The sequence below is a fragment of the Balaenoptera physalus genome, assembly GCF_965194825.1.
Source record: "Balaenoptera physalus genome assembly, chromosome: 17".
Taxonomy (NCBI): domain Eukaryota; kingdom Metazoa; phylum Chordata; class Mammalia; order Artiodactyla; family Balaenopteridae; genus Balaenoptera; species Balaenoptera physalus.
The window spans coordinates 25,098,186-25,170,274 of NC_138895.1; the positions used below are offsets into that span (position 1 = coordinate 25,098,186).

Here is a 72,089-nt window from a genome sequence, read left to right on the forward strand (position 1 = left end):
CCATGTACAACCTAAATCTTTGGTCTATAGTTACTATTTTATGATTCACCCAGCCTCTTGTATGCTATAGATTGCTCTGCGCAACTGGAAATCTGGCTTCTTCTCAAATAATAAATGATATTGAAATTTCTGATAAATGAGGGCTCATAAAGATCTATCACAATGGCTCTTCTGACCACTACTTTGGTTGAGCTTTGGTGTGAATACCACAAATACTTTGCTTGCTTTTGGCAAAATGGCTCTAGAAATTCAATAACCATAATAGGTCATTAGTTTTATTTTGATAAATAATATTTTGGCTTGGATGAGACAAAAAAAAAAAAGAAAATTCTCCTACCTTCATTTTTTTTTTTTTAACATCTTTATTGGAGTATAATTGCTTTACAATGGTGTGTCAGTTTCTGCTTTATAACAAAGTGAATCAGTTATACATATACATATGTCCCCATATCTCTTCCCTCTTGCATCTCCCTCCCTCCCACCCTCCTTATCCCACCCCTCTAGGTGGTCACAAAGAACCGAGCTGATCTCCCTGTGCTATGCCGCTGCTTAATGGACTTACGTTGAAGTAGAAGGCATCTATAATTCCTGCAAACTTGAAGATTTTAAGATTTTCCTTTAGTTCTGAATTCAAGTCACACATCCCTATTCAGAAGTGAAACTATATAACTTTAAAGGATTTACTTATAATACGTCTGCTCGACTAATAACCGCTAATTGGGCAGAGATCAGGTCCAACCAGAAATTACTGCCAAAATATGCAAATAAAAATTCTGTGACTTGGGTGTGGGCACCAGAGATCAAGTTTTACTTCTCAATATGCATAACTGACTTGAACTAGTTCGATTCTCTCAGAGCACCCAGGCCTTAAGGCTTGGGGTTGTGAAAGTCAGTGTGCGAAAGAACTGGAGCCTTGCTCTATGAAATGTGGAGCTGCTGCCACTTGCTCAGGAAAGATGAAAACAAAAGGAAACTTGTTACATTCTTCACAAGATTCATGTCTACTGGAAAGTGATTAATAAAAGGTTTGTTGAATTCTGAAGTGATTTTTATCTTGTTTCCAATTCTGACTTACATCCCCACTTGCTTTCAAACGAGATATTAGGCAGTTATGATGTTTTGTTCTGTAATGGAGCCCAACTTCTGTTTCTATAAATATATCTCAGCAATGATCATGTCAACCAAAATGCAAAAATACAATACAATGGAGAGATATTCAATTTGAAAAAAACCTTTTTTTTTTTGTATAGTAAGTGGCATAAGGTGACTTTCATATAGTAAGTAATGTTCAAAGAGACACTGGTAAGTGACATTCTTTCCTGTTTCCAGAAACTGGCCCTATTCTAGAATAGTAGATGAGAAGGGAGTTCCAGGATCTATTTCAGTTTAAGGTTGCAAGACAAGTTTAAGGCTTCAGTTTCAAGACTGGTTTGGGTCTGTGGCTTCTCAGAGGATTTGTTATGGTACCTTTATCTGTCTTTCTTGACTGACTAGAGTTTTTATTACTTTGTATGATGTGCTGCTAATATAGCTGCAGAAGTGATACTATTTTATATTGTGCGATAAATGCAATAAAACTTGTCATAACAGAGCCATATTCTCTCCCTAGGATCCACCTATAATTTCTATGGAAAGACAGAGGTATCAGAGGATGTGTGGGAAAATCATTAAGCTTTGCTTCTGAGTCTCTTCTCGCAAAAGAGGATGTCGATGACACGAGAAAGGGAACACAGCAGGATTTTCTGATCCTTACCCAGCGTGGCCGGGGTGGTGGAGAATCCCTGTTGTGAGTCGTACACTGGCAGATTTTACCGTGCAGGTTGTGTATCTCACCACATGCGACAACCTTAGGGACAGCCAAGTGTCTGTTTATGGTTCACTTGGTGATGCACTAACTCTAAAACAAAGGAAGAGCTGGGTACTGATGTGGGTTGCTTCACAATCTCTAACCCAGTATTCCTTAGACAAGGTCTTTCTAATCTGAGCACAGGTTACCTCAGGTGGCTTTGTGGCATTTGGCACATTAGTTTTAAACAGGACGGATCATTAGTACACCCACTTTGTTCCTGCCAAAGAGATGACCTGTTCAAACTAGCACACCAACAAACAAACCATCAAAAATCTAGAGTTTCCAGATACAATTGAAAGCAATTAGGACGGATGATATACGCAGCTCACCCCCCGCAAAAGACTCTGTGGTAACTTCTTGGAAAATTCACCTCATGTTATCAGATGAATTTATCTGATATTTTCAAAGACATTTAATACTTGAGAATTTTCAGAATGTGTTGAACAATTTTACTAAATGTTGATTAAATTTAAAAAAATATATGAATGCAGTTCCTTAACTGGTGCAAGCTTAGGTGACAAACTCCTTGAAGACAAGGACTACCTCCTATTCCACATAATTGTTAGGTGGTCTAAAAATGCAGGCTGACTTGAATCAAAGGAGTCTGTCGTGTGCTTGCCTTTTGCGGGTAAGCGGAGCAGTGCGCACATGACATATTTGTGTAAGGTCAGGTGAATAGAGAAGGACTGGTTATGCCTCACAGCCTTTCTTCCCTCCTGTAAGGCAACCTTCAGGTTTTACATTAGATGATACTAGAGTCCCATGATAATGTCATACTTGAAATTTAGGCTTTGGAACTGCCTGATAGGTGAGAATTAACATTTCACAACTCTTCACCCAACATCATTCAATTTGAGATACTTGGAGTGAAAGAGAGTACTGTTTATAATTACAACAGGAGAACAAGCATCAGTCAGACCTGTCCCAAGGCTAACTGGGACCCATAAGCACCATATCTTGCACTGTGCCACAAACACTGTGTTCAGTTCTGCTAATCTATCAGGGCAGAAAGGCCATTAGGAACCTCAGCTTTGTCCTGAAGGATTAACTATTATTTTGAAGCTACAAGATAGATGACAAGACATGAGATTTGTGACACAAATATTCTTTATCCACCTTCTAAAATAGAGCCAAACCAAGATCATGGTTGTCCTCAATGATAACACCCACTCAGCCCCCAGTTCCTGTAGGAAATCATGGCGTTTAGCCAACCTAGAGAACAGAATGTGGTTTATTGGAAACTCAGATTGGTTTCTCATTATTAACAGTGAGTCATTCAACTGAGAAACTATTGCTGTAAAGCAGGAATTCAGGAACACAAGAGACAAGACAACATGGGGAAAACGTATGGGAGAATAAAGCCAACATTTCACTACATGCTGTTCAATTTATACCTTTAAGTTTGATATAACTTAAGGGTATAAATTGAAGTGGGCAGGCGAACAGACCCAAGAACTGGCATCACCTGGGAGTTCATTAGAAATGCACGATCTTATGCCCAGAGACCTACTAAGTCAGATTCTGTATTTTTAACAAGATCCCCTGGTGATTTGCATACTAAAATTTGAGAAGTAATGCCTTATAGTGATCACTTTGCTTTTCCTCCTCCTTCTTGGATTCATCTGGGCATGTACTTAGACAAGACTCAATGGTTTGAACACGGATTGCTTTGTGTAATCTCTGCAATGATTCATTTAATGTGATGCTCTCTCTTTTTCTACCAGCTATGTGCTTCTAGGCCACCAATGCTTGCTGTCCTAGGAAACGATTATACATTATAACTAACTTTGTGGAATGTACATTCATCTATACAAACTGCAGCTGGGAACTTGTCTTAAGCAAAATTACACGACATACACCAACAGTATGTGTGCGATTTGTGGAAGCTACTGACACTTATCAAAGAAAACCTGCGAGAAATACTCCATTTTACCACTAGGTGGAAATAGAGTAATTTTGAGTGTATTTTTCAGGGCTATCAACTACTGCAGGAGTACTTCATAAACTGAAAGGATTCTAAGAAATTAATTAGTCTAATCCTTACCTCCTTAATTCCATAGATGAGAAAACTGGGGTTTAGAGATATTAAAGAAAATTGCATCTGTCTTATAACTAGTAGTCTACCAGAGCCACTGGGGGAAGAGTCGCTAGTAATTCAGGATTCTTCAACCATTTTCATCTACAAGAATAATGTGTGATTATCCTCCAGCATGAAGGAACACATGATGTGACACCTATACTGTCTCTGTGCTGCCACTAAAACTAATGACCAGCACAGTTCCTTCTGTTTGTAAGGATAGGCTAGGATAAAACTGTTGTCCCTTGTTCCTTGTACTGTAATGTAATTAATCTCAATCAAGTGGTAATTCTCCTCCCTTTTTCCAATGAAGAGATACTCAACCATCCCGTCGACTGAAAAAAATGCACAACCTAAAAGTTGAGAATTATGTTTTATTCAGAGGACTTTCTGAGGACTTAAGCCTGGGATACAGCCTCTCAGATAGCTCTGAGGGACCGCTCCAAAGAGGTAAGGGAGGAACCAGGATATAGAGGAGTTTGTGCCGGTAAAAAAACAAACAAACAAACAAAACCATGTAGTTGAATATCAAAAGATTACTGCTAAACACAAAAAAAACAGACATCTCGAGTTAATGATTTTAGTGCTTTTCTCTGTATGGGAAGATGCAAGAGTCTGGGCTCATTGAAATTATTCTTTTGCTATGCACCTAAACTACTTAGGGCCAAGATGCTGTTTTCCCTCCATCCTGAATCCCTTCAGAGCACACATCGGGGGCGGCTTTATGGCCACAGCAACATCCTCTGTTTACTGAAATAGCAGGCGATATTCTTTTTTTTTTCTTATTATTAATTAATTAATTTATTTTTTATATTCATTTTTGGCTGTGTTGGGTCTTCGTTTCTGGGCTTTCTCTAGTTGCGGCGAGCGGGGGCCACTCTTCATCGCGGTGCACGGGCCTCTCACTATCGTGGCCTCTCTTGCTGCGGAGCACAGGCTCCAGATGCGCAGGCTCAGTAGTTGTGGCTCACAGGCCTAGTTGCTCCGCGGCATGTGGGTTCTTCCCAGACCAGGGCTCGAACCCGTGTCCCAGCAGGCGATATTCTTTGTCCACAGTCCCGTAAAGTCATACAAGACTTTAATCAGATTTGTTTTCACAACAGTTTTGGTTTTTACACTTATACTGGGTTCAAGTTAAGTAGTCTAGAACAGGACTTTAATTAGCAGGTTAAGAAAGTACTCTGTTTTTCAGAGCTTGTAATCCATTACTAGTATTCTTAAGAAAGGAAGGGAATCTGAATTTTGAGCTTGAGGTCCCTTAGAAATAATTGACTTCAATATCTCTCTGTATTTGTAATAGGGATGAGAGGCATCAGAGAACAAGGGATTAAGTGTGTTGCCCACAGTAGCAGAGCAATCACAGTGCCCTTCCTATTTGTTCCATGAGAGACAGTAACAGGCATTTTGGCCTATATCTCTTATGTTTGTTGACGCGTTTTAACCACGAAAGGATTGTTTCCACTTGTCAACTGAAAAAAATGCACGACCTAAAAGTTGAGAATTACATTTTATTTGGTGGAGTTTCTGAGGACTTAAGCCTGGAAGACAGGCTCTCCAATAGCTCTGAGGGACTGCTCCAAAGAGGGAAGGGAGGAGCCAAGATATAGAGGAATTTTTGCAACAAAAACCAGATAGAGCACCAGAAGACTACTGTTAATTAAAGAAAACCAGACATCTCAAGTTAACAAATGTAACGCTTTTCTATATATGGGAAGATGCAAGAGTCTGGGCTATTAAAATCACACCTTTGACAAGTGCCTTAACTATCTAGGGCCATTGTTTTTCTTTTTTCCACCCTGAATCCCCTCAGGGCGCACAGTCTGGGCGCTGCTGTGGCTGAGGGCTTGATGGTTGCAACATCCTTTGTTTACTGATACGGCAGGGACATTTTTCATTCAAACACTCATCACATCAAAGAGTGTGCTTAAAAGTTAAGTTTTGGGTAATGCCTCTGGTATAAAAACAATTTAAGTACCTGAGTATTTAGTACTATAGTGCCAATTTCCTTCTGATAGTTCTATAGCATGGTTGACTATGATAATCTAAAAATTAGTATTCCGGTACTGAGTCCTGGCTATTATTACCATATTCTATACAAAAATGGACAAAACATTCTGAATTAGCACATTAAGAAAGCAAGTCCAAACATGTAGGAACTGCTTCTCCAGGAGGAGGGGCAGCGGGCCGTGCTAAGTGTCTGGAAGCCAGCACTTGCTTTGCTGAGCAAATGACGCGCTCAGCTGCCCTCAGAATGTGAATGTTTGCTGAGCAGTAGAGCCTCAGGTGTGCAACGTACCGGCCCTTAGTGGCACAACTGCATGGCCTGAGTCAGTCAGTACTAAAATGGTACCACAAGGAAAACTGAGATGACCCTAAATTAGGGCAGGAACTTGAAAGGGCTACAGTGGGGAGTGGGGAGTAAATGTCCTGAGGCACGCGGGGAGATAAGAAACCAAGCTCAGATTTCAGTTTGTTAAGGAAGGTACAAGAGCTAGTGTCTTGGAATAGTGCAGGGGACTGTAGCCTCTACTCTTTTTTATTTTTTTAATTAATTAATTAATTAACTTATGGCTGTGTTGGGTCTTCGTTTCTGTGCGAGGGCTTTCTCTAATTGCGGCGAGTGGGGGCCACTCTTCATCGCGGTGCGCGGGCCCCCCACTATCTGGGCCTCTCCTGTTGCGGAGCACAGGCTCCAGACGCGCAGCCTCAGTAATTGTGGCTCACGGGCCCAGCTGCTCCGCGGCACGTGGGATCTTCCCAGACCAGGGCTCGAACCCATGTCCCCTGCACTGGCAGGCAGATTCTCAACCACTGTGCCACCAGGGAAGGGCAGCCCCTGTAGCCTCTACTCTTAATCCCTTGAGGAGGAGAGTGAGCCAGAGGCAGCCAGGTGTGGACCTATTTCACAAGGTCTAGAGTGAGAAGGATCTGAACAGGCATTCTGGTTCCGCCACTCTGCAAACTTTCCCTGCCTTATTTCTCTTTCAGAAAATTGGGATAATATTCTTCAGCAGAAATCTAGTAGAGATCAGTTAATGGATATAAAGGAGCCAGGAAGTACAGCATCCAGCAAGGAGGCACTCAGTAAACGGACCTTATCCTCATCAAGTTGGCTACCCTCTCTGTGTGGCAATTTCCTCACCTCATCCCAACTCGCTCCCACAGAAACCCAAGAGCACAAAGTAAGATACTGCGACAAGCACACTTTGAAAAGTATAACGTTCTACGTACAAACACAGGGTATTATTATGATTAAAGGTGAAGAGGAAAAGCGCTGGAATCTAAAGACTTGGGAGCCTGAGGGGAAACTGAAAATATAAATAATAAAACATACTCGAATGAGAACATTTAATAGCAGTGGCAGTCACTTAAGCTGATACCTGCTACAGAGTCTGAGTTTGGAAAACCAACTTCCTGGGACATCTCCATCCACCCAGCACTTTCTGATAAAATGGTCTAACTCAATTCAGGTATACACCCATCCTGAGGCCCCATTTGGTCCGGGAGTGGCCTGAGGGTGGGGAGAACGGGTTGTCTCAGGAGGGTGTGGGATGCGGGTTTGCCCCCTGTCTGCGAGCAGTGACTAGTGAGGCAAAGAAGTTTATCAATCGATCAATCAAACTACCGATCAATCAATTCCTGCCATTAGAGCGGAGCGAAGGCTAATCGATTCTTTGGGGGTGTTTTGAACGGAAGAAGGGCGGCAGCTTGACGTGGGATCAGTGGGCCCGGGAGAGGCGGGCCGGGTCCGCCGGTAGCCCCGCTGGCTTCCTGGGCGTAAGGAGGCGCGGGAAAGTGCAGGGGCTGGCGTCCGGGGTGGCGTGGGGCGCGCCGGGCGAGTCCCTGCTTGCAGGAGGCGCCGGAGGAGTCCTCGCGGCCGGGACAGGTGGAGCGGGTTTGCACGCCTGGACCCCGGGAGCGAGGCCCGGAGGCGGGGGGGCGGGCGGGAGAGGCGCTCCTCTCATTGGCCGCCGGGCACCGCCCCGCGCGCGCTCCGCCTTTATAAAGCAGCCGCGGTGGGTTGGCGTCCGCACGCCAGGTTCCCGGCGTCCGACCCTCCTTCGCTTACTCTGCCCGCTCGCCCGCCCGCGCCCACCATGGCCACCATTCAGCAGCTGGTAGGAAGATGGTGCTTAGTAGAGAGCAAAGGCTTTGACGAATACATGAAGGAAGTAGGTGAGTTTCCCTACCATGCGGCGCTGCAACGTGGCACGTGCGTGTCTGTCTGTCCCTAGGTCCCCTTCGGTGTGCTGGGCTCAGAGGCTGGGCATGCTTGGCTGCCTATCCCCGACCCCGTTATCCTCTTCCACCTCCATCACGGGCGAGGGGTGGGGAGAGCGTGGGCCTCTCGGTCTGCCCCGCTCTCTGCTGCTTTCCCCTGGGCACCACCGCACTTGCTCCCTGCCTTTGGCGCGCTCACCCCCCTCCCACCCCAAACTTCACTTCTTTCGACCCCTTCAGGCAGCCCTCTTAACTTTCCCTATTTTTCTTCCTCCACGACTCGTCCTCCCTAATCCTGCCCCCGTCCTCCCACTCGCACTCGCTCCGTCGTGGCCGCACCCACTCGCCTTGCCCACCGTGTCGCATCTTTGTTCCTAGATGGCGCGCGGGGTCCCCTCCCTCTTCCCGGGACGCGGTTTCTAGCAGAAACCCTTTAGAGGGTCTGAACCGGGCTACTGCTTCAGCTTCCATTCCGCTCTCGGCTGCATCTCCCCTCCCCGCAGGTCCCCCACCCGCCCTCTCCGGGTGCGCCGGGCCCTTTGGGTTGGCACGGCTCCCCCGGGAGCATCGGGGCATCCTCGCCTCCACGCCCCAGAGCGGCGCTCAGAGGCGTGGCACTGGCGGCGCTGCCCTGTTGGCGGGTGGCCTGTGGGACGAGCCGGGGATGGGGAGGCAGTGCGGCGCGGCCCTGGCCTCTGTGTCTAGAGGGTGGAGGGCAGAGAGGCTTTGTTGGGAAACCGCGGTCAGAAACTGCCGGTCCCTCCTGCGGCTGCTTTCCTCCCACATCCAAGATGGCCGTGGCTTTGCAGAAGGCACTTGACTTATTAGAAGCCTTCCAAGGAAGGATGAGTCTCTGTAGGAAGATTCAAGGTGTCACTCAAAATAGTGCTGAATTTTCTCCTGTCTTTTTCCTGAGCCGGTGACAACGATTGCATGCTGGTTGAGACATTGGGTAGACTGGCAAACAAAGATGAACCTTTGTCACAGGCCCCTAGGAAGTGGGGTGGTGAGGCATGGCAAAGATCCTATCTGAGACAACTGCTGGGGCTGTGGGGATGCTTTAGAAGCCGCCCTCCCACAAATGTTAATATGCCTGCTTTCTGGTGCAGAAGTCACTGCAAAGACCTAGGCCCTGAGGTACTTGAGAAACACACCTTCACTAACCTTTATGCAAGACAGTGTCTGGTTAAGGCTGGTTCTGTGGTGAATCTTGAGTGTCTTTATGATCCTGTGAGTAAAGCCACCTAACGTGCTCAAATCGAAGAAACACATTTGTGTTTGTTCACATGTGTGAGGGCCGGAGAAGGCTGTTTCTCTGCCCATTGAAAGCAAATGTGTTTATCAGATGGCTGGTTTCCAGAGTTCTGGAGTCATGAAGGTTGTCAAGGCTCAATTCATTAGAGAACAATCAAGGTGGAGGAAGAGCAGAGCCCTTTATTTGTCCAAAGTGAGAATAAATAATGACTTTAACAAAACAAGGCACCAGCCTTGAGCTGGCAAAAGAGAAGGCTTCACGGGGACATTTCAAGCCTGGCTGAGTGTTCATCATCAAGTCAGTTACTCTGTTTAGGTTGAATCTCCTCATTTGTGAAACTGAGATTTCGCCTAGAGCTAAGTTTCCTACTAAATGTTAACATTAAGGGGAAATACACAGATTATAAATTAAATATATCAATACAGTAATTGAGTTACACAGCTCTGAAATATTTACTCTATTTGAGGGTAAGATTTTTCCTGTTTGCTAGCATTATGATTGTGCAGTTAACTCTTAAAACTTTGTGTAATTTGAGTATCTCAGGATCAATGTTGATTTTGTATAGTCTGCTAATCAAATATTTATCAGGGGCCTTTTATGTGCCAGACTGTGTGCTGGAGTCATAGAATACAATGGTTGGCAGAATTGAGGACATTGTAGAAGTTCAGATATCTTCCCTAACTTTCTGAAAGCCAGCAGAGCATGGTGGTGGAGCTATTTGGAGGCCCACGGCCTGCCTGCAGTGTTGGTTCCCAGCCCCCTCCCTCCCTAGCTGAATGAGCTTGAGTAAGTTACATCAGTGCCCCATCTTCTCATCTGTAAAATGGAGACAGTGTATCCCCCTTCCACAAGGTTGTCGTAAGGCTGCCATGAATAATATATGTCAAGTATGAGCACATGGTGAGCACTGGATATGTGTTCACGGTTGTTATTGATAAGTGAATAAGTGAAAATATGCACAGCATAGTGATTACAATTGAATTGCTGCTTTTATTATGTAAACTATAACTCTGGTCCTCCTGTTGTTTAACATGATATAACATTCTACAGGAGTGGGGATAGCTCTGCGAAAAATGGGTGCAATGGCCAAACCGGACTGTATCATCACTTCTGATGGTAAAAACCTCACCATAAAAAGTGAGAGCGCTTTGAAAACAACACAGTTTTCCTGCATCCTGGGAGAGAAGTTTGAAGAGACTACAGCTGATGGCAGAAAAACTCAGGTCAGTCCTAACTTATAATATCACAGAAGCTTCTAGAATGATAGATTCTATTAATAACAGTCTTACTGATTCCAGGCAAGAACTTAATGAAAAAGTTACAAGTTGTTTTATGAATTGAGTTGTGACAAATTAGTGAAAGTACCAGCTTCACAACGTAGTCTATTTTGTAAAAATAGTTTAAGGGACACGAGAAAGAGTGCGTATCTCTTATGTGCATCTAGATTGAAAAGCATAGACTGTATTACGAATGAAATCAGTATGGGCTAATGAAGTAGACTCGGAAGGGAAAAGATGAAAAAAATGTTGGTTAAGGAGGTTATGAGTCACAGAAACTCTCTTTTACTGTGCTTTGGAAGATTAAAAAGTATACTTTATTTTGGCAGACTGTCTGCAACTTTACAGATGGCGCATTGGTTCAACGTCAGGAATGGGATGGAAAGGAAAGCACAATAACAAGAAAACTGGAAGATGGAAAATTAATGGTGGTAAGTGTCTGACATATTGCGCTTCTTGTTTGAATTCATAGTTCACATAGGTGTTCTGTATCACTGATCATGAGCAGGAGAACTAAGTTTGGAAAGAAAAAAACTGCAAAGCAACAAGGTACATACAAAACACTAATAACTGAGAAAGCCCTTTGTAGAGATAGAGAAGTGAGATGATGTACTAGAGGATGTAGCACGAGCTGGGTTTAGTTCATGCTCTGCTGCTACATTTACAGTACAGGCACACTTCAGAGATATAGCAGGTTCGATTCCAGACCACCGCAATAAACTGAGTATCACAATAAAGTGAGTCATGTGAATTTTTTGGTTTCCCAGTGCATATAAGTTATGTTTATACTATTATGTTAAGTGTGCAATAGCCTTATGTCTGAAAAAACAATATACATACCTCAATTACAAAAATACTTTATTGCTAATAACTGCCCCCAAATTACAATAGTAATACCAAAGATCACTAATCACTGATCACCAAAACCAATATAATAATAATGAAAAAGTTTGAAATATTGTGAGAATTAGTAACGTGTGACACAGAGACAGGAAGTGAGCAAATGATGTTGGAAAAATGGCGCCAATACACTTGCTCAATGCAGGGTTGCCACAAACCTTCAATTTGTAAAAAAATGTCTATATAATCTTGGGCATACGTTTTTCTGCTTCTTCAGTATGAGGAATAGTATTTGCTGAGACTGAATGAATAGTTTAGATATTGCAAATCAATATTTAGTTTTCAGTTAAGCATATGCACGTCATAAGCAAAGTAACAGGTTCTAGCTTTTCAAACCCAGGAATCCTAAAGTGCATTTTCTTCGTCTATGAAGTAGATTACAACGTTTTGTAGGGTTGTGGTCCTAGCATTTAACTATTACCATTGCTCTGTGATGTAAGACTAACCTGACTCTTCTAATATCACTCTTTCTCCTAGGTATGTGTCATGAACAATGTCACCTGTACTCGGGTCTATGAAAAAGTAGAGTAAAAATTTCATCATCATTTTGGATAGGAAGCTGCGAGGATGAAAAAGCTCAGTTCAATGAGCAAATCTCCATACTGTTTTGTTTTTCATTACTATGTTCAATTATCTTTATCACAAACATTTTACTTTAACTATTTCAGTGTTGGTTTAATTAGGATCATCTCTTTGGTTAGTAAATAAATCTGTTTGTGCTGTACCAGTTTTGCATGTTTTTTTAAGCTTTATAGGAATTTAGTGATGAGTTTTAACATTTATGGATGGAATAAATTCTGGGGTAGCCTTGAGGTTACCATATTGAGATTATATTTTAGTAATTTATATGTAGAGCTACTTCTGTGGCAAATAAACTACCAATCATTAATCTTGCCCTATGCTATTTGAACTTTGTATCAACTCAAGAATCTTAAATTTGTGGCAGAGACTGTTCTCATTGAAAAATAGCTACATAAATAAACTTTATAATTTAAATATTAAAATAAAGGTTAAATCACCATCATTGACTAATAATCATACTTTTAATAGTGTGCTTATAACTATTACTCAGGAATTCTGAGCCAGAAATTCATTTAATAAACTTTCTGAGGACCTACCATGTGCCAGGCAGTCTTCCAGAGGTTAAGGTATGTCTGAACACAAGGACAAATCATTGCACTCACTGTGACAAGAAACACTCAGCTGTGAAAGCAAATAGTGTGCTCATTAACAAAAGCCGTAAGAGTAATTGAGCTCTGAATGAAATACTTGTATGTATATATAAAGAATAACTAGAATTCTAGTGACTCCTGTCCTATTTCTCAAGCCAAATAGCAAATATCTGCAATTCACATCTGGAGAAATTCCTATAGGCACTGGGCTAAAACTATGTACATGATCCTCAGAACAATACTTAGGGGAGCTAGTAACATTATCTCTGTGCTGCAAATAAGAAAACAGGTTTTTGACTACCTAACTTGTTCAAGGACATAGGAAGCAGGAGAGTTGGAGTGGGAACCTACAACTCGTGGAGTCCACTCATGACTGGTCAATCATTCATTCTACAGCACTGCCTCTTCTCAGTGGTATAAAGATCCTGAGTTTAAAGTCCCTAAATGTAATAACTGAGACTTTTCTGAAACTACTCTCTATGCACTGAAATATTAGCTGGCAAGAAACTTGAATTACTGAAAGCTAGCAGTCAATGAAAGAGTTGGACTCACTGATACCCTAGCTCTGTGTTGTCCAATATATAGCTGTAGCCCCAGGTGGCTGATGAGCACTGGGTAAGTAAAATACACATAAGATTTAAAGAACTTTATATCAAAAAAAAAAAAAAAAAAATGGAAAACACCTCTGATTTTTTTTATATTGATTACATGTTGAAATAATATTTTTGGATACAGTTGGTTACCTAAATATTGTATATTAATCAAATTAATTTTACCTGTTTCTTGTCTTTTTTAATGTGGCTAGGGAATATTTAAAAATTACATGTGCTAAAAAAAATTACATGTGCTGGCCTTTTTTTTTTTTTGGTCCATATTTTTAGTTGGACAGTGCTGTTCTAGACTTCCTTTTCTATTTGAATTTCCATCTTGTTTATTTTCGTCTCCATACTAGAGTTCCTCTTTCATCCCCTTTTTCCACTTCTAATAATAGTGTACATTTATATGACTCCCTGAACCAAACACTGGGCCAAGTACTTTTAAGAGTTTTATAATTCTCAGAACCACCCTAAATGATATGTATTAACAATTGTTTTCTGCCTTATTTAGATGAGAAAACTAAGTCTCAGGGTCTAGGTAATGATACCAAGCCATACAGCTAGTACGAGTCAGAACAGATTGGAGCACAGTTTCATCTGACTAAAACCTGTGCAACCAGCACCATGTTCTAATGTCTGTATTGCTTCAGTTTATGGACAGTGGAGTATTACTAGAGGAAGGGTAGGCCCATGTTTCTTCTATGGGGGGAGATGGGGACATTTTGGGTGAGAGAACTTTTCTTCATTGTGCTGAGCTGTGGCAAGTCGGTGTCCTAAGATCATTGCCACAAAATGCCCATGGCACCCATCAGTCTACCCCAAACACCCTATACATTTCCAGATGTCTTCTAAGGGTATGGTAGCATACCTAGTTGAGAACCACTGGGTAGAACAAGAACAAATGTAGCTCAACTTCATATTATCTAGTGTCAATCAAGCCCTTCTTTCTGCTAAACAATCCTTTAACATCATTTCACCCCTTATCAAAAGGTATAAACTAGTGCCTTCATTGAATATTTTTGTTTTCTCTTAACTGGTAGTATGTTGGAATGTGTTCTGTTTAGTTCTACAACACACTGCATGTGTTGGGAGTTTCACTCCCTGAGTTTCACCCAGGTCTATCAGATCTCCTGTTTTCTTCTCTATGCTTCAACATTTTATTGCCGATAACCTATTGGACATTTCCCTATAGATGTCACGTGTAATTTCAAACTGGTTTAATCTCTAAAATTTAGTGTGATGATTTAGTGTTTGGGCTTTGGAAGCAGACAATCCTGGAATCCAATTCTGGCTCCCTACCCTTTTAAGAATTGTGTGACTTCTTAGGGCAGGGTTACTTAACTCCTCTGAACTGTAGTTATACCCTTTGTAAAAGATACAACATTGCCTGACTCATAGAGTTGTTTTAAATGTTAAATGAGATAAAGTAGGTAAAGCACTTCGCAGAGGGCCCAGCACATAGTAAAGGCTTAATGTCTCTCCAGTACTGCCCAACAGAACTTTCTGCAGTGATGGAAATGCAGTGTATCATCTGCACTATTCAACACATCGGCACTAGCCCCATCTAGGTGGGTATGGAGCACTTTAAATACTGTGAGTGCAACCGAGGAATTGAATTTTAAATTTTATTTAATTTTCATTAATTAAAATGTAAATTTAAATACCCACATATGGTCAGTAACTGCTGATTTGGACAGCACAGGATGCTAACCTCGTGTTTTCCAAAATCAAGTTTCTTATTTTGATTCCAAACCTACTCCTCTTGTGGTATTGTTCATCTCAATCCATGGGAATGTTATTTTTCTAGTTCTCTAGCTAAATGCTTTCGAGTCATCTTTAATTCCTTTCTTTCTTTCCCATGCTATAGCTAATCCACTAGCAAATGATTTCAGCTTTACTTTCAGAAAGTATCTAGAATTCAAGTACTTCTCACCTCTTCCACAGATACTACCGTGATTCAGACTCCACCGTTCTCTCTCCCCTGATCTCCCTGTTTGCATTTTTATTCTTCCAGAGCTATCATTTTAAAATACACGTTTAAATATGTCACTCCCCCGGTGAGAATCCTCCACTGGCTTCTCATTTCATTCAGAGTCGAAGCCAAAGTATTTGCAGAGGTCTTACATGATCTTGCCTGCCTCTCCCAACTTCCCAACATCTCCGCTCCTCCTCGTTTTTTCTCCTTTCACTCTCTTACCAAACATTCCCTTCCAGTAGGCCATTGTTGACACAGCTGTGCTCCTGCCTCAGGGCCTTTGCACCTATTGTTGCCACGGCCTGGAACAATCTACCTTCTGAAATCTGCCGCCCAGGCTTTCTCTGCTTTCTCACTTCCTTTAAGTCTCTTCTCAAATGTCACCCTAGCAGTGAGTCATCCCCAGAGTGTATATTTGCTACCACCCCTCCCGCATACTCTGTATTCCCCTATGCAGCCCTTGCCCTTATCACCAGTCCTGACTAACTATATGTTTACTTGGTTTTTCGGTTAAAAAAATTTTTTTTTTTGTGGTTATTATCTGTCTCTCTCCCTGGAAAGTAAGCTCCATGAAGAAGGGGCTTTGTTTTTACCCTGTTCTCTATCACTCACCTAGGAAACAACCTAGCACATAGAAGATGCTCAATAAATATCTGTTAAATGAATAAATTCATTAGCAAATTAATGGCTCTTCTGTGGCTACTTAACATATTTTAATATTATTTAAGACCCTTTATGATTTTGCTTCAATTTATGTTATTTTTTTAAACCATATTTCTTACCTTTGTACAAATCATTCAACTTAATTAGGTCATTTACTTACCCCAGAGGTAGTGTACCTGATGACTGTAGAATATGAATGTTTGAAATAGGAAGTAAGGAACTCAGTCTAGTTTCTGAACTGGCATGCTGTGACACTCTGCCTCACCAGGAACTAGGCCGCCCGATTGTGATCAACATTTAAAATTTATTTTACTATAGCTGAGTATTCTGCCAACAGGCAATGTCTGTCAAACAGAACTTGACCTGAGTTGTTTGTGGAACGTGGTCCAGATTAGATACAATTTACCACAAGTCAAATGGTTTAACATAAGTCAAATTCTCACCAAAGAAAAATGTACGGGCAAGAGATGACTTAACTTTCGGATTATGTCCTTGAGCGCTGCGAGGGCATTGACTGTTCTCTTCAAGCAGAATGAGTGCCTAAGGATGCAGGGTTATTGGCGCATCACACCTGTGAGGTCTTTCTAGGCAATATGTGGCTTTGCTCTATGCTAGTATAATTATGTTGCATTTATTGCTAATTTAGCGGTTTCTTGAGTCTTAATCTCGTCAACTGTTTTCTCAAAATTCTGGTATTTGAAATTATGCTAGGACCATAAAATGATTGAGAACCATGTGTTTAGCACCTAGATTTTAGTTTTGCTAGCTCAGTTGAGGCTCTTACTCAATTCTTGCTGCTTATTAATTAATGATTATTAATGCTGTATTTAAAATTCACTTTTTTTCTCTTTTTTTAAAATTGGAGTATAGTTGCTTTACAATGTTGTGTTAGTTTCTGCTTTACAGAGAAGTGAATCAGCTATATGTATACATATGTTCCTTCTTTTTTGGATTTCCTTCCCATTTAGGTCACCACAGAGCACTGAGTAGAGTTCCCTGTGCTATACAACAGGTTCTCATTAGTTATCTATTTTAGGCATAGTAGTGTATATATGTCAATCCCAATCTCCCACTTCATTCCACCTCCCCTCTCCACCCTTGGTGTTTATACGTTTGTTCTCTACGTCTGTGTCTCTATTAAAATAGTACAGATGAACCTATTAGCAAAGTAAAATTCACTTTTAAGTTTATGAGAATAATTATAGATTTTCCCTGGGTTCCATGTACTCACTGTTCTTCTTTTTTCCTGTTGCCCTCTTAGAATTCACTGCTGTTTGGTGGGTCACGTGTGATGTGGGTTAGTAGGAAGAACTGATGAAGATGGTGAAGTGGTTTAAAAAGCTGAGTGACACATGTTTTGAAATATTGTGAAAGGCAGGGTAGGATGACACATCACTGGTCCCACAGCAACTGGAAAATAACTTGTCTTATGACATCTGGTCTGTCAGGCTCTTGTCACCAGATTATACGTGGACATTTGCTTCGGAACAAGTCCATCTCCTCCCAGGCTCCTCCTCCCACACTGCACGCTTTGAAAATGTATGAAAAGGAAATAATAATACTTTTCACAGAGCACTTTTTAAAAGTGATTGTGACACATGATATGAGGAATGAGATAGAGCAGGGCCAGGGTCCTTTTCATGGAACTGACATTCTGGTGAGAAAAGATAGAATACACACAGTTAAAACAAGTGGCATAGAGTGATAAATGCAGCAAGAAAAAAATGAAACCAAGTAGTATGACAAAGAGTGAGTAGGGTTGAAGACACTTTACATGCGATGGCCAGGAAGGCTTCTCAGGGGACGTATTGTTTGAATCCAAACCTGAATCAGGAGCAGAATGTAGGCAAGTAATGTCTGGTGGCATAGTGTTCCAGGCAGAAGAGGGCAACTGCAAAAACCCTTTGTGGAGCAGACAGGGGGCAGAGTGACAGAAGCTGATGGACAGAGAAACAATGAGGGACAAGATGCAGTCTGATATCTGAGTAGGAAACAGAGCCTGTGGGACCTGTTACTTCTAGTTAGGGATTTGGGTTTGTCGGAGGGTCAAGGGAAACCATGGAGGGTGTCAAGTAGGAAATGCCAGAGCACTTTAAGAAATACCCTAGTTTCACTCGGTAATGGAAAACTTGATATTTGGAAATTCTTCTTACTAAAAACAACTGAAAATACTGGACAAAATATATATACATATATATATTTAAATTTCCTTAAGGTGACAAAGAGCTAATAAAATACTGAGAAATTACTTGGCGTAGATCCGGGAATCCAGAGATACAAGTTCAGCTAATAGGGCTGGTTTTGCTCTGAAGTATTTATTTGTGGATCCAGAAGTGGCTGAGAGACTGAGCTGTACTTTTGGCAACAAAGAGAACAATTGACCTTTGTCTGATGGTAGACTGGCTGATTTCATCTTCCATTGTCTTAGAAAAAGAGTTCCTAATGGTTGAAAATTTTGTTACAAGGATGTTCATCAAAGTACTATTTATATTAGCAGAAAATTGGAAGGCACATAACTTTCTAGAAATGGAGGACTGGTTAAATAATCATGATGTGTCCATACAATAAAACACTAACAGGCATTTAAAAAAGTAAAAAGACTAACAAGAGCTTGGAAGAAGCCTCATAATATGCTCTAAGGTGAAAAAAAATCCTGACTATAAAATATTATGTATGGGAGTTTGGGATTGACATATACATACCACTATTTTTAAAATAGACAACCAACACAGACTTACCGTATAGCACAGGGAACTCTGCTCAATATTCTGTAATAACCTAAATGGGAAAGAGTTTGAAAAAGAATAGATATATGTATATGTATAACTGAATCACTTTGCTGTACACCTGAAACTAACACAACATGGTTAATCAACTATAGTCTAATATAAAATAAAAAATTTTTAAGTTATGTACACATCCCATTTGTGTAACATTATGTGCATACATGTAGGAAAATATAGAAAAATGTTAACAGTGGTTATCTCTTGGGATTGGGGTGATGTTTAATTTCTTATTTACTTGCTTATATATCTGTAATAAGAAAAATGCAAAAACCTAATGCAAATTGCTCTGTATTTTTAATGATAAATAAATAGTATATTAGAAAATACTGCAGAAAAGTACAAATAAGAAAATAAATAGTCCTGGAAGTCTCACTTCCATAGATAATCAGTATTAGTATTTGGTTATGAGGCATTGAAATAATTCTTTATAAATTTATGTGCATCTAGACCCGAAACATTTTATACATGGGAACATAAAACACAGTATTCTGCTGGCTTACTTGTTTTTTTAAAAAACTCAAACAAATATAGATTCACATTTTTTAAATCTCACAGTATTTAACTTTACTTCAACTCAATTATTTATTTTATCAATTTTCTATTGATAAATGTTTGTCTTTGAAAGTTTCAGTTATTAACAATGGTTCAATGAACATTCATATACATTAATGTAATAAAATCATTCAAAAACATTTACAGTAGTATTTACCCTTTAGATAGGTCCCCACAGCATTTACTCAGCCTTCCTTAAAACATAGGCCAAGTAGTTGCCAGGCTGCAAACAAAGTTAACCTCACAAAGTGGTAGAGTGCTGTAGCACTTGATTAAGGAAACTTCTACCCTACAAAATATTTTGCCCCCAAGGTGCAATTTAACTGTTTTAACAAGGAGCACATATTTTCCTTTATACAATTAAAGATCTAGAGTGAGGGAAATGTTGGTTCTAAAGTCATCCTGATTGAAAAGTTAAAGTTATTTATGATGGGCAGTTTTGCTCTTTCTCATTTGCTGGGCTTTACACAAGGCCATGATGTTCACTTGGGCACAATTCCAAGGGCCTCCATTCTCATTCTCATCTGAATGGATGGCTCTAGGTTGTGTGAAAATTATGGGGCATGCCACCGAGACCCTAGTATTCAGTTTAGTTTATTTCTTGCTTGGTTATTTTGTTGGTTTATTGATTCTCCAACCAGACCATTACTAAAAGAAATACATGAGAAAAGAATCCCAGGAATATGTTTCAGGGTTTCAGAACATAGCAATGAAAATAGTGTTTACACAGAAATTCAGAAAAGTTACATATAAGAGAATAAAGACTTCTTTCATAATTTAGACAGAGTTGGTTTGACAAAGGTTTTCAGCAAATCACATAACCAAATATAGAAATGAAGGTTGCTGACTCAGGCTATTACACTAACCACTAAACCCAGCTTCCTCTCTTAGCTGCACAGGGCAGAAGCACAGGAAGAAAAAGAAATGCCACTCTTTCTGGAACAAGCAGACTTTTGGAAAATGGCCAGTTCTGGAGCTTGACCTATACAATGCATCCTCCTACAAGGTGTATACCACACCCAGAAACCTTGGAGAAATTCATCATGACACAGATGAGATAATCGCAGAACCTTCTGATTTCACGTTGAAGTGATTAACATGTCAGTAGAAGGTTCTGATGAGAACTTAAATTCTTTACTCTGGAAATAGGTGGTAATTCTAGGATCCCAGAAAATTTAAATCTGTCAATTCTGTTTGGGCAGTTGATGGGAAAATGGTGTTGTTTCAAGTCCACATATCAGGGGCACAAATACACATATTAAAATAAGAAATAAGGCACCAGATTAGAATGAGGCAACACAATGTTAATGAAGGCAGTTATGTCCAGGAGATAATTTTATTAAAGTGTCATCAGAGTATTTGCCAAGTACAGAATCACATCTTCTCTATCATGTCTCTTATTTCACTATACATAGATTTGTATACCTGCAGTCATTCTTTTTGGACCTAAGAGAAATACTTTCTTTATACCAAGAACAAATTCATATACAAGTCAGTTCTTCTTTATTGTATTAGCTTTGCTTAATTAGCAGATGAGGTCTTTGAGTCCCATCCCAACGTTAGCATGTCTGAATGGACTAATTGTTTGATTGATTGATTCATTCAATTCAACAAATGTACGTTGAGCCCCTACAATGTGCCAGGCATTGTGCTAAGAGCTGGACATACAAAACTGAATAAAGGTGAAAAGTCCCTGACTTCATGAAGTTTAGAGTCTGGAGGGAGAGATAGACAATAAACAAAACACTAAGGTAATAATTATAGATTGACAAAATTGCTGTGAAGGACTAAACAGGGTGCTTGATGGGGAATAACAGACAGCATGAACCAATAACGCATCTCTGGAGAGGAGAAATTTAAGTCCAAACCTGAAGGAAGAAAAGGATCCAGGCAGGAAAGGAATGGGAAGAGTATTTCTAGCAGAAGGAATAACAAGTGCAAGTGGCAGGAGGTAAAGTCATAGCAAAATGTAGACACTCATATCCCAGTCCCTTGGGCCAGATATGTCTCTGAATTCAGAATTTGATTTGCATTTTAGAAAGTTAATATAGTGTGTATATGATATCCATATATTTACCCATGTATTATATGTCTCCCATAGACACCTGGGGACAGTACCCTGTAATCAAACACATTAATATATCTGCAGTGGAACATGTAAATATTAACACAAATTGGGATAAATAAAGACTATATATTTTTTTGACATAGCCTTCTGTCAGTTTGCTTCAGGCTTTGCTGCCAAATGAGTTCAGGTCCAGTTAGGTTTTGCCACCAACTAAATTATGAAAAAAATCATTTTTCAGAGCCTTTTGGATTTGGATTTGTGGATTAGAGATTATAGATCTGTAATTTCCCCCACTTTCCCCAATTATTATGACTAACATTCAGTAATTCATTTATTCAACACATTCTTTTTTGAAGGATTTTCTATATATCAGGTAGTGTTTTGAATGTCTAGAAATGTATTCAACATGACAATATTTATGTATTTTAAAATAGAAAGCCTACTTTATTAAATATAGCTATATAAGTTTGAATGTTAATTTTATACCAATATGGTAAAATATTACTAACAACAGCTTAAGAGAAACAACAACAAACCCCATAAGCCAGCACAAAGCATCTTGGTGTGTAGGCTAACTTAGAGAATCTAGAATAAGTTCTTGTAAGAGGGTAGTGAGGGGCTAGAATCTACAACTGGCGTCCCTAAAAATCCTTTAACGTGATACTCTTCGAATCCATTCAGAAGTCCCCGATACTCACATTTGCTTTTGATAATTAAGGGAGCAATTGTATCTTTTGGATAATTCCTGCTCCAAATAATGAGTTTCAATTCTGTTCTTGCATAGTACCAGATACTAAAGTAAGAAATTTGTAGGCATAATTTCATTTAGCCCTAAAACATAAGATAGATATGAATATTATTTCCTTTTTACAAATCAAGAAAAAGTTTTAAAAGCAATCTGGGGCTTCCCTGGTGGCGCAGTGGTTGAGAATCTGCCTGCCAATGCAGGGGACACAGGTTCGAGCCCTGGTCTGGGAGGATCCCACATGCCACGGAGCAACTAGGCCCGTGAGCCACAACTACTGAGCCTGCGCGTCTGGAGCTTGTGCTCCGCAACAAGAGAAGCCGCGATAGTGAGAGGCCCGCACACCGCGATGAAGAGTGGTCCCTGCTTGCCGCAACTAGAGAAAGCCTTTGCACAGAAACGAAGACCCAACACAGCTAAAAATAAAATTAAAAAAAAAAAAAGGAATTCCTTTAAAAAAAAAAAGTAAAACAAATATCCTTCTAAAAAAAAAAAAAGCAATCTGAAGGGGACACTGGATCTGCATCAGTAGAGCCAGGCATGCCTGGGGGTTTACCCCCTGCTGTCCAGGGTGGTAAATGACCAATGACTGACAGGTGTGGAATGAGAATGCTCAGGCCCCTTGCATCAGGTTAGGACAACTCTGAGATGTAACGGACACTCCAGAGGTGTCCAGTGGATCAGGTGGAGCCAGCCTTCTGCAGAACTGACGAGGTCACACCCTGCCTTGGTTTCCTCCTCTTCCTGCTCCTGCTTCCCCTCCTCCCTCGCCTTCCAGATCTCTCCCGACTTCCTTTAGCAAGTTGCTTGCTCAAAAAGTCTTGCCTCAGGGTCTGCTTCTGATTCTGGAGAACTCGGAACAGCCTTGCTGAGCCCTGGGGAATTCCTGACCCATGGAAACCATGAGAGGTAATGACTGTTGTTAGTGATTGTTGCTTGAACCATGATTTGGGGCACTTTGATAGGCAGTAATAGGTAGTCAGAACTCTCTGCAATGTTTCAGTAAGTGTATGCAGCAAGGAGCTCCTAGCTCTTCCTCAGCAGGATCTGTGGCTCAGTCCATCCCGATCTGACAGACACACACACATTCCAGATATAGGGTTTCTGTTCTCGCTGTAGTGTATCAGCTAACACCACTATCTCAGGGCCCACCGAGTGTCTGATCTGCTGAAACAACATTGCCTTGGATTAAGGGACCCACTTCATAGTAAATAAGGTGTGACAAAGTGTACATGACATGGGATCCACTCGTCCTACCATGAAGAACCTCACTTGGAAAATGCTAGCCTGACAGAGCATGGAACAGTCCTTTGAAGGCAAAGCAAAGATGAGGTGTGGTCCTTTAGGGTGTGCTGTGTACCACAGAGTAACAGCCATTACATACCACTGGCTACCCAATAGGAGGAGTATAGAGGTCCCAGAAACAGAGGCAGGAATAGGAGTGGCCCTGCTCATCATCACTTCCAGTCACCTACTTCTTCTTTTTCCTTTGGATCTGCTTCTATAGTTCCTTCTCGCTCCCCCAGCTTTGGTGTACTTCCAGCAGCCACAGCTGTGGCTCTTCACGGGCAGACTGTCCTCTTCAGACTACTGGAGACATTTTACTTGCAAGTGAGGAGGGCTGGAGATGCCCTCCTTTCCCCACAGGGATGCCGGTGCAGGTGTGGGGAACAAAAGCCCTTGCTCTGAAGCTGAACTTGCCCTCTGACTACCCCCGCGGAACCAGGATGTGCTGAGGTCTCATCCTCTCCTTTCTGCTGCTTCGAGGAATCTGACCTAACTCACTCTCCAGGGTCACAAACAAAATAAATGGTGGGATCAGGACCTAGGGTTGCCATACTGAGCAGATAAAAATACAAGATACCCAGTTAGATTTGAATGTCGAATAAACAGCAATTTTTTTAGTATGAGTATGTCCCATGCAATATTTGGGACATACTTGTCTTTAATTTTAAACATTGTTTATCTGAATTTCAAATTTAACTGGGTGTCCTATATTTCATTTGGCAACTGTATCAGGACACTAGCCAAAGTCTAATTCCAGTACCTATGAGTTTTTTAATTAATAAATCATTTAAAATCTGTAAATAAATTCAATGCACATATTACAAAATTCAAAAGGTAATACTGTAACCAAGCAAGGCTTTTGGGCAGAGAGCCAAACTTTGACAGTGGGTTTGTAGCAAAGTAAGTGTTCATGGCAGGGCACCAAGCAAGGGAGTGGGAGACAAGCCTCAGATCCACTCCAACTTGGTCTCTGAGTTGGGAGTGTTTTAAAGGGGAAGAACAAAGAAGCTGGGGTTAATCATCGTTTTGTGACATTTCTTAATCGGAGGTTTGGAAGTCAGGACGTCTCTGGTTTACAATTCTCTGGCCAGGTGGTCCATGGCTAGAGGTCTGTTAGCTCATCTTGCTCTGGAGAAACAACCTGAGTTTGTATGTTAATAATGATTTCTATAATAGCAATTTTAGTACAGTAACATGTTATCAACAATAGCAATTTTAGTCATCTGACTCTGGTTGATTAGTGTTCAATTAGCACAGGATTGAGGTCAGAAGGGACAAGAAAGGGAATAAAGGTTTGGATAGAGAGAGTAATCATAAACTCGGCAGGGGAACTTGGTTTTAGGGGAACTCTGTTTCAATAGAGTAAACAATAAGTCTCCCTACACCCCTGTGCCCAGCCACTCAGGTCTCCCATTTAGAGGCTATCATGGTAGCCTGTTTCTTATTTATCTTTCTAGCAATATTCTCTGTTAATGCAGGCACAATTATATATGCATCTCTGTACTTTTCTTTATTAGTTTAACAGCCAATCTTGGAGAAAGGTCTTATCAGCCCATCTGGAGTTGCCTTGTTCTTTTTAATAATTACAGTTACTTTAAAAAGGCTCTATTAATATTCACGTGGATTGTTTTCAGTCTTTTGCTTTTATAGATAACCAAAGTCTGAGCTATCTTGCTTTATTTAATTTAAAGAGACTCCAGAGTCTAAGTACCAAAATGCAGATCAACAGATTGAAATGATAAATGCTCCTAATAGAATTGAGGAGAGATGTAGGTTACTTGATAATAAGGTAGAAGAAGTTCAATGGATGCTATCTATGTTCTCTGACATTTAAAATTATTCTGCCCTCCAATAAGTATGCTGGAATTATTTGAGTGGATATGAATACATTTTGCATGTAATCCTTTATAATAACTCCCCAAGAAAACTAATAACCATTTACCAATACAAATATGGTTATCATTTGCCATAGGAGTGAGAATTCATGGCATTGTACTTAATGTCACCTGGGAGTCAGTGCATTTTCTAAAAGGAATTACTTGACAGTGGAGTGTCTACTGCTCAAATGCACAAAGACAAGAGTGTGTTTTAAAAAGACTGTTTCTGGGATAAGCAGAAGGGCCTATAAGTCAGTAGCATTCCTTTCTAGAAAGGCAGCCTTAGAGAAAGAAGAACAGATGAGAGGTAGGCTCCTGGAAGTTTGTTATGTTAATATGCAACAGAAGGGAAGATTCATTACAGGGAAGGAAGACACAGAGCCCAGTTTGCTCAGAGTTGAGATATATGCCGGGTTTGGGGGTTACAGGAGTTTGACTAGGGCACGTAGTCTAGTATATCATCAAATAGGGAAGTTCTTGCTGGCTGCTAAAATGATGGGGAAAATGGAATGACGGGGTGGCATGCATGAAATTCTTGTTAGAGAGTGATATTTTTTGAGGCAACTGTGGGGTTCGAAATGTCCCCTGCCCTCAGTAGATTTATAGAATAATAGACTGACATGGAAACAAAGATGCTATCTAAACAAACACAGAATCATTTTGAACAGAATTCATATACTACAGTATAAAACATAAGTAATATACATGGTGTAGATTTCTTTAAACTCCGTAATTCTCTGCTGGCCAAGCGTATTGAACTAGACCCTGAAATAAGCCTCAACAAAAGCAGGCTAATGTAGTAAGAATTTAGTTTAAAAGGGAAAATACAGGTTCTTTAATTCTTCTGTATCCTGGGTTTTTCCCTTTCCACCATTAATCTTTTTGCTGCCTTTCAAAACTCTTCTGATAGATTTAAAAAATCTAGTTCTATGGTAAATTTATTATTTGGAAAAGGAACACTGGCCAAGTGGGCCCTATAGCTTTGGCTTTTTCTCTTACAACCAATGTCCACTGGGACAGGGTAGCAGGTATTCTCTGAGTTGTGTGCATGGTAAGTGCGCTCTCACGCTTTAGTTTAGGTTAAATAAATATCACAGGAACTGAAACAATCTAACACTCTGCTCAGCCACAGGATTTTCTTCAGCACTTCCTTAGAAGTGCTACTATAAATATACAAGCCACATCACCCACTTACAAATAGTACTTGACACCATGTGAATGAGTTTCTTGAACAAACTCATTCCTTTGGGGAGGGGCTAGAGTGCAAAAAATAGTTTCTTCTGAAAACAAACAAATAAAACACTGACATTTTTCCAGGCATTGCCTGGTAGTACTAGTGTGCCTACACTCCTGTTTCTTATTTCTTACTCTTTCTAGGCTACCTACACTTCATCATTTCCTCACCAGGTAAAAGATGGTAAAAACAGTGAAAATGATCTTTATTCCTAAATCTTCTCACTTTCCTGTCTTCATCAGTCCACTGATGGACTCTCCTGTTCTCGTGGGCTGGTATCGTAGGGGAGGAAAAAGTTTTTCTCGTCCTTCTTAGGGTCCTTGGCTGGGTCTGAAAATTAAACTAACAAAGACAGATGAACAGGAGAAAAGCATACAACGTGTATTGAATTTTTACATGTACATGGAGCTTGCACAGGAGAATGAAGGCTGGAAGAAGTGATTGGAGCAGGAAGCATTTGTATCTTTTAGACAAAGAAACAATAAATTTGCAAAGAATTGACAAGAAAAAGGGGTTTGGGGGATTTCCCTGCTGGCACAGTGGTTAAGAATCCGCCTGCCAATGCGGGGGACACAGGTTCGATCCCTGGTCCGGGAAGTTCCACATGCCGCGGAGCAACTAAGCCCGTGTGCCACGACTACTGAGCCTGCGCTCTAGAGCCCGTGAGCCACAACTCTTGAGCCTGCAAGCCACAACTACTGAAGCCCACACGTCCCAGAGTCCGCACTGCAACTAGTGAGCACAGGCACCGCAACTACTGAAGCCCGCACACCTAGAGCCTGTGCTCTGCAACAAGAGAAGCCACTGCAATGAGAAAGCCGCACACCACAATGAAGAGTAGACCCTGCTCGCCGCAACTAGAGAAAGCCGGCACAGCAACAAAGACCCAACGCAGCCAAAATAAATAAATTAAATAAATAAATAAATAAATAAATAAATAAATAAAAATTTAAAAAAATAAATAAAAAATAAAGTGTACAATTCACTGGTTAAAAAAAACCAAACAAAAACAAAAAAGGATTTGGGCTAAGGGTGATAAATGGTGAAGAAGTAACTTGGAAGATCAGGGTTAGTTTAAAAAGTTTGTTTTGCAGATTCTTCTCGTGCCTTCTCTGGGCTAAGAGTCTGTCTCCAGTGAAAGGAGAATCTATTTCCTGTGTTTAGGCAGAAAAGAGGGTAACTTTATCTGCATTTACTGCTTCTTAATTGCCTTCAGCTCAAAATAATTTTTATGTCAAAGAGGCATACTTTGGGATGACATTCTGGTTTCCTTCAGAAAATAGGAGTCATGAAATTAAATAACTCTAAGCTCAGAGGGACTTGGAAAGGCCATTTGGTAGAAAAATCCAGGAGAAATAAACATAGACTCTCAGATTTTCAGGGCTGGAAGGAAACTTAGGAGAATTCAAGTTCTCCTAAGAGAGAGAGAACCCTCTCTTAGGAGAGTTCCACATATTTGAATCTCTCTGGAAATATGTAGAATTGTTAAAAGCAATTTCTAGCTTTTTGAACCCTTAAGTTTTTGAAGCCTACTCCCTTTCTACCTTCGAAACACTAATTACCAATTCTTAACTTTCAAACCAGCAGTATTTTAAAATGTCATAATTATTGAACTTAACACACAAAAATAACATTATATGTCACTGCCTAAATTATGTTCATGATTTATTTATTTTGCTTTAAAACAGTAATTCTTTCTTTCCCAAGATAATTTTTCAGTATATTTTTCTATTTTCTCGTTTCTCATAGCAGTGAAAAAACAGATATTAGCTCTGCTTTCCTCTTCTTCTCTTGGTTCAAATCTCAAAGGGTATTGAACTGGAAACTTGAGGGGCCTAATTAGCAGAGAAAATAAGATAAGAATAAGTAAATACAATAAACTATTCAAAAAATCAAATTCTGAAGCGGAGGGGACCTTAGTTAGATATCATCTAGCAAAATATCTCCATATTGTAAGATGAAGAGAGGAAGATACAGAATGTTTGTGTGACTTGTCCAAGGATACACAGAGGCTTAATGGTAGAGCCTCTGCAAGGTCCCATTCACTTGACTTCCAGACAGGGCTCTAAGAAAGATCTCAAGAGAAAGTTCAATGCATAAAGAGTATTTTGGTTTCCCTCAGTTTCTGAAAACGTGTTTACTAGGCATTTGGATTCTAAGAACTTATTTTCTTCCTTCCTTCTTTCCTTCCTCTCTCTCTATTTCTTCCTTTCTTTCCTTCTCTCTACTAAGCAACTAACTCCAATTTAAACTCTTTTGGCTTCAAAATTATAGGAAATATTTATCTACTGAGCCAATTCAATTCTCAGTGTCTGGAAAGAACTCCAGAGCCTCCCAGTTCTTGGCTATTTACAATAATGAAGGGAAGCAGTAGTATAGGTAATCCAAATTAACAAATAATTCTTGAGAAATTTCAAACTAAATTAAATATGGAAATTAATAACTAGATTGATATATTAATGGGATCATCCTTCTTAGGCAAGGCATATATACCAGAATGTTTAGGGCTTTGCTTTCAAAAGGAGGGGACTTACATGACATCATTCAACACTATCCCTACAGCCTGTAAAATAAATTTTATTAGAGCAACTAATATTTTGGAATATATTTCAGATAGGAGAAGTCTAAGCAATTGGTTATGGTTTGTTTTAAAGTATGGAATATATTCAATATATGAAGGAAAGTGGATAGTAGAGCTGATAGGCCTTCTGTGATAAAGTTCCTGGGGTGGATCTCATTTGGAAATGCCAAAAAGTTGAGAGAGGAACCAGGAGGAGTGATCACTTGTAACAATTTCTAGGAATATTATTAACGAGGTTCTCCCTGTAACCCATTGTGCTCATTCCTGCCTGCCCCCCACCCCAGTGAATTATTTTTTCAAATTCATTCGAACTCTGTGCATCTCCTCTCTTCTGATTGTCATTATCTTTCTAATTCTCACTTTTTTAAGAGAGAAGGTAAGCTACTGTTTTTATTGAAAAGGAATTCCATATTTTACATCTATTCTCTTTGAAGATTTTGCAAAGTAGACATCATGAATAATTTAGAGTTTCCTTTTATTGGGAACATTTTTTAAAGACTGCATCAACACATGGGAAATAAAAAGATGTTCTGATACAAAATGAAAAGATGCTGACCTGTCAGTTCACTGTCCTAAAGACCAGTGTGCATCCATGCATCACAGAAGTTCTTGAATGATTGCTTTTCAAACTGCTAGATGGGAAGAATACAAATGGATGAAATTCTTCTTCATTCTCTGAAGATGGCATAGCTCCAGATTCTTTAGACTCTTTTTATTTTTAAGGATCATGTGACCCTTTGTATTTTCTGTTTTCTTTAAGTTGATTCTTCTTATATAAACGATTCCAGAATCAGACACCTTTATGGACAAGTGTTTTGCTAAAAAGCAGTTCTTCCTTTATCTATAGATTTTCCTCTTTCAGGCCATTCCCACTTCCTCTTCCTTAAATATCTCATTTCCCAGTTTTTGACCACTAGGTGTCATAAGTATTCACACAAATGTCTCAAAGATGTAAAAATAAACTTTCTCTTAAAATGAGCCCCTGAATATATGACTTTCCATATGCAATCTTATATGACTTGGGCTCACGTATTAGCTCCAATTTATATGTGATTCAAATTCAGATTAGAAAGTTCAGGAAAAGTCACAAAATCAAGGAAAAACGAAACGGAAATCTTGTGGTGTATAAATGGTTTGTCAAAGGGGCAAACCTGTGTAGCTTTGAACTCTGCAGAAATTGTTCCTTCCAGACCCCCTTCCTTACTTGACCTCCAGAGGTTCCTTTAGAATCATTGTATGAAATCAGTAGGCACCTCCTTTTAGGAATGGGCTTCACAAGAGCACATTGAAATAGCCTTTGGAAATCTTTGCATTACTTTGCAATAGTGATAGTCATGAGACACTGGAACCCACTCTCATTCTACTTATTTGAGTTTCAGCTGAAAGGGCTGACACATTAGAAAATTATTTTCAAGTCATGGCTTTTTAAAGCTAGGTTGATCAATTCTAACCTTTTCATTTTGTGTTGGGGAAATGATACCTGCACTAGTTTGCTCATTGTCCAAAGATGGTAGCAGAACTACACATTGGACACACGTCTTCTGACTCCTAGGGATCCTAGGTCTTCTGTGTAGTTCTTACTGTTCTTAGGATAGATTCATGTATCTGCCTTGGAATTTTTAAAAAAAAATAAACCAAAGTATTCCTTAGACTGTGTTCAATATTATAACAAAAATCTTAGCTCAGGGGACTTCCCTGGTGGCGCAGTGGTTGAGAGTCCACCTGCCAATGCAGGGGACATGGTCTGGGAGGATCCCACATGCCGCGGAGCAGATAGGCCCGTGCGCCACAACTACTGAGCCTGCATGCCACAACTACTGAAGCCCACGCGCCTAGAGCCCGTGCTCCATAACAGGAGAGGCCACCACACCACAGTGAGAAGCCCGTGCACCGCAACAGAGTGGCCCCAGCTCGCCGCAACTGGAGAGAGCCCGTGTGCAGCAACGAAGACCCAAAGCAGCCAAAAATAAAAAAATAAATAAAATAAAATAAATTTATAAAAAAAAAAAATCTTAGCTCAGTAAGCTTCCTCTGTGGAGATTTAATATTAAAAACAGTAGTAGCCTGTTAGTTGTTGGCACAATGACAGGAAACAAATTTTAATACTCTCATTTTACAGAATTTGCAGATTTCATTTTAATTCAGACAGATGGAATAACTGTTCCATTTAACTTTTCTTTGTATTGCAAGTCAACCAGACCCATACATATCTTTCAATGAATTTTTTAAGGAAGGTGACCATATTTAATGAAAAGATAATCTTTTGGTATTCTAAGTAAAAAAGAATACTACTGTTTTTCTCACCAAGGTAGGCTTAGTCATTTGACTATAAAAGCAGTGAAAATATTGCATTTTAAGTAGCTGTACCATAAAATAATGAATTTTATTTGTGTAAGGTACTTTATTACTTGAGATGAGAAGCGCTGTCCTTGTATGATCAAAAGACCTGAAGGGTCCATGGCCTTAGTGTTCACTCGGTTCCCATGGAGAGGACACTCCATATCCCTCTTTTGTTTATTCTGACTGAGGTTTCCATGGTAAGTCCAGGTGCAGAATTTCTTTTGGGTAAGAATTTTCCCCTAATTACAATACTAAACAATTGCTTTACCTAAATTCTCTTATACACATTTTGAAAGACTGAATTAAAAATTAATTCTTTGGCCACAATGACAGTGCATGGAACTAGTTAAACTGGTAATTCTGAGCATTGTTTAAGATGTTTTACCCAAAAATGTTGTAAGGTCAAATAAGTTAGAGAAATAGGCTGTATGCTTGAAATCCTTTCTTAGACATTAAAAATGCTGCTTAGCGTATTACAGGCTCTGAAAAATCCTGCAGTTAAGAAACTTGCTCAAATCTATTGAAGCTAACATTTTCCAAGCATCATTGGTCAGAAACGTTAATTGTAAAATACCATATAACATATTGTGAAAAACAGGTTGAGAAATCTTGATTGCCCAAATGACATACAATCCTAGATCAACTACTCTGTTTCTTGCAATGTGCAATCCTTCTATTGGATTTTTATCTCATTTATTGTCAGTATCTAAACAATATTCCCTTTGCCTCCATGGCTACTTTCTGGCCAGTAAGAGTCATAGTTGCAACATGAAAGGCCAAAGCCCTGCTAAGTTTATCCACAGAAATTTCCAAGTATCAATATCCTGTCAACGGATGGACTATTTTAAAATATTACTTTCCTGCGTGTTATAAAACAGTTGTTTCAGTTGATTTCCTCTAACCCATTTATTTTCTTTCACTTAATGTAAAATTTTTCCATGTCAGAGTCCATGATTGATTACTAGAGGTCAAATAAGCCTGGACTAAAAATACAATTGTTGTATTTCCTGGGAGTTGACATTATGGCTGTTACCTTATTGTAGGAGTAACTTGCACATTCAAGATGGAATACGAACTCGTTAGTGTGGCATAATAGGTTGAGTGCAGTCGTTTCTAAGGTGGCGTGGAAGTGGTACACCCAGATCACCACTGGTTATGTGGGATTAGCACAAGAAAGCAAGATAAAGCAAGGTAACCTGGCTACTGTGTCACTTTCTTGTTATCAATTGGCCTTGGGTCCTGATACTTCCATAACTGGCTTATTCCATAAGCCTCACAGAGAATTGTTAACAATATTTCTGGATACAGCCATTGCTTAAGTGATTTGCTTTCCCTGTGAGTATTTTTTATTTCTATATCCTGTGAGAGAGAATTCATTTAGAGTATTTTGTCACCATCCCATACAAAGAACTCTTACTAAGCAGTTTTATCCCAAGCTACTGAAAAGACCATTAACTACCTTCAAGTTCAAGTTCAATCCAGAAATTAGACCAAACTCTAACTCCATTAGTTATGTGCAGAGCATCAACATTTTCTTCTCTTGATATACATGCCATGAATCCTACAAAAAAATTTCTATATAGAATTACTTGCTCTTTCTGTCATCAAGGGTGATATAATGATTGTGGTTATGGGAACCCAGAGTTTCATAGAATTTGTTTTGGTCCAAGACATATTATGATCTGGTTCCCCCCTGCTACTTCAACTGATATCCCATTACTCTTCTTCTTTCTTTATTAATAATAAATGGATTACTAGTCTCCAAATATTCCATGATTTTTCTTGCTGTCCTTTTTTGCATACGTGCTTCTCTTCCACTGGAATGCCATTCTCTTCCTTTATCACACAATTAAATTCTTCTCATGTTTCCAGATTTGGTTCAAGTGATATCTCTTCTAGGATATCTTTCATGTTCATTCCTAAGCTCAAAGAAAATTTTAATTGCCATGAAAAAATTGAGATTAAAGACTTCAATAGTTAGTGAATTACTTTGGGATAGGAGTAGTTGCTGTATCACACAATCCTCAAAATATATAATTTTTCAAATATGTATGATAGAAGTTTACTTCTCAATCACATCAACTCCCAAAGGGATTAGTGGGAAACTTTCCTCCAACTAGTGATTTAGGATTTCAGCCTCGTTCTCTCTTGTAGGTTCACCATCTGACACTGTGCTTATCTGTATTCGGCTAGTGGAAGAAAAACAAAGAGTGAAGAAGATATAACCACTTCTTAACAATCTTGATCTGGAATTAATACACGCTTGTTTCCATTACTAAGAACAAGTCACATGGCCCCACCTAGGTGTATTGAGGTTGGAAAGTGTGTTGCCTGACTGGGTTGCAGTTCCTGGTAACAACTCCAGGAAGGAAATGCATACATTTTGGGCATAAGAGTTAGCTATCTCTGCTACAGTTAATATTCTTATGTTTGCAATGACGTAAACTCCAACTTAAGAAAGATTAAGCACCAAGGTTGTTTTAAAGAAGTCATCCGGGGGGTTGTTCTGAGAAGCCAAGGAAGAGCTGCAGGGATCGGGCAAACTGGGGAACTTCAGATATAGGACCTGGAGACACAGTGCCATCATGGTTGTCTTTTGTCTCTGTTTTTCCTGCTTATTGATTTTGTCCTCTTCTATTGCAGAGAGATGGATTCATATACATGGTGGGGGTGTGGGAAGGTAGCCAATTCCAGGCTTAGAGTCTCCAAATTTTGTGATTCCAGAGCAAAGTAAGAATACGCTTTTTCCCCATTTTGCTATATAAAAATTCCACAGACAGACTCAGGACAATTTGGCTCACGTGTTCACCCACTGAACCAATCACTGTGGCTACTGCTAAGAAGTGAGATATATATATAGGGCATTTATGGACCCAGTCCCTACATGACTTGGAACATTATAATCTTATTTCAAAAAGTCCTAGGGTAAGTGGAAGAATTTTATTGCCAAGGTGGATACAAACTTGGGATATAAACTAGATTAGAAGAAGGGCTTCAACACATTGGAGAAGTGTATGCAGCAAATAAGGAGTATGGGAGCAGGACAGCTTCTGCTGTTTTAGCTGAAGTCCAGGCTTTGTTGTTCCAGTTATAGAGCACAGGCAGAGCAGACTGAGCATAATTCTGAAGGGCCCTAGGATTTTTGGAATGGTAAATGAGCATCGGCTTCACCGTAAAATCACCAGCTGCATCGGCCCCTAACAAGAGAGTCCGCCTGTCCTTTGAAGATTTGAAGTCAGACATTGATGTCTCCTCTCTAGCTATGAAAGTCTAAGTGGCATCTTCTTCCAATTACAGGGCATCTTCTTCCAATATAAGTCTGTTGTTTCGTGTAGTCACCTTCATTAATCATCTTAGCCAGATCTTCTGGATAACTTGCTGCAGCTTGTATATCAGCACTTGCTGCTTCACCTTGCACTTTTATGTTATGGAGATGGCTTCTTTCCTTAAACCTCATAACCAACCTTTGCTCGCTTCAAACTTTTCTTCTGCAGTGCCTTCATCTCTCTCAGACTTCATGGAATTGAAGAGAATTAGAGCCTTGGTCTGTATTAGGCTTCTGGCTTAAGGGGATATTGTGGTTGGTTTGATCTCCTAACCAAATCACTAAAACTTTCTCCATATCAGCAATAAGGCTGTTACACTTTTTTTTATTATTCATGTGTTCACTGGAGTAGCAATTTTAATTTCTTTCAGGAACTTTTCCTTTGCATTCCCAAGTTGGCTAACTGTTTGGTGCAAGAGTCCTAGCTTTCACCCTATCGTGAATTTCACCATGCCTTCCTCACTCACCTTAATCATTTATAATTTTTGATTTAAGTGAGAGACGTGTGACTCTTCCTTTCACTTGAATACTTAGAGGCCATTGTATGATTATTAACTGGCCTAATTTCAATATTGTTGTGTCTCAGGGACACAATAGGGAGGCCAGAAGATAGGAGAGAGAGGGAAAGGCTGGTGGGTGGAGCAGTCAGAACAAAGGATTTGAATAAATATTTTTCCAAGGAAGATATACAAATGGCCAATAGGTACATGAAAAGGTGCTCAACATCACTAATCATCAGGGGGATGAAAATAAAAAGCACAGTGAGCTATAACCTAACACCTGTTAGAATGGCTATTTTAAAAAAGAGATAAAACATGCTGGCAGGGATGTGGAGAAAAGGGAACCCTTGGGCACTGTTGGTGGGAATGTAAATTGTTGTAGCCACTATGAAAAACAGTATGGAGGTTCTTCAAAAAAATCAATAACAGAACTACCATATGACCCAGCAATCCCACTTCTGACATACAAAGGAAACAAAACCATTATCTAGAGAGATATCTGTACTCCCATGATCACTGCAGCATTATTCACAACAACCAAGGTATGAAAACAACCTAAGTGTCTGTATATATATGTCGGCCTTAAAAAAGAAGGAAATCCTATCATTTTTGACAATATGGATGAACCTGGAGAACATCGTGTTAAGTGAAATAAGCCAGACAGAGAAATGGTATCATTTTTATGTAGAATTTAAAAAAAGTCAAACTCATAGAAAGTAGAAAAGTGGTTGTCAGCAGCTGTGTCGTGGGGGAAATAGGGAGAGATAGGTAAAAGGGTATGAACTTTCAGCCTTAAGATGAATAAGGTCTGAGGATCTAATGTCTAACACAGTGATTGTAGTTGATAACACTGTATTGCATAATTAAAATTTACTAAGAGAGTAGAACATAATTGTTCTCACCAAAGAAAAAGGGGGTAATATGGGAGATGAAGGATGTGTGAATTCACTCTATGAATGGAATTCTTTCCCAACATACAACGTATATCAAATCATCACATTGTCCACTTCAGATATCTTTCAATTTTATGTTCATTATATCTTAATGAAACTGAAAACAAAAGGAAAAAGTTAAGTCAGGGTTTCTCAACATTCTTTTTATTATTACCCTCCTAAAGAGCCATTATTTTCCTAGTAACCATTATTTCCTATGAAATTTTAATACCAGTATTCTGTATATCTGTTTATGTTCCTTGGCCCTTTTGAGGGACACAAACTATTGTAATATCTAGAAAAATTTTCACTCCCCCAAGAACCAATAGTTGCTGGTGGGGCATATTGCCTCCACTTAACCCACTGGTGAAGTGAATGGCACTGCTTTCAATATCATCATAATTAGCTGAGTAGTAAAAAAAACGCTCAATTTTTAGTCAGTTGTCTATGGGGGAGTAAAATACCAATTCTAACTTGTATTATCTCTCTCTCTTATTTTAGAAAAATCATTCAATTTCCTTATTTCTCACATATTAAATAGGGTAAGGTTAAAATAATAAGCAAACAAAGAAACAGGATGGAAAATACCTTATCTTATCTTGTCTTATCTTATCTTCCTACATCACAGGGTTGCTGTGAGAGTTACTTCTCCCGAAATCAGTTGATTTATCAAGATGGGACTCACCACAAGATTGATTGTGAGCTCCTTCTTCACAAAACCAGAGTCTTGATGTAATTAACATAGAAAGAGCCTCGGGTGTTTGCACAGTAGTAATGGGAATGTGGCAACGATCTTTGCATTTCAGTTGAGCAAACAGTCAGATAACAAGCTTCTTTAGTGGAGACTTTGTCTAGACATAAAAGGGAACTCATGCCCTAACGGAGGAAAAAGTCACGAAGGGAAATCTTAGAATATTTTCCTCTTAGAAACCTTGAAAACAATATCAAACATTGCTTGATTTCAGTGAATTATTTGCAGTCAAAGACGGGACTAGGTAAGTGCAAATCATTCCTTCTAATATTTTATCCATTGCTTTTTATAATGGACATAACTTATCGTTAGTGAAGCAAGGTTTCAATGTAAACTTTCCTTTTTAACCTCAGTTTATTAAGTATAACATCTGCAAGCTGGTCTTATGAAATGCATTTAACTTTGAACTCTCACAAAATCTGAAATACACAATTTGTTGAAAAATAATAATACATCTAATATTTATTAAGCACATAGCATATGCCAGACCCTGGATTAGGTGTGTTACAGCCATGGTTTCCAATCCCTATAGCAACATGTAGAGTTAATATTACATACTGTATCAGTTGTCTGTTGTAGCAACGGTCATTTTATTTACTCCCGAGTCTGTGGGTCAGCAATTTGGGAATTCTGCCGATCTTGCTTGGGGTCACTCATGCGGCTGCAATTCGCGGGCAGCGAGGCTGGGAGCTAGTCGGTCTAGGGAGCCTCAGCTAGGACAGCTTGTCTCTGCTCCACGTGATCTCTCTTTCTCCAGCAGGTCAGCCTGGGCTGGATCTCACAGCTACGGCATCCCAAGAGGGCAAGAATGGAAACTGCATAGCTTCCTGAGAACCAGACTCAACTCACACAACATTACAGTACTTCCATTGCATTCTACTGGTCAAAGCAGGTCACAAGGCCAGCCCATATTCAAGAAATGTGGAAACAGACTTCACCTCTTGATGGGAGGAGCTGCCAAGTAATTGTGGCCATTTTTAATCTAATTAATTGCACACATTCTTATGGATGAATTATTTGTTATTTATTGTTATTTATTTTGAGAAATCTCCTAGTAAACTTTTTTTTTTTTAAATCCACTATCTTCAATGTAGTACAATAAAGAGATAGGGTAAGGAAATAAAAATTTGTAACAATTTTATGCATGTAGTGACCCAAATTGAAGAAAAAATTCTTATTGTTAAAATCGACGCGAGTTGTGAGTTTTAGAGATAAGTCAAACAAATATACTTGAGGTATAGACACTTCACCCAAATGTTGTCTGTGTCATGGATTATTTTATCATGGAGTGGTGAGTAAGGCTGGTCCCAGAGGTTTAGGCAATGCTTGGTGCTCTGGAGCCTTGCCCTTGAGCTAAGGCTGTGAGGTGGGCCCACTCGTAAACTAGAAACTGGTGGGGGTGGGACCTTCATGGGGACTTTAGCTTTGGTACAGCCCCCTTACCTGCTCTTTGTTTCCAGAGCTGGTAAAGAGATGCTTTCTCTGCAGCTTGAGCCAGAGGGTGGGAATAATCTGTCAAATGAGCTTGGTGTTGTGAGGGTTAGTGGTTTGTTTTCCCTTCGTAAAAAGAGGCAGGTGAGCACGGTGGACCTTAGGATTGCACAGATCTGTTTTGCTCTCTGTTCTATCATTTTATTTTATTTTATTTTATTTTTGTGTGTGTGTTCCAATAAAACTTTATTTATTTTTTAACTTATATTTTTATTGAAGTATAGTTGATTTACAATGTTATCTCAACAAAATAAAACATATAACCCAGTTATCTCTCCATTCAAATTACATACTAAGCTTTCAGTACAAAAGACTGGTACAAAATGAAGCAACTAACTTTTTGATCCAAGGTAAATCATCTACAATCTGGGAAGGAATTTCTTTTACTTCTCTCTTACAAAATCACTATTTTTTCAATTATTTTTAAAAACATGATGTATCTTGCAACTAGAGATTATCATACTAAGTGAAGTAAGCCAGAAAGAGAAAGACAAATACCATATGATATCACTTATATGTGGAATTTAAAATATGGCATAAATGAACTTGTCTACAAAACAGAAACAGACTCATAGACATAGAGAACAGACTTGTAGTTGCCAAGGCGGGGGGCAGGGGGGCGTTGGGGAGAGGTGGATTGGGAGTTTGGGGTTAGTACATGCAAACTATTATGTATAGAATGAATAAACAACAAGGTCCCACTGTATAGCACAGGGAACTATTTTCAATATCCTGTGATAAACCATAATGGACAAGAATATAAAAAAGAATGTATATATGTGTATAACTGAGTCACTTCACTGTACAGCAGAAATTCACACAACATTTTAAACCAGATATACTGCTCTATCATTTAAAATTTTTATTTTCTAGTTTCTGAACTCTAGGTAAACTTATCTTTCCGATCTTTAGTTTCCTCATTTTCAATATGGAAATAATACATAACTCATAGGATTATTGTAAACACTAAATAATTAATGACATTAAGGTATCAATATAGTTCATGGCATGAGGTAGATGCTTATTACATGAGTAATTATGAGTAGAAGTAAATTAAGTTGAATTTTACTTTCCATAGGTAGCTTATGGGGCCATATTTATATTATTTATTCACTTATTCAAAAAAAATTTATGGTGCCTCTTCTGTGTGCTACGTACACTGTTGGGTTTTGGGAATACGGGTACATCGCAGACAGGGTCTGTGGTCACATGGAGCGTGTAGCCTAATCTCAGAGTGTGGTCTAAGGACCAGCAGCACTGGCATCACCAAGGAGATTGTTAGAAAGGCAGAATCTCAGGCTCCCTCCCAGACCTACTGACTCAGAGTCTGAACTTTAACAATTTCTTCCACATAATTTGTGCACATTGACATTTGAGAAGCAGTGCTCTACTTAAGTGGATGGAGTCTATGACATTTACTCCATTTGGTACCTAAAGGTGTCCTGGGCTGTAAATCTGAGATACAGAACTAAAAATTGTAGAGATAACAAGCTAGAAAGAGTTTGGTTTTAACCACCTTACTTTAGCAGAAAGAAATCAGGTACGACTTACATGTCAAAGTATTAAAGAGAAAATAATGACAATAAAAGCAAAGGCATGCATATTCTAGGGTCCGTTCTCTCATCCTTGGTTTCCTTGGTGGTGAACAATGTGGTACAAGTTTTGACATTACCAACCCCACGCTGTCCTACACACCCCACCCTCAGCTTTGCTATATTTAGGGGTTTCTTGTTGAATGAATGATATGGTTAAGGCACTTTTCACTGCTGGACATGGGATAATATTTCACTTGCTGAATGTGCCCATGTCTGGGTCCCCTTAAGGATTTTTATCAATGATGTGAATAAAGTCATAGAAAGGAGGCTTTCATATTTACTAAGGACACAAACCTGGGAAGGTGTGGAAGAAACTCTTAGTTGCCCCCCAGTACCTGTTCTCACCCTCTTACTTCATAGAATTATTCTTTTTAGCCTGAAACATAGCTGCCCAGAACAGATATTTCATTTTTCAGCCTCTCTTGCAGGTAGGTGTGGCCTCGTGGCTACATTCTAAATAAGGGTCTATAAACCAAAGTGTTACATGGAATGACACTTTCAGGTGGTCATCTTAAATAGGCTGATGAACTTCTTGGCTCTTTCCTCCTTCCTGTTGGCTGGAGAGTAGATGTGACAGCTGAAGCTCTAGCCTTCATCTTGGACCATGAGGTAAAAGAGGTGTTTAGGATGCTAGAACCCAGTCAAAGGGACCAGGGTCCCTCATGATCATAGTCATCACTCCAGTCCCGCGGGCTCTATCTATGGTCTTTGTTCACATAAGATAGAATACGTTTCTGTTTCGTTTCAGTCGTGGCATCTTAGTGTCATGTAATTCATAGCCAAACCTAATCCTAGCTAATCCAGAGAACTTGCTTATATAGCAAATAATGAAATCAAGATTAAAAAGCTCTTGGGGGGAGGGATAAATTAAGAATTTGGGATTAACAGATACACACTATCATATATAAAATAGATAAACAGCAAGGACCTACTGTATAGCACAGGGAACTGTATTCAATATCTTGTAATAACCTATAAGGAAAGGAATATTACTCAGCCATAAAAAGAAACTAAATGGAGGTATTTGTAGTGAGGTGGATGGAGTTAGACTCTGTCATACAGAGTGAAGTAAGTCAGAAGGAGAAAAACAAATACAGTATGCTAACACATATATATGGAATCTAAGGAAAAAAAAAAAAGGTCATGAAGAACCTAGTGGTAAGACAGGAATAAAGACACAGACCTACTAGAGAATGGACTTGAGGATATGGGGAGGGGGAAGGGTAAGCTGGGACGAAGTGAGAGAGTGGCATGGACATATATACACTACCAAATGTAAAATAGATAGCTAGTGGGAAGCAACCGCATAGCACAGGGAGATCAGCTTGGTGCTTTGTGACCACCTAGAGGGGTGGAATAGGGAGGGTGGGAGGGAGGGAGATGCAAGAGGGAAGAGATATGGGAACATATGTATATGTATAACTGATTCACTTTGTTATAAAGCAGAAACTAACACACCATTGTAAAGCAATTATACTCCAATAAAGATGTTAAAAAAAAATCTGAAAAAGAATATGTATATATACTTCTTATATATATGTATAACTGAATCACTCTGCTGTACACCTGAAACATTGCAAATCAATTATATTTCAATAAAAAAAAACGTTTGAGGGACTGAGATGATAGTCAAAACTGTTGTGAAATAAAATGGAATAAAATGTAAATACCAACAGTTTAAAAATATTTCCAAAAATAAACTTGAGGAGAACTGGCTAAAGAGTAGTTTGTATATAAAACCTTGAGTGTGTGTTGGGTGGGGAAGTTGGCAGACACAAGTTTCATATGGGTGAACAGTGTAGGGAGGCTGTTTACAGCAAATGTCAGGTTAAGCTAAGCTAAACTGTACCCAGACAAAGGGAGGTTCAGACTTTCAATTTTCTGCATCGGCACAGCACCTCTGGAGTACTGTGTTCACCTCTGGGCCCATATTGTTCACAGTGTCACATATGAGGCTTACAAACTAGATTGTCTAAAGGGCAAACAGGATGGCATAGTGTCTGACGACCATATCACAGTCAATGGAAGGGGCTGTGAAGTATTAGCCTGGAGAGGGGAAAATGTAGGAAATACAGGGGAAATGTACCTTCAACTACTTAAAGGGTTGTCATGTGGAAGAGTGTGATGCCTAATTTGCTTTTATCCCAGAGGGAATACTTAAGACCAATGAATAAAATGCACTAGAGGCAAAATTCTGCTCTATATAAGAAACCATTTGTCAGTAACTCAGGCTGTCTCAAATGAGAATGCACTGCTTCGTGAAGTGTTAAGTTTGATTATCATGGAATCATCAGGAGCTCTGACCTTCATTTGGTGCTTTCTATGGGGCAGGTGCTCTGCATGTGTTTTCTCATTCAGTCCTCACAAACCCGTGAGGCAGACTCAGTTTTTATCTCTGTTTTACAGATTTGGAAGTCGAGGCTTAGAAAAGTGAAGTAACCTACCCAATACGGTCCTGTGGTGAAAGGCAGAGCCCCGCTGGGAAGGTGCTTTGCCTCCCCCTCTAGCTGTCCATCCACAGAAGCCGTTGGGCACAGGCTGGCCAGAAGGGCAGGGGCAGCTGGTGGTACTGCAAACCAGGTTCCTGAGTTAAGCCACATCTAGAAAAGCCTCTACTTCTTTATCTTGAAAGCATTTTCTTAACGCTAGTAGTATTATTGAGACTGTGTGTGATATGGCAGGAGAAACCCCACTGGATTGATCTAGGAACCTGAAGGTAAAAAGGGAAAATCATGAGACAAGTAGGGGAATGGATCACACCACCTAAATTTAAATGTTGAATTTTCCCCTTCTAGTTGTATAGTTTGGGACAGGACATGTAAACTGTTCGAAACTTAGTGTCCTAATGGGCAAAATCCAGGTAATTATAGTCAACTTGCACAGTTGTTGTGATAGCTAAAAAATAGAATGATTAGCTCAGGCCTGTTGGCAGAGAAGATGCTCAGAACTGGTCATTAATTCTCACTGACACCTGGCAGGTGCTGAGGTGTGTATCAGTTGCAGCTCGTGGTTAGAAAAATTCAAATACTAGAGTTCCTCCAGGATTTAAAGCAGAGAATTAAACTCATTTGGACTACATGATTTTTATGATGCCTTATTCACTACTTGTCTAGAAATTTAGAACTTCATTCTTTTGATGAAACATACATTGTAGGGACTGGAAAGCTAAAAACGACATTTCCCAGGCTCACCCAGAATTAGGTTTCTGGGTATGATTTAGGTTTTGCCTAACAAATGCACTCATGCAAGACTTGAATAAGTGAAAAAAATAAACAGGAGCAAAGGCACAGAGGCCGTGGCATACAAGTGTTGGGGAAATATAAAAACAAGATCCCCTGCCAACCCAGAAATCCTCCCCACAAAAATAGAAAAGAAAAAAATTTTGTTATTGAATAAGCCTGAACCAGAATGTGACGTGAATTACAGGTAATCTGGTAGAAGAATGCAAAGAGAGAAAGGAACCTCACCCTTTTATGCAGCCGAGCAGACACAACCCATTCCATCTGTGTTCTCAAGATAAACAGCACAGGACAGCACAACTTATCACACATAGTTGGTCCTAAATTCACTTGGTAATTAGGGTAACCACCTGTGCTCATTGCCTTTACCCAAAGGAAAAATAAATTTCTTATATCATTATGACAGGAGGTAGGTTTGCAACTTAGAGCCAGGAGCCAGCTGAAGTTAGGCTTCTACCCTCCCGTAAAAACTGAGAGATAGGGGCGTTTCTTCCTTGATGCTGACATTTCAGAGTTGGTTTCTAGGTTGAGGAAACATTCCTGGGTTATAAAAGTGGCAAGAGGCATACTTAGTTTTTAAAAAGAATTACAAATATTTCAAAGAAACAGGAATTATAAGTTTTCTGAAGTGAATGTTCTAAGAGAAGGAAGAGGGAGAAATGCTTCACTTTTTTTCAGTAGAAAGAATTAAAGTTTTTTTCTTACTTTTAATTTGTTTTTGCCCTTGTATAACTCATTATGCGTACACGGTCCAGAGGTCAACGTTTAAGTGGTGGCTTTCCATCCTCTTATCCCAATCAACAATTGTAGGAAATACTCTTTCCTTATATGATGACTAAGATGATGGCCCACTTGAGACTGCAGCTTCCTGACTTGCCAGCTTCCTGATGATGACATGTTCTGTGGTGTTGATCTACAGCATCCTGGATTTTGTACCTCCAACATTTCCAGTTAGTTTGTATGCACCAAATTCACTGTATTCAATCCCTTTCTTCTTAAGTACCTGAAGTGGTGTCTGTTTTCTACAAATGAACTCCATCTAATTTAAAATCTAATAAAAATATTTCATCTAGTGAGCCACAACTCTGCTTTAGACAAAGTTTCTTTAAGATTATTAGTTTAAACAGATGTCTAGAATTTGATACTTTAGATGGTTTTACTAGTGAAATTAATACTCTAACAGGCATAGGTAAATACCTGTTAACTTTTGATTATTTTATGGATAATATAAAATAAATGAGACTTGAGTGTGTTTTTAATTAGTTTGGGGAACTTCAAAAGCGGATTTCCTTTACAGGGATTTCTTTTTTCTTTTCCTTCTTTTTTCTCCTTCATGTAATAAAAGAAATGCAATTTTTGAGTAAGGTAGTTCAAAACATAGTGAAATTTAAAAGTAGAAGGGATGTGGCTAATCTGGGATGTTCTCATTCCCAAATTTCAAGGAACAATCCTGTTTCATATAATAGTATCCAGTTCTCCTCATCGTTACAGACATATGTCTGTCCTCTCATCAACAAGTAAGGGCTAATTCTCTTCCCCTTGAATCTATACTGACCTTGTCACCTGCATTGACCAGCAGAATGTGGCAGAAATGACTGCAAATTCTGGTCTAGCCCTTAAGAGACCTGGCAAATCTCACTTTTGCTCTTTTAGAAGTCAGCCTCTGTTAAAGAAGTTTGACTATCTTGCTGAAGAGAGAGGACACTTGGAAATTGCACTAGGGATGTGAGACTGTGAAGGGTGACAGCCAGCCCCCAGCCATTCCAACTAGCCTCTGAGGTGCCAGACGTCTCTATGTCTTTGTACCTGTTGGCCCTTCCCTGGAAAGACCTTCGTTCTCCCCTTTCCTAACTAACCCCATTCATCCTTCCAGACATGGTTCAAGTGTCACAAATTGTAGAACATTCAGAGAAGCACGAAAATGTGATAATTACTGCCCAGTTCTTCTAGAGATCGTAGCCTGGGGGTGAAGTGGGGGGAGAGATGGGAGAGGCTTCGCAAATAATTAAAATCATTTTCTATATATTTATTATTTAGTAAATGGTTACTAATTGCTAGTACTATAAGTACAAAATACTAATAAACGAATTACTAGTCATTATATAGCAATAAATGTTATATATTATCATGCAGTGAATAGTGTACAGGGAATTTGAATAGTTATTATTTGAAATATAATAATAAAGTTATAAATTCCAGGCCACCCTTGGCCTCCGCCCAGATTCCCCTTCCCAGGTCCTCCTCAGCCCCATGTTTGATATGTATAAATAATGATTTCATAATACTTATTATTATATATAGTATTTTACCTCAATGATAGTAATAGATATTTAGTAAATAATATTAATTATTGAGGCATAAAGTGCTAAAAATTGTAAGGCAATGAATAATATTTAGACAGTTAATCTTACGTTGTAATTATATAAAATATTTATTTTCTAGAGCTCCATGCCTAAACCTCATAGATAATTCACTTCAATTCTTAAATATCATGCTTTATTAATAGTGCAGAATTTCAGCCTCCATTAACTAACCTCTGCAGTTCTGTGCTGACACTCCTGTGCATTAGCTTGAAGAAGCTGCTGTTTACAGTGTCCAGGACTTTTGAAAAATTCTTTTTCCATAGTCAATAAAGGAGCATAATTATGTTAATACAGCATAGCACACCCTACCATGGTATGTCACAGTAAAGAGGTTAAGTAACTGTCATATAACTGATACAACACAGAAATAAAGTCAGGAGATAAACAGGAATATTGTCTCATGCAACCTTACTGCACTGTCACTTGGTTCTTAATGCCTCTGTAAACTGTAAACAGATGTCATAAACCATGTCTCTAAATGATCATGGTATTTAGAGAAATAATGACATGTCAATAAAGTATATTCCTACTTCTGATTCTTTCTGTCTCTATCTAGTTGAAAGTCGGTGCTGTCCTCACCATGTCCATTTGCCAACCAGTAAACTCACTGGCAATAAGTGGATGAGTGCAAGCTCAAGTGAGCTAATGATACCAAGGGACAAGTCCCTTCCTTAACTTCCCACAAAAGTGCTCTTTTATTTTTTAGTTATTTTTGATTCTCTAACTCACTAGAAGAAGAGATGCTAATATTAGTGTGATGTTTTGACTCCCACTAGCCTCCAAGAAAGAGTTTCCATTCCAAGTCAACAGAGAAACCCATAAATTTAGGTCCAAAGGTAGTGTTTCACTTAGCATCCACTATGCACCAGGCTTTTTGAGTTTTAAGGCCCAGAAACCCATTCAAAGTAGGTGATGTAAATTGGGATGGGGCTGAAATCATTTAGGACATCAGAAAAAAAATTTAAAGCGTATACTCCATGATCAGTTGGGAATTATTCCTGGAATGCAAGGATGACTCAACATATAAAGGCATGAAATCCCTTCGTGGCAACCAAGGATGGGGCAGTGAGAGTGGTCCACTGTGAGTGCAGGCAATAAGGGGATGTGTTGTCTGTAGAGAGTTTAAAAATGATAATAAAATCAGCTAGGCGGTGTGCTTTTTTTTTTTAAATTTTTATTTTTATTTATTTATGGCTGTGTTGGGTCTTCGTTTCTGTGCGAGGGCTTTCTCTAGTCGCGGCAAGTGGGGGCCACTCTTCATCGCGGTGCGCGGGCCTCTCATTATCGCGGCCTCTCTTGTTGCGGAGCACAGACTCCAGACGCGCAGGCTCAGTAGTTGTGGCTCACGGGCCTAGTCGCTCCGCGGCATGTGGGATCTTCCCAGACCAGGGCTCGAACCCGTGTCCCCTGCATTGGCAGGCAGATTCTCAACCACTGCGCCACTAGGGAAGCCCTAGGTGGTGTGCTTTTGAATATCATCTTGGACCAGCAATTTTAACAAACCTCATGATAAAATAACCCACCCCCCCAAAAGAAAACCTTTTGTTGGTCTAGATTCTAAATAGTTGTTGTGCTTAAGTTGAATTTTAATAATATATGTAAGTTTCAAATTAGCTTGTGTTTATTACTTATCTATCTTTTCATAAACACTTAATTCTGCATGGAAGCTATTTGAAGAACTCCTCAGTTATACACTTGGTCTCCTACACACATGCAGATTCAGGTACATGTATTTGTTTCGAGGGCAAGGTTGTAAAGTTTTGAGCTCACTTTGGGTACAGTTTGTCTCTCTGCATATCCCTCAGTGTAAATAATAAAAGATAATGTAGTTTTTCTTTTTTGTGTGCTTAGAATCAAGGGAATGAAAATTAAAACTACAAGGAGATAACACTAAACCCCACTAGAATAACTAGAATTTAAAGTAACTGATAATGCCAAGTGTTGACAAGGATGCAGAACACTGCAGAACCTCTTTGGGAAGACTATTTTTTATCTATAAGAGTTAAACATATTCATATTCTATGACCCAGCAATTATATCCCCAGGTAAATATTTAAAAGAAATACATATGTACACCAAAAGATAAAATAGAATGTTGAAAACAATATCATTTGTAACTGGAAACATTTCAAAGAGTTGAATGAATACACCAGTTATGGTAGATTTATACAATAGAATAACACACAATAATGAAGGAAACACTGCTACACTCAAAACCTGAATGAATCTCATAAATATATTGTTGATCTATAGAAGCCTTATACAAAATGATACATAGTTTATAATTCCACTTAAATAAAATTCAGAAACAGGAAAAATTGTTCTGTGGTGTTAAAATTAAGGGCAATTCAGGCAGCTAAAATATGGCCTGAGAGGGGCATGAGGGTACTTTCTGAGGTTCTAGGAATATTCAGTTTTTGACCTAGCTGTCACTTACAGCGGGTGTGTGCCCTTTGTGATAGTTCAATAAACTGTACCTTTATGATTTGTATACCTTTCTGAATGTATAATTCAATAAAAATGTTTACTGAAAAAATATAGCCAACAATTAAGGTATAAACAAAAGATCTAACAGGCATTGCATTTGGGGGTATGATATGCAATCTGATATGGGTGGACTCATGAATTAAGCTGTAACACATTCAGATAGAACTCCCCTTAAGAAAATCTGAAACAAAGAAATCCATATTTATAAGAAAAATAAATGAAGAGCAGCATTATTTACATAGTATTAAATGCATCCTTTAAGGAATGACTCTCTTTTTTGGTACATTGAAATGTAGTGTGAATTTCAAATATTTTATTCTAACACTCAGAAAGAAATTTATTATGTAATTTTTTAAAGTGCTTTAAGTATGCCACCTTCCACCTCACATCTATGTATTTCTTTTTCCTGCATATTTACCTTATGAAACTCTAATAAAGTATCTTTAGTATCATTATCATCATCATCATCATCATCATTATCATTATTCCATTGCTTAACAGTAACAAAGAGCTTTTTTGGATTGCACAATAAGCTCAGAGTTTAGGAAGGCAGATATCAGACTCACATTCCACATGAGCAAACAGGCTCAGACTGGATATAAGATTTTCCTCGTATCCCACCGCTTATATGAGATGAAGCTGCACCATAGTCTGGTAGTTTCTGTTGATTAGGCCTTGAATCTGTCAAGAGTCTTGGTTGTAAGCCACTGAGACCAAATGTGGTTGAAAAGAAAGAGAGAGAGAGAGAGAAGGAAGGAAGGTTGGAAGGAAGGAAGGGAGAGACAGAGAGGAAGGAAGGAAGGGAGGGAGGAAAGGAAGGAAAAAGAAAAATAAATGGAAAAAGAAAGCCAGAATATGTATGTCAGAAGCATATCAGGTGCACAAGTATTAACAAGAGTCTGGAGCACCCGTCTTGGAAAACTGGCAGTTCCAGGCAGCTCCTCAGGCTTGGCAGCAGGAACTATAATGCAGAAACCATCTGGTCTTTGTGTTGCTGTTGGGATGACTCTGAAAGCCAAAAGGATTTGTCACTTGCTCAGGATTCTAAGTTCCAGGAAGGAGGCCTGATGGACTGAGTTTTGGTTTTATGCCCACTCCCTGACTACACAGAGGGGCCAGGAAGGATTTGAGTCCCTTCATTCCTGGGTGGAGGCAGTCATAGTTGGGGAATTTCCCAAAAGGGATATTTTTTTGGGACATCCCCTAATGGGATATTAGGGCAGCGATCCCCAACCTTTTTTGGCACCAGGGACTGGTTTCATGGAAGATAGTTTTTCCACGGACCAGGGTAAGGGGGGACGGTTGATGGTTTGGGGATGATTCAAGCACATTACATTTATTATGCACTTTATTTCTATTATTGTTGCATTGTAATATATAATGAAATAATTTTACAACTCACCATAATGCAGAATCAGTAGGAGCCCTGAGCTTGTTTTCTCTTACTACTCACGGATAGGGTTTTGATATGATTCTACAGGCAATTGGTTTATTATGGTCTCTGTGCAGTCAAACCTCTCCGCTGATGATAATCTGTATTTGCAGCCACTCCCCAGCGCTAGCATCACCGCCTCAGCTCCACCTCAGATCATCAGGCATTAGATTCTCATAAGGAGCGCACAGCCTAGATCCCTCGCATGCGCAGTTCACAGTAGGGTTCAAGCTCCTATGAGAATCTAATGCCGCCGCTGATCTGACAGGAGGTGGAGCTCAGGCGGTAATGCGAGTGATGGGGAGCGGCTGTAAATACAGATGAAGCTTTGCTCGCTCACCCGGTAACAGTCTGTAGCCTGGGGGTTGGGGACTCCTGTATTAGGGTGTTGATTGGAGTGAGTTGTTGGATGCTGGAGAGCCAAAGAATGGCAAACGTCTTCTGTAATACTCATCTTCTTACTGGAGAAAAGACCAGATAGATGAGTCATGTTAGCAGCTAAAATCATGATCAAGGTGAAAGGAAGTCTGAGGGATGGTGTAGGTAGAACACTAGGTTATAATTAACCTAACTCCACAGACACAACCAACCCAGTGCTTCTGGGAGACTTTACAGCCCTCATGGATGCTTGGAGCTAAGTGCGTTGCTTTAAGCTGAGCCCCCCACTTGCTTTCCAGACTGAGTTGACTCTCAGTCTTAAATATTGAAATACAAAATAAGGCTGCATGCCAATCATTTTAAAGACATAACGGGGTGAAAAACAAACAGAAAACAATCACAACAGAAGAGCTAATGGGTGCCTGAGAGAATATGAAATAGCAATCAATAATGCAGGAGCAACAAGAAAGGTTGAGGCTGCTGCCAGTGTAGCAGCTGCAATAGTTTAGGAAAACAAGAGGAATTTTAAGGGCATGTATTTGTTTGTTAGGCCTGGGGAGCTGTGATTCTTCAATATAATTTTCAATATGATCTGTGGAATTTTAATATAGTCATGGCTGTGATCATTGTGTTTATGTATTAGTTTTCTAAGGCTGCTATGACAAAGTACTACGAACTAAGTGGTTTAAGCAGCTGAAATTTCTTTTCTCACAGTTCTGGAGGCTAGAAAGTCAAGATCAAGGTTTTTGGCAGAGTTAGTTCCTTCTGAGGGCTCAGAGGGCGAATCTGTTACTTGCTTCTTTCTGTCCCAGCTTCTGCTGGTTTACTGGTAATTTCTGGCTTTCCTTGGCTTGTAGATGCATCACCTGGATCTCTGCCTTCATGTTCAAGTGGCATTCTCTCTGTGTGCCTGTCTCTTTATCCAAATTTCCTCTTTATATAAGTATACAAGTTTTATCGGATTAAGGCCCACCCTAATGACCTTATTTTAATCTATCTTTGTAAAGACACTATTTCTAAATGAGGCCACATTCTGAGGTACTGGGGGTTAGGGTTTAAACATATCTTTTAGGGGGACACAATTCAACAGAGAGGATGCTTGTTATTAATCAAGAGTAATACTTTGCAGTTTGTAGTATCTTTTTCTGGAGACCAAAAACCATGTTCAACACTGTTTCATATACAGGAACAGCTTGGTTTGGGAGAAGGTCAGTAATTTTACTAGACTCAAGACAATGCCCAGGGAAGCAGATATTTTGTCCAGAAGTCTGACCTTTACTAGTTCTACTAAGTTCCTAGTTTCAAGTTTACTACAAAGTATAAAATCCTTTCATAGAAAAGTATTGGCTTTGTCATATACTCCGTAACACATTTATTGCATTCAGAGGTTTTATTTCTTCCATTTCAATCTCAGTTTTCCAAAACTTGTTGGGGATTTTGCTACTGTTATTAATTTTTTGGCCTTTAAATATGACATCACTGGTAAGGAGGTGTTATAGGTTTGGAATTAACAATAATAGCTAACATTTATTAAACAGATATTATGTGCCAGAAACATAATGAGATCTTTACATATGTTATCTCATTTAATTCTTGAATTATTCTCATTTTACACATGAGGAAGCTGAGGCTGTGGAAGTTCCCATGAAAGTCGAGTAATAGTGAGGGGAGAATTTGGACTCAGGCTGATTCTAGAGTCCAGATGTCGCCACCACATGGTACTGCTGACTAAAATTACAATTATCCCCCAATTTGCCTTTCAGCTCCAGCCATTACCTTTTTTATTCATAACTAGAAATTATCTAAAATACTTGCGGGGTAGTAACAGCAACATTGAAGTCAGCTGTTCTGCATATCTTTTGGGGAAAGCTGCCAGTGAGGGGAAGGGTTAGAGAAGGAGGAAGAGGGGAGAGGGTGGGGGACAGGAAAGGAGGAAGGGGTGTATCAGGTCATCACCTGTGAAGGTTTCGGTGTACACAGGACTGCACAGATGCTCTTCTCCTCCCCGCCACACCCAGGAACTCAGATAAGATGGCAGGAATTGACCTCTTAGAGGGGGATCAAGAGGTCCGGGCCCAGTGCCTGAAGCTGACCAGCTGACAGCTGTCTAGAGAGTCATGTCGGCTGAATAAAAAAGGACAACCTAAAAGTTGAGAATTATGTTTTATTCAGAAGACTTCCTGAGGTCTTATGCCCGGAGGACAGCCTCTCCGATAGTTCTGAGGGACTGCTCTGAAGGGGTAAGGGAGAAGCCAGCATATAGAGGAGCTTTTGCAACAAAAACCAGATAGTTGGAATATCAAAAGATGACTGTTAATTAAAGAAAAAACAGGCATCTCAAGTTCATGAACTTAGCACTTTTCTTGTATGGGAAGATGCAAGAGTCTGGGCTCTTTGGAATCAGTCCTTTAGCCGTATGCACCTTACCTAGGGCCAGGATCCTGTTTCTCTCTGTCCTGAATCCCCTCCACAGTCAGAGCAAATAGGATCTGGGGTAGCGTTGAAATATTATATTGGAATAACACTCTTTAGATATAATCACTTTATTACAAAAAAGATTATTTTTTTTTCTTCGGGCCCAGGTTAGCACTCCTCTGGGTTATTTCAGAAAGACATTCAGCACTGAGAGATGAATTTGTCTCTACCCTGCGTCTGCACTGGATTAGACGTCTATGGATTTAAAGGGGGGACGACATGATTGTCCCAAATAAACTATTATTCTTCTGTAAGGCTGGTAATGGATAAAAAAAAGCTGCATTCTTTTCTTTCCGAAGTCTGGAGAGAATGGGAAACGGTAAAGCAGGACATACTGACGTATCCTTTGGCAAGCTTCAGCTTCTGAGTTTGACCTAGGCCTTTCCCAGGATATATGCCACATCAAGAATGCACAGGGGCACAAGAAGAAATTAATCTTGCCATCAGGAACACTTTGCATTTGGAAATTCTCTATTTCAGAAAGCATCAGCTTCCAAGGGGTCTGGCTGCTTTCTTAATTATCTTTGAACACAGCAAATACTCCTAAAGGGAAGTGATTTGCTCTTTAACTCTCTTTCTCCCTGACTGAGTGCAAATACTATGGCTTTTAGCAGGTTTTCTTTTTTTCTTTTCTTTCTTTCTTTTTTTTTTTTTTTTTGATGGGCTTGAGAGCTATACAAATAAATCCTTTATGATCTTTTACATTTATTCATTTTTTTCCAGGAATGTGCTGAGGTGTCCAGATTGTAGAAGTGGTGTGATGATGACTGAATTGGATGGCAAATGGAAGCAACACCAGGTATCCACCAGCCAGCAGGACACGGGCTTGTCCCATGGCAGCAGAAAGTTGCTCTCTGGGCCAATAGCAAGGCTGAGAAGTGGCCTGATCGGAACAAGAGCCAGTTGCTGACTGCACCCCAGCGCTGCCAGCCCAGCCAGGGCCCAGGCAGAGCCCCACCCCCCCTGCTGACAGCGCAGAGCCTCCCTGACAAAGGCTCTCTGTAGGATCTGGGCATAGACCTCCCACAACTACAGATAAAACAGAAGGAGATTAACATGCGTTAGAAGCTAAACAAATAACTTAGGGGATAATACTTTTAAATGTTTATATATCTAGATTCTGACCTTTTAAAATTCAATTTCAAGGTATGCAGATATGACGGCAGGAGATACTCTTAGTCCTGTGCAGCATGTGCTAAAACAGCCCCTGCCTTCTGCGGGTGTCAGGGTCTAAATCTTCCTTAGCTATCAATTTGTTTCTCGGAAAGTGTGCCAAAGAATTTGTATATGCAGAGGGATGGGGAACCCCAGAGCTTCACTGATTGGGGAGGGCATTATGGATGAGAGTTCAGAAACTGAAACCATGGTTCCTCCTCTACTCCTGGCCCTCTTGGTGACCTTCTGCCAGTCTGAAGCAGGAAGTTTCCTCATAACATCAAAGAGATAGAGTGGGACCTAACATTGTTTCTTGTGAGTTGTCATCTTTACACCTTTGAATTGGAAATGCCTCTGTAATCTATTAGGCTAACAGAAAATATATGTTGTGATAGCTAAAAGCAAGCATTTTGGGGTTATTAGATAAGAAGCGTTAAATACCTGTAGAATATCATTAATATTCAATATGTGCTGTTGAATTATGCAATAGATTATTATCTTTACATCTGAATTTACATTTATTCAAAAAAAAAAAAAAGAAAGAAAGAAAAGAGGAAAGGAAAAAGACTCCAGTTACTATCATCTCATATCTCTGAACTTGAACTATTGGAATGATTGCCTTTGCTATATAAGCAAAGTTCACCTGAATGTACCTGCATTTTCCCTTGGGAGAATGGTATTTAGACCATCACAGGATAACCAACTAGTTCAAATCTGTTCTGGAAATCAGTTAAACAGAAATAATCTCAAAAAATGAATATTCAGAAAATAACGTTCCCTTTACTCTGGAAAAGGAGTGCTTTGAGCAGCTAAGAGAGCGGCTCTTCCACTGCTCCTTTCCCTCTGCACGGGTTCGTGTTCAGGTTGAAGAACCACGTTACGTCACAGAAGATGACGCAGCAAATAACACGAAGAAGTGCTGTGACAAAGAAACAGGACAATGAAGTAAGAATGGGAAAACATTGGTCCTGTGCTGCCGTCCTCTCTGCCCTGCTTCCTAGCCCTCCTCTAACTTCTTGCTCACTGGTGGGAAAGCTCTCTCTCTGTTTCTCTCTGTGTCTGTCTGTCTGCCTGTCTCTCTTTCTCTGTGTTTCTGTGTCTGTCTATCTCTCTTGACTTTTCTTTTTCATTCTGTCCCAGGAGAATGCTTCTCCCTTAACAGTTTACACATGGCATCTCAAACACAACCATTTCTACGTTCTCAGTATTCTGAAAGACTAAGAATTCTGATTCCCTCATTCTCTAAGCAGATGTTCCTGTGGATGAAAAATGTCACTTGCCATATCAGTAAACAAAGGATGTTGCAGCCATCAAGCCCTCACCCACTATAACCGCCCCAACGGTGAGCTCTGAAGAAACTCAGGGTGGAGAAAAACAGGCTGCCAGTCACCAAGGCGTCAGCCACTGCCTCAACAGTGCACCTTGAGGGCATTCAGGGTGGGAAAGAACAAGATACTGGCCCTAGATAGTTAAGGTGCCAAAGGAATTGTTTCAGTGAGCCCAGAGTCTTGCATCTTCCTGTACACAGAAAAGCTCTAAATTCATTAACTTAAGATGTCTGGTTTTTCTTTAATTAACAGTAATCTGATGTTACAACAACCTGGTTTTTGTTGTAAAAACTCCTGTATATCCTGGCTCCTCCCTTCCCTCTTTGGAACAGTCCCTCAGAGCTATCTGAGAGGCTGTCTTCTGGGCTTAAGTCCTCAGAATCCGCCGAATAAAACATAATTGTCAACTTTTAGGTTATGCATTTTTTTTCAGTTGATATCCCCAGTAATTTTAATAGCTTCTAGGCTCACTCCATGGAAGTGCTAAATATTGGAAAATCTCTTGCATGGTGTATATAAACCCTTACAGAGAAGTCTCATGACCACAGCCTTTGGGACACATTACTCAACACAACTTGCCTTGGGCATGTCAAGGACTGGGATATTGATACCGCACTGGGAAATACTGTAAAGATGCAGTAAGGACCAATGAGCTTTATCAAGGAGTCCCCTATTTCTAAGCTAGAGATCATAACTCAGTGCTAATTAAAAGACTGAAAAGACACAGGGAAAATAATTCCAGAAAATTTTCAGAGAATAATTCTTCAGAAACTCCTATGAGACTAGCTACTAAATCCATAATGGTTTCACCAAAAGATCTGATCGTCGGCACTGTATGTTTCAGAAATGCAATTGCCTTAGCAGAATTGGCTGGCTGGGCATGTGGCAGCTATTTTTTTTTTTTTTTTTAATGTGCTGCCACTATAAGCGTTTGCTATTGTTAGTTATTATGCATCATAAAATGTCAGTGAAATGGTAGCAACTATGAAAAATACCCATGAGCCAGTTTTTATGAAGTTGTCATAATAAGTAAGGGATTTTTTTTTCTACTGAATATAACAAGTTTAATCTTATCTGTGTGCCAGTAAGAAAGTTGGTGGGGAAGTATGGAAGGACAAATGACTCAGATAAGCAGCAAACCACAAGCATTCAATCACGTACAACCGTGTGTAACTCAACCCTGGGGTTTCACTTCTTACTTTGAAGAGATAGGTTTCTTGAAAGAAGTGTGATCAGGCCAGATACATCAAGAGTAAGAAGGAAAGTCATCTCAGGGGGGAATTTTTATAGGCAAGGGGGTGACTACCCCTATTATTAAGCACCTACTATTTATCAAGCACTGTTCTTAGCACTTTGCATATTTGATCTCATGTATTCTCAGCAACTCTATGAAGTTGGTATAATTATCTCTGTATTTCAGATGCCTACCATCGGGAAGTTAGGTAAATTTTGCAAAGTCTCACAGACAGTGGCTTTGGAGAGTCCCAGGCCGTTCTGATTCCAGATCCAAAGCTCATGCTTCTGCTGTTCTTCCTCTCGGGGAGCACCAGGGGCACTCAATAAAGGACAAGTGAAATCCGAGGAGGGCTGCCTGGCAGATGTCTGAATGAATGAAGGGAAAATCTCACTGCTGGGCCACAGAAAGGAGCCTGTGAATTCTACTCTCCTATGTTTAAACCAACCAAATCCCCAGCAACAAACCCAAACCACAGTGGTATTAGCTTATCACCTCAGTCCCTGGAATTCATGTAGGCAAGCTCCAATTGCATCCTGTTTCTCTGATCTTGTTTAGCATCTCATCTTGGCTTCCAGTCATTGACTTTCACCTGCTTACATCCCTGGCTCCTTCTGTCCACACCTCCTCCATATGCTCCATTGGATGGGATTCTGTGATTCTGATTTGTGTGTTTCAGCTTCTGCCTTTCACTCATGTGAGTAAAACCTGTGGGCCAGGCCTCTTGCAACACAGATCTTGGCCAGGAAGGATACTGCACCATGTTCAGAGATGAATGTTTAATCACTAGTAACTATATTTGGACATTTTCCTAAAAGTTGTTAAGCTATTGCTTTTCAAGCTGGTAAAACCATTGTGGGTTTCATTTTATTGTATTTTAAATCCATAAGTTTGGTTCTTTGTCAGTTTAATCATTTGGTAACTTAATTCTTTCTTCATTTCCCACTGGAGAGCCCGGGAGTGATGGCTCAACAATGGTCAGCCCCGTGGTTCCTTCCTTCAGTTGGGCTTCTACTTCCTGCAAGTAGAGGTGGAATTCCTGAGTCAGACCCTAGAGACGATGTGGCAGGGACATGGGACAAAAAGAGGTATTCTATTCGGGTGGCTGGGGAGGAGTGGGTAGAACTTCCTATGGTCCAGCTGGGTCCGGACAGTCTTGTTCCTTTACCAGGACTCTCCCGCAATGCTCACCTGGGATGAGGCTGCAGCACCTTTCTCTCCAAGTCATGCAGAAGGAAGCAGAATCTAGAGGCATTTAAAATCACTTATTTTCCTTCCCTTACAGAGGTCCGAGATGAATATGCTGAGAGTTAATAGCTTTAAAGAAATGGATTAACAACTTTTAGAAAAATGTCCAAATATAATCATGATGATTAAATACATTTTTCTGATCACAGTTAATATTTACCAATTCAAGTAGAAACTTTTCAGTTTATATCGATTTTTGTTTCAAAATTTTAAACATCATTTTCAGTTTGTTAACACTCTAGCATCTAAATTTAATGCTTTTTGGATTTTTAACTAGATTCTTTAGCGTTCCTTACAATTTTACATAGATCATGACTAAATATCAAATTAATTTGAGGAACAAATCGCCCAGTCCATTAAAGTGTTCCTTGCAAAATATCCTTACTTCCTTTCTGTTGATCTGAGCAGTTTTCTGTTTTTAAGTTGAAACTTTCTGCAAACTGTTACTCATCTTTCTGTTTCTGAAATTCTTGATAGAAACCAAAATATCAGCATTTTATCTCTGATAGGACTCTTGGCTAATTCTGATTTATTTCTGATGCTCTTCCATTTTAAATTTAATTTAATGAAAATTCAATTTAATTTTAAATGAATTTTAATTAAAAATTTAATTTCTGTGTTTTACAATGTAAATTAGTTAAACTAAAAATCACTTGCTAAAACTGTAATTTAAGGCTGACATGCCATTTGGGTAATTGGTAAAATGATTCTGTGCTTACATTTTGGAAATAATAATTTCATTACAAAACATCTGAAAAAATCAAAAGTCACATGCTGAATGCCAAAAAATTGGATGGAAAAAGTGGTTCATATTGGCACATCCAGTAAATTTATGATTTGCCACTATTTGCCACTATTTTAGCATTCTATTAGGATTATTTTATCAGGTAGCCAATCAAGCTCAATTTAGCCAATATGCAGAAGAATATATTTGATTACATGTAATAAAAAATATTTTTATTAAAACTACAGTTTGTAAATTTTTGTCATTCTGCAAAGTAATTAGTTCAAGAACTGATTTTTAGTGAATTGGCCTGCCTCCCTATCCAGGAATCTGTAGTTAAAAATACAAACAAGAACATCAATAATAATGGCAACATTTATTGTCAATAGACAGTGAACCAGCACTGGGTACTCTGCCATAATTGTCTTCATTGAATGCACACAACTTTTCAAATAAGGTATTATTATTATAATTTTACAGTGAAGGGATTTGGGGTTCAAAGAAGTTAATAATGTAAATTGACCTGGGGAGGAAGAATCAAAACTTCTTGTCTCAATGGCCAGGTTGCCTAATATAGTTCCCAAGCTGTGAAATGCAAGATGGAAATGACCCATCTCTGCCCTAGATCTATAAAGATTGAGATGAAGAAAGAGGTTGCTCCTGCTTCACTGTCTAAATAGAAAGAGCTCAGCAGTTCCACAGATTGCAGCATCTGGGGCAAATTGCAGGTGGGCTGGGAAGGTTTCCAGCCTGTTAATTGCTGAGAGTGTGGGAGTGGCAGTAGAGGTGACACAGCTGATAGGTCAGGTCTGGGCATCTAGCTTGCAGGGGGTTAGAGACTGGCCTCTCCTGGTCATGGGTGCAGCTCTACATTCAGCATAGTCAGCTGCCTGCTGGTCCCAGCGCCTCAGCACAGTTCTCCATTCTTCCCTTCTGAGGCCGTTAGGTCTGTTAGATACAAAGGGATGGGCTGTGGCTCCTAAGAGCAGCCTGGAACTGATTATTCTCTGGAATGATGTCAGTCAACCCTGCATGGCTGGGAGGAAAGTGAGGTCTCTTGTCTTCTAACCTCAAAGCATAGAACTGAAGGGCATGTGCTCAAATCTGGTTCAAGGGATCCAGCTGTCAGGGTCCATAGAACAAGAGGGATGCATATGGAATGCTTTTGACTGGCATCTAGCAAACCTTTGTTTGGGTAGATTGGGATGAGATGCTTATGGGCTGAAATGTTGTATGAGTCTTAGCTCTTTATTAATACCAGCCAGCAGATAACCCCTCCTCCCCTTCCTGTCACTTTCTGTAACTGTCACTGACCAGCCTGGTGTGATTATCCTGAATTTTTCTACTCCAGTGACAGGTCTGGGTGTAACTGGTGATTGCTATGTGCTCTGTCACTCTTGCCTCAATGCTGCTTCCCCTCTCCTGCTGCAGCTTCAGGAAGAACAGAGCTAGAGAACAAAGGGAAAGGGACTGGGAAGATTTCCTTTTCCTTCTTATTTATTTATTTATTTATTTATTTATATAGCAGGTTCTTATTAGTTATCTATTTTACACATATTAGTATATATATATATATCAATCCCAATCTCCCAATTCATCACACCACCACCGCCCCCCGCTTTCTCCTTTTCCTTCTGCTCGAGATGACATGATACAATATCTGTCAGATTATTTTTCCCTTCTAATCCCTCATCTCATACCCTTCTCAGAATGAATGTTTCTAGTTAGTGAGATGACAAGTTTTTTTCTTTTAGGGAACGCTATTTATTTATTTATTTTTGGCTGTGTTGGGTCTTCGTTTCTGTGCGAGGGCTTTCTCTAGTTGTGGCAAGCTGGGGCCACTCTTCATCGCGGTGCACGGGCCTTTCACTGTCGCAGCCTCTCTAGTTGCGGTGCACAGACTCCAGATGCGCAGGCTCAGTAGTGGCTCATGGGCCTAGTTGCTCCGCGGCATGTGGGATCTTCCCAGACCAGGGCTTGAACCCGTGTCCCCTGCATTGGCAGGCAGGTTCTCAACCACTGAGCCACCAGGGAAGCCCGACAAGTTTTTATATACAGTTTTTTAGTTTATTTTTTAAAATTTACAAATCAGTGGTTTTTAACATATTCACAAAGTTGTACAACCATCACAAAGTTGTATAACAGAAAATTATCACAATCCTCAAAAGAAACCCTCTTCCCATTAGTCCCCTTTCTCCTCCCTTCTGAAGCCCCTGGCAACCACGAATCCACTTTCTGTGTCTATTGATTTGCCTTTTCTGAAAATTTCATAAAAATAGAATCACAATATATGACTTTTTGTTTCTGGCTTCTTTCACTTAACATGATGTTTTCTGTTTTGGTCTATGATACAGGCTACAGCCTGTATCAGGACTTCATTCCTTCCTATGGCTGAATAATATTGCAGTGTGTGAATATACCCCATTTGTTAATCCATTCATCAGTTGATGGAAATTTCACTTGTTTCCATTTTTTGGCTATCATGAATAATGCTGTTATAAATATTCATATACAAGTTTGTATGGACATATGCTTTCATTTCTCTTGGGTAATACTGAGGAGTAGAATTGTTGGGTCATATTGTACTCTATATTTAAATTCCTGAGGAACTTACTGTCACATTGTTTTCCCCAGTGGCTGTCCCATTTTACATTCCCACTGACAATGGTACATAGTGAAGCAAGATAATAAATTAGTGCCAAGTAAGGCAAGTAAATTACTTAAACTAGAAATGGACAATGTCATTAGTGTGTGAGATTAAAATGAAATAACAAAATATTACAGTTAGTGACTGCAAGGCGAGATAGGAGATGGTGTTGCTTAAAAGAAGAAATAAAAAACTATTTTGATTCACTTATGTCAGTGAACAAAGTGGGATTTGTACACATAACAAACACTAAGCTAGGAAGCTGCCTTCCATGTGCAAGAACAAGAAACTGGGAGAAGAAAGGATATCCTGAAATATTCAAGGAAGCTTTCCTTTTTCTGCCAACCTGAGAGATAACAATAGGGGATTTCGAGGAAGAGAGTTTTTAAATGTTTGTAGACTATTTTAGTTTTTGTCAAAATCCCTCAGGTGAACAGAGGAAATCAATATAAACGATAGAGATCTCTGATACATTTAGGAAATGCAAAACAATGACAACAGTAAGAGCTGGACAGATCCAAACTGATACAGAAGTGTGGAAAATTCCATTACCTTCTGAATATTTATCCCTGAGACTACAGTAGAACATCTACTGCTAACATTCATTCAGTCAGTGCAATGCTGAGTTAAAATGGTTTAATCGATCAAACACATTAGTCAAATTTTTACCCCCATATCCAGGAGAAGCAGTCTTTCACAAATGTTTTATACATATAAGATCACCTGGAAAAGAGACATGTTCTCAGCTAAGTATGGAGAAAACTTGATTAGAATTACTTACAAATATTTTGGGGCATTATTCTTAGCTAGTAGGATGTTCTGCATAAAGCCCCCAGAAGTTAATAGGAATTAATACTGTAAATCAGATCTATGATCAGCCAGAACAGGATTAGGCCCCAATTAAGACCACAGGGATGGTTAATGAGATGACAACTGAGATTCTGGCTCTCAACCTGCACATAAGGAACATATTAGAACTCTTTCTCATACTTTCAGAGCCCATGTTTGGATCTGTCACACACATAAATCTGTTACAAAATTTCATTATATGTATACTTTTTTCCTTCTTTTTTTTGGCTGTGCTGTGCAGCTTGTGGGATCTTAGTTCCCCAACCAGGGATCAAACCTGTGCCCTGTGCAGTGAAAGCATGGAGTCCTAACCACTGGACAGCCAGGGAATTCCCAAAATTTCATTATATTTTGACTTGCCATACATATTTGTTGAGATTGGGTTTCACTACATGTTGCAGAGTACCAGAATACCAATGGCTTAAACAATATAAAATTTTATACCTTTCATGTAAAGTCCAGAGGTGCGCAAGGCAGGGTTGATATGGCAGCACTAATCCACGGTGACCCAGCCTTTGCTCGCTCACCAGGCTACTTCCATCGTGTGTGCCTGTATCTTTGTGGTACAGCCATCACAGCTGTGTTCCAGGCAGTAGGAAGGAGGAAGAGACAAGCAGCGGCAGGTGTGCCCAAGCTTATTCATAAGGAGGATTAGAGAAGCTGCCAGAGCAAACTTCCACTCCCATCTCATCTAAGAACATAATCACATGACCACACCAAACAGCAAGGAAGGCTGGGAAACCCAGTTTTAATGTCCAAAACCATTTGCCCAACAGAAAGAAAATGTAGATTTCCATTTTGGTAATTTATTTCAATTACCATGAAAGAAAGGGAGAACAAATACAGGGGGACAGACTACAATATTTGCCACATTTGCAAGTAAACTACTAGTCTAGGTTGGGTATTGTAATTCTTCCTTTTAGTTACCCTACGTTTACTTTTTTGAATTTCAGTGTTGGCTTCGACTTCTACTGTAACTGGCTTGATCCCTGAGAGCTCCAGCCATGGAAATGAAAACTAGATAAGGGTGCACTTCATGGAGTAACAGTGAAAATGTTTCCTCTCAATATCACACTATTATCACTGAATGGTTATACTTATCTCTTGTGCCCTCTTCCTGTGATTATCGACTTTAGTTTTTTAATTTTTAACAATTTATCAAATTTAACTACTCAGCAAATCATCTTTCCAGACTGATTCCTAAACGCTGTTGTCTGTTTGCATGACAGCCATCTCCACATCACTATGAACACTTTGGATGCTCTCTGGACCTTCTGAAGCACGGATGTCTGTTCTGTGACAAATGTCAGAAGTGAGTAAATGAACTTTACCTCAATGGAGAGAGAGACACACTTTGGATAAATGATCAAAATTCCTCAGTGGTTTGCCAACTTATGGATCATAAAAAGGAAATATCTTCTATGGCCAAAGAGATGGGAATAGATAGTGTCCTTTAAAATCTGGTACTACAGGTAATAATAGGCATTGTGTATTTGAAAGTTGCTAAGAGAGTAGATCTTAAAAGTTTTTATCACAGGAAAAAAAATTATAACTGTGTGCCGATGGATGTTAGCTAAACTTATTGTGGTGATCATTTTTCAATAAACACATACATCAAATCATTATGTTGTATACCTGCAACTAATATAAACTTCTATGTCAATTATATCACAATTTTAAAAAATAAAATAAAATGTGGGCATATAATTACAGAAAAAGTTGATAGTGAAACACCATAAATATTGAAAGAAAATCTTGCTTCAGGTGCCAATTAAAGTGGGCTACCAAGTTAAAGAAGAAAAAAAATAGCCTATTTAAACTATATAAATATAAGAAAGAGATATTTTAGGAACAGAATTATCCCTCAAAATTATTCATCCAAATCTTTTTATTTTGTAGATGAGGTTACTGAGATGCAGGGAACTAAGCTGAAAACACTCCTGAAATTAATTATAAACCTCTTGAGAATATCATTTCTATTTTTGTCATTATTGAATAATAGTTACCTGTAAGCATAAAATTTTGTCAGATTCTCACAGAGATACAAATGATTAAAAATAATGTAAATCATTAATTAATGTAAAATCCTTATTAATATAAATTTTGGAGCAAATTCCTAAACTTCTAAAAATGAGGGGAAAGAATTATTCATAAAAAGACACAGTTCAGAGGATGAGATTGACATTTAAGTATAATACTGTCCTTTTTGTGCATGAAAAAGAGCCAGTCAATTTAAGTGTAATTATCTAACTACTAACATTTTTTTTTAAATTAATTAATTAATTAATTAAGTTTTGGCTGTGTCAGGTCTTCGTTTCTGTGCGAGGGCTTTCTCTAGTTGTGGCAAGCGGCGGCCACTCTTCATCGCGGTGCGCGGGCCTCTCACTGTCGTGGCCTCTCTTGTTGCGGAGCACAAGCTCCACACGCGCAGGCTCAGTAGTTGTGGCTCACGGGCCTAGTTGCTCCCCGGCATGTGAGATCTTCCCAGACCAGGGCTCGAACCCGTGTCCCCTGCATTGGCAGGCAGATTCTCAACCACTGCGCCACCAGGGAAGCCCTACTAACATTTAAAAGAAAAAAAAAAAAAGAAAATGAAAAACAAACCATTGGGTTTTTTTCATCATTTATTTCCTACACTCTCATCTCTTCATAGTAGGCAAGATATAAATTTCTTTTGGTGAAATCTAATGAAGAAACCCACCAACCTGGCCATCAGGGCTGAAGCCAGAGCATCTACCAGCTAACAATTACAAGTTGTATTTAGTCCTTTTTATTTGTAAATTAGCTTCTTCTTTTCAATATATTCTTCCAAAAGAAGGTTTGGAAAATATTTTATCTGCTTCTATTGGTTAAGGAACATTTTCTTTCTTGCTTTGATTGCCTAATGAAGAAAACAATCACTATGATCAACTTAAACAAGACCACAGATAATCTAACCGTGAAGCTAAAATAATTGCTAACCTTCCATCATTTCTGCATCTTCCACAGAATGCCCTTCAGCCTGAAAAGTTCACTGAGAAAGTCAGTAACAATTCCCGTCATTGCTTTGTATCCCTGATCATTGTGCTCAGAAAAGAGCTGACATGAGCAGTGCACTGAAGATGTCATTCCTGGTTCTTTTAAAGGGCACCTCTGTCAATTTTGCTGCTGTGGACATCTATCCTTCCTTAAGAGTCCTAAGTTAAAATTGAAGAATTTATGAAAAGTTGTTATTGAGGTGATATTAAGATATAGTAGCCTTTAATGTATTATCACATTCTTAACAAATGTTACTGGGATGGCAAAATAAGGCAAGAAACAATAAAAAAATGTGAACAGAAGGGATTTCATAGGATTTGTCCTTGGTTTGTCATTCTCTCTCTCCCTCTTTCTTTTTCTCCCTTCCCTTTTTTCTCCCTTCTTAGAAACTCCCTTTTGTTGAAAACCTGTTACTGAATTATTTTGTAATGGCAGAATATGCTCTGGCAACATATCAAATGCTTGAAAAAATTAACGTGAAGAACAGGCTGGCAGCTTGCTGAATTCATTTAAAAGACAGCAAATGTTATGGAATAAACAATCAAAAGTGAACACTAGCTGGATTTTAAAGTAAAATTTCTTACTTAATTGAAGACTGGTATTAATTGAACTAATTCTTCAATGCATAAGGGCCATTTTCATACTGTCAAAGTGTTGTTTACAGCATGAGTTATGTCTTCTTATGCACTCTCTGGAGGGATTGTAAAGAGCTTGTGACCGTTTTTGAATGGTTAAAATACTCAGTACATCATCACCGAGATGTCCTTCTAGGAAAGAATTTCACTTAAATCCAGTTAAAGTAGACTTTAATATTCATAAGAGGATAGAATTGTCATCTGAATAAATCTATTATGCAGATAGATAGATAGATTCTTGTGGCAAGAATTAAATAAAGCCCAGAAGCTTAACATTTTACTGGAAATTTTTCTTTCAAAAACTGGAAATAAAAATAGAAATAATTTAATCTTCCAGTTCATGGAAATGAGCTTATAAAACTTTCAGACCACAATGGTAAGGTAGATTCACAGAAAAAGGGGAAATTTAAAAAATCATGAGGTTTGGGGGTTTTCATTTGTTTGTTTGTTTAATTCTATGCAAATAACTTGGAAAACCTGAATAACATAAAGAATATTTTGAAAAATATAACTTACCAAAACTTAACCAAAAGATTAGAAAAAAAATCTAGGCAGATAGATTTCCAAAAAAGAAATAAAGTAGTCCAAAAGTTACTTTTGTTTCTTCAAACGTTTTCCTGGGAGAATTCTATAAAATCTTTAGAGAACATATAATTCCAATGTTATTTAAATTGTTTCAGATCATAGAGAAGGAGGAAAGTCCCTAAGTGCATTTAATAAAGCAAGTAAAACATTTATACCAAAGGAATGACAAAGATCACAAACAAGGAAATCTATAAACCAATCTCATTTATTAATAAAGTTCAAAATCCAAAATAAAATATTAGCAAATAAAACTCAGTAGTTCCTGAGAGGAGACCAAGATGGCAGAGTAGAAGGATGTAGAACTCACCTCCCCCCATGAATGTATCAATCATACATCTACCCGTGGAACAAAAACTAACTGGAGACTGGAAGAAAGATTCCTGTACAACCAGGGCTATAAGAAAGGAACACATGGAATCGGGTAGAAAGGGAGGAGAAGGAATCAGGTTGAGAACTGTGCCCCTGGGAGGGGATTCAGAAGAAGAGGAACATTGCTTGGGTGGAGATTCTCCCTGGGGAGTGAGTAGTTCAAGCCACATACTGGGCACCACAGCCCTGGAGTCTGACACAGGTAAGACAAGTCTCCTTGCTTTGTTGGAGGGGCAGTGACTAACAGACGGGCTGAGGGAAGCCTGGACTCCACTCGTGAGGAGCACGCACGTGCTTGCTCATTCCTGTAACAGGGTGGGGGGCGGATTGAAACTGCAGGTTTCCCGCAGCCTCTCTGGAGAATGCTCCAGCCTGAGCTAAGCATCTGCTCTGGTCCCCGCCTGTTTCATGACACTCTTGTCTCTACACTGGGACAAGAGTGGCAGTGGCTGAGGGGAGAGCTCAGCTGTGAGGGATAAAGGCAGCTCAGACCTGGAGTGGCATCTGAGCAGGGCGGGGGACAGTCACTACTGGTGCTTAAACAGGCAGCACATCAGAAGCCATCCAGGTCACTGAATGTGACCAGGGCAGCCACTGTCCATGCCCAGATCCATGCTGAGCACTTGTACCAGGCCCTCTTGCTCCAGCACTACTCCCCTCTGGGTTGAAGATGCCAGTTCTGGGAGAGGGGAGAGCACACACTTAAAGGGAACAGAGCCAGCTCAAACCCAACAGTCAGGACTTCTACTCCAGCAACTTGGGACCCACTCCCACCCTGGATAGGGTGCTGATGGCCATTGAGCAGAGGTGAAGCCTAGGCACAGCAATCAGACAAGAAAAATAAATAAAAGCATCCAAATGGAAAAGGAAGAAGTAAAATTGGAAGGAAGTATATTGTATGATATAATACAATATATAGAAAACCCTAAAATCTCCACCAAAACTATTAGGACTAATAAATGAATTCAGCAAAGTTTTGTGATATAAGATTAATACATAGAAATCTGTTGCATTTCTTTACACTAACAATAAAATATCAGAAAGAGAAAGCAAGAAAACAATCCTGTCTAAAATCACATCAAATAGAATAAAATACCTAGCAAAAATTTTACCCAAGGAGGTGAAAAATCAATACTCTGAAAATCATAAAGCACTGATGAAGGAAACTGAAGGTGATTTAAAAATTGAAAGATAGGGACTCCACTGATGGTCCAGTGGTAAAGAATCCGCCTTCCAATGCAGGGGGTGCAGGTTCGATCCCTGGTCGGGGAACTAAGATCCCACATGCTGTGGAGGAACTAAGCCTGTGCTCTGCAACTATTGAGCTCGTGTGTCTCAATGAGCAATCCCCTGTGCTGCAAACTAAGATATCCTTTGTTCTTGGATTGGAAGAATTAGTATTGTTAAAATTCTACCCAAAGGATCTACAGATTGATTGCAACCCCTATTAAATACGTCATTTTTCACAGAACTAGAACAAATAACCCTAAAATTTATATGCAACCATAAAAGACCCCAAATTGCCAAAGCAATCTTGAGAAGAAAGAACAAAGCTGGAGGTATCATGCTCCCTGACTTCAGACTATACCACAAAGCTACAGCAATTGAAACAGCATAATACTGGAACAGAAACAGACACATAGATCAATGCAACAGAATGGAGAACTCAGAAATACAGCCACACACTTATGGTTAATTAATCTGTGGCAAAAGTGACAAGAATATACAATGGAGAAAAGATAGTCTCTTCAATAAGTGGTGCTGGGAAAACTGGACAGCTACATGTAAAATAATGAGATTAGAATATTTTCTCACATCATATACAAAAATAGACTCAAAATGTATTAAAGATCTAAATGTAGGACTGGAAACCATAAAACTCTTAGAAGAGAACAGAAACAAAACAGTCTTTGACATAAATCATGGCAATACTTTTTTTGGATAGGACCTCATTAAACTTAAAAGCTTTGACCAGCAAAGGAAACCATTGACAAAATGTAAAGACAACCTACTGAGTGGGAGAAAATATTTGCAAATGATATGACCAATAAGAGGTTAATATCCAAAATATATAAACAGCTCATACAACTCAATACCAAAAAACCCAAACAACTCAATTTAAAAACGGACAGAAGACCTGAATAGAAATTTTTCTAAAGAAGATGTACAGATGACCAACAAGCACATGTAAAATGCTCAATACCACTAATCATCAGAGAACTGCAAATCAAAACCACAATGAGATATCACTTCACACCTGCCAGAATATGTGAATGTCTACAAATAACAAATGTTGGCAGGGATGTGGAGAAAAGGGAACACTTGTACACTGTTGGTGGGAATGTAAATTAGTGCAGCCACTATGGAAAACAGTAAGGTGGTTCCACAAAACACTAAAAATAGAACTGCCAGCAATTTCACTGCTGGGGATATATCTGAAGAAAATGAAACCAGTAATTCTAAAAGATACATGCACTCCAATGTTCTTAGCAGCATTATGTACAATAACCAAGATATGGAAGCAACCTAAGTGTCCATCAACAGATGAATAGTTAAAGATATGCTCTCTTTATATATACAATGAAATATTACTCAAAATGTATTAAAGATCTAAATGTAGGACTGGAAACCATAAAAAAGAATGAAATAATGCCATTTGCAACAACATGGATGGATCTAGAGGGTAGTATGCTTAGTGAAACAAGTCAGGCAGAGAAAGACAAATACTCTGTGTTATCACTTATATGTGGAATCTTAAAAATAAAACAAATGAATGTATATAACAAAACAGAAACAGACTTACAGATGTAGAGAACAAACTAGTGGTTACCAGTGGGGAGAGGGAAGGGAGGAGGGTCAAGATTGCAGTAGAGTATTAAGATATACAAAGTACTATGTATAAAATAAATAAGCAACAAGGATATATTGGGCAGCACAGGGAAATATACCCATTATTTTCTGATAACTTTAGAGTGTAATCTATATAAATATTGAATCACGATGTAGTATACTTGAAACTAATATAATATTGTAAATCAACTATTCTTCAATAAAAGAAAACCTCAGTAGTTCATTAAAAAATAGTAGATCATTACCAAGTGGCTTTATTCTAGAAATGTAAGTTAAGTTAATATTATGACCTGTATTGTCATATTATAGAACCAAGAAGAAAATGCATATGATCGTCATCAACAATGCTAAAACAAAAACAAAAACACTGAGCCAGCATGTTTTATGGGAACAATCAAGAAATATTCTGTTGATATCCAGAAAAAATTAAACAATGTCTACTGTCACATTTCAATTTAAATTGGACTAAGATATTAACAAATGCATTTAAGAAAAGAAAAAGAAATTAGAGGTTCAGAAGTTAACAGGAAAAGGTAAAATTATCTTAACTGAAAATATTATTTCATTCTTAAAAACTGCAAGATAATTAAACTAAAATTACTTCAATCAATAAAGAAATTTATTAATATAATGATGCACGAATTTAATAATGGTAAATCAATGGGCTTTATGCATATGGCAATAGGACATAGAAGAACAAATTCCATTTGTAGTATCAATAAATATAATAAATAAGAAAACATTTAAAACTAATATGAAAAACTTATACGAGAAAACAGTTTTGAACCCTTCTGAAGGCACAAAATATACTTGAAGAAATGAGAAAATGTACCATGTTCTTTGATAGGCACATTCATTGTATAAACGTCAATTCTCTCTAAGTCAATTTGTTAATTTAGCATGACCCCAATAAAAATGCCAACTGTTTATCGTTGTTGTTGATATTGTTCTTTTTTTTTTGATCGAGGGATTATATCTAGTAGAGGTGATTCTCAAGTTCATTTTGAAAAATGAACATGCCTCATGCATATATCCTGATAAATAACTCTGAATGAATCAATGTTTTAAATGTAAAAAAAAAACAATAAAAATATAATATAAAAATACAAGTAAACTCCTATAAAGGAGGAAGTTTTTTAAATTATAGACTCAAATCTATAAGCCGTAAAACAAAAGACTGTAAAATTCAACTACATTAAAAACACTAACGCATGGGGCAAAAATATAATAAGCAAATTAAAAAGACAAGTGAAAAAGTGAGAAAATGATCTGTGACTCATATCACAAAGGAAAGACTCACCTTCCACATATAAAACTGTCTTTGAAATAAATAAGAAAATGTCTACTGAACAAATAGGGAAAGAATAAGAAAAGGATATGAATAGACAGTAAAGCAAAGGCAATATAAACAAACTCTAGATTTGTAAAAAGCTGTTCATCTGCACTCATAATAAAGAAATACTAATTCAAACATTAACATACTTGTGGTCTCAAAACATGGCCCCAGAATTATTTGGCATTCTTCCCATCAGGTGGTGTCACTTTCCCTTATATCTGGGGTCTTAATGTTCTGACAAACAGAATACAGTAGAGGTGTTTCAGTGCCAGTTTCTGGGCCAGAGCTTCTAGACACTGGAGATTTCCACATACTGTCTCTTTCTCTTAGAACCCAATCACCATACTGTGAGGAAGCACAAGCCTCCCAGTAGAGATGCCCGTGTAGACAGGAACCAACAGCCAGTACCAGCTTGCCAGCTATGAGAGTACGCCATTTTGGAAGGAGACCCTCCAGCTCCAGTTGAGCTGTCCTAGCTGACACTGCATGGAGCAGAGATGAGTGTCCTCACTATGTTCTGGTGAAATTGAAGATTTGTGAGTCAATTAAATGATTCTATTGTTTTAAGCCATTAAGGGCTGACTTAGCATGGTTTTTGAAATATAGCCAATAGGTAACCAGAGCAGCCATGATTATTCCAGAAACTTGACAACACAGGGCTACGTGGAAATAGTTACTCGTACACATTCCTAGGAGATAAGAACATGGATTGAGGCAGCTGTGGAAGCAATTCTTTCCCTGTTTTGTTCTTTTTTACTCTTTTGATTTTGGAATCATATGAATATAATATCTTTTCCACAAGTCTAATTTGAAAAGAAAAAACGTTTAAAGTATATGCAAGTTACTTTATTATGTAGGAAATTTATACTTAATATGCATATTAAGCTATATAGTTTATAAGAAAGACAATTTCACAAATATTGTCTCATTTTATCAATCATAGCAATTCTGTGATGAATACATAAGTAGGGTGATTATTATCCTACAATAATCCAATTACAATTGCAGAAACCAAAACTCTAGTTGTTACTCATCAAGTAAATGGCATGGCCAGAATTTAAATTGAGCTGTCCTTGCAAAAGGCAGTTTGGCTTACTGGAAAGCAAACTAGAAATTAGAAGACCCAGGTCCTACTTTCAATTTTGTCTTAATTCCTTGAATATTTTTGAATGAGATGCTTAACTTATCTTGCATTTGATTTTATCATCCGGAGACCAGACATGAAAATACCTATTGTTCTAACTTCCCCTGGAGAGCATTATAGGGATAAAATAACATAACAAATGTGAAGGTGCTTTGAAAATAAGTAAATGCAGAGCATTATCACCAGTAATTGTAAATATAAAGGTAAAATAGATCATGGCTCTGCTTAAATATAACAGAATAAATATACTGCATTTACAGTAAAAATGATGGAGTAAGAATACCTGTCAACATGAGATGTAGACAGATTTCAAGGAATTAGGAAACAGATGGAGAAAAGGAAACTGATGAAGTAGGAGAGAGGTAGCACTGTGTAGCATAGACTCAGAAAAAAATACAGTCAAAAGGTTGCTGATCATCCCCAAAGATCTCTAGACTGTCTCAGGATTTGGATATACCATGTTCATTACTTCCACCACAAGCCAGAAGTAAAAGGCTTTTCTACAAAGATATCAATGTCCACCCCATTCAGGCATTTAGGTGTC

The 72,089-nt window shown here is 39.1% G+C and overlaps 3 protein-coding genes across 3 annotated transcripts; all 3 read left to right on the forward strand.

Moving 5' to 3' along the window:
* Positions 1-1,622: 1,622 nt before the first annotated feature.
* LOC309646507 (uncharacterized protein) lies at positions 1,623-7,871 on the forward strand. Its single transcript, XM_082432906.1, has 3 exons — positions 1,623-1,786; positions 4,240-4,376; positions 6,915-7,871. Exons 2-3 carry the CDS (start codon positions 4,271-4,273, stop codon positions 7,244-7,246), a joined length of 438 nt encoding a protein of 145 aa, XP_082289032.1. The 5' UTR covers positions 1,623-1,786; positions 4,240-4,270; the 3' UTR covers positions 7,247-7,871.
* A 71-nt stretch (positions 7,872-7,942) lies between these two features.
* On the forward strand, positions 7,943-12,303 carry FABP5 (fatty acid binding protein 5). Its single transcript, XM_082432900.1, has 4 exons — positions 7,943-8,102; positions 10,453-10,625; positions 11,009-11,110; positions 12,057-12,303. The coding sequence occupies exons 1-4, from the start codon at positions 8,024-8,026 to the stop codon at positions 12,108-12,110; spliced, it is 408 nt and encodes a 135-aa protein (XP_082289026.1). The 5' UTR covers positions 7,943-8,023; the 3' UTR covers positions 12,111-12,303.
* Positions 12,304-12,458: 155 nt separating this feature from the next.
* On the forward strand, positions 12,459-59,851 carry LOC309646493 (uncharacterized protein). Its single transcript, XM_082432888.1, has 5 exons — positions 12,459-36,944; positions 37,724-37,924; positions 53,147-53,222; positions 54,442-54,523; positions 56,327-59,851. The coding sequence occupies exons 1-4, from the start codon at positions 36,790-36,792 to the stop codon at positions 54,520-54,522; spliced, it is 513 nt and encodes a 170-aa protein (XP_082289014.1). The 5' UTR covers positions 12,459-36,789; the 3' UTR covers position 54,523; positions 56,327-59,851.
* Positions 59,852-72,089: the final 12,238 nt, after the last annotated feature.

Bases quoted from the DNA above. Each gene is read 5' to 3' on its own strand.
- LOC309646507 (XM_082432906.1), top strand. From the start codon at position 4,271: ATGCACAACCTAAAAGTTGAGAATTATGTTTTATTCAGAGGACTTTCT. The intron at 4,377-6,914 runs GTAAGGGAGGAA...TTTCTCTTTCAG, and splicing joins TGAGGGACCGCTCCAAAGAG to AAAATTGGGATAATATTCTT.
- FABP5 (XM_082432900.1), top strand. From the start codon at position 8,024: ATGGCCACCATTCAGCAGCTGGTAGGAAGATGGTGCTTAGTAGAGAGC. The intron at 8,103-10,452 runs GTGAGTTTCCCT...AACATTCTACAG, and splicing joins CGAATACATGAAGGAAGTAG to GAGTGGGGATAGCTCTGCGA. The intron at 11,111-12,056 runs GTAAGTGTCTGA...TCTTTCTCCTAG, and splicing joins AAGATGGAAAATTAATGGTG to GTATGTGTCATGAACAATGT.
- LOC309646493 (XM_082432888.1), top strand. From the start codon at position 36,790: ATGGAAAATACCTTATCTTATCTTGTCTTATCTTATCTTCCTACATCA. The intron at 36,945-37,723 runs GTAATTAACATA...TTTCTCCAGCAG, and splicing joins CACAAAACCAGAGTCTTGAT to GTCAGCCTGGGCTGGATCTC. The intron at 37,925-53,146 runs GTAATTGTGGCC...ATTTTTTTCCAG, and splicing joins TTGATGGGAGGAGCTGCCAA to GAATGTGCTGAGGTGTCCAG.